Source organism: Periophthalmus magnuspinnatus, chromosome 10 (assembly GCF_009829125.3).
Source record: "Periophthalmus magnuspinnatus isolate fPerMag1 chromosome 10, fPerMag1.2.pri, whole genome shotgun sequence".
Lineage (NCBI taxonomy): Eukaryota > Metazoa > Chordata > Actinopteri > Gobiiformes > Gobiidae > Periophthalmus > Periophthalmus magnuspinnatus.
In genome coordinates this window covers 17253594-17325372 of record NC_047135.1, presented here as the reverse complement: position 1 = coordinate 17325372, position 71779 = coordinate 17253594, and the positions used below count along the sequence as shown (strand labels likewise).

The 71779-nt window shown below is 41.8% G+C and overlaps 4 protein-coding genes across 9 annotated transcripts in view; 3 read left to right on the top strand and 1 right to left on the bottom strand.

The window, feature by feature from the left end:
- The window catches only part of csnk1a1 (casein kinase 1, alpha 1), a 20931-nt gene extending 18377 nt beyond the window's left edge, over window positions 1-2554 (top strand). For all 6 annotated transcript variants that reach the window (XM_055224945.1, XM_033973601.2, XM_055224948.1 and 3 more), the window contains one exon: window positions 1883-2554. In XM_055224945.1, coding sequence (XP_055080920.1) covers window positions 1883-1890 — 8 coding nt within the window. In that variant the 3' untranslated portion in view covers window positions 1891-2554. The remainder of the gene's footprint in view (window positions 1-1882) is intronic.
- Window positions 2555-14023: 11469 nt separating this feature from the next.
- fbxo38 (F-box protein 38) lies at window positions 14024-40004 on the bottom strand. The gene is made up of 21 exons (XM_033974060.2): window positions 39883-40004; window positions 39017-39194; window positions 35868-36001; window positions 32184-32347; window positions 31386-31551; window positions 31012-31287; window positions 30534-30627; window positions 28679-28809; window positions 27550-27720; window positions 27207-27349; window positions 26661-26961; window positions 24023-24154; window positions 23751-23882; window positions 21344-21820; window positions 21176-21276; window positions 20965-21067; window positions 20473-20639; window positions 20258-20403; window positions 15762-15865; window positions 15503-15616; window positions 14024-15048 (listed from the first exon to the last, which is right to left on the bottom strand). Exons 2-21 carry the CDS (start codon window positions 39145-39147, stop codon window positions 14870-14872), a joined length of 3366 nt encoding a protein of 1121 aa, XP_033829951.1. The 5' UTR covers window positions 39148-39194; window positions 39883-40004; the 3' UTR covers window positions 14024-14869.
- Window positions 40005-42338: 2334 nt separating this feature from the next.
- Window positions 42339-67091, top strand: LOC117377960 (magnesium transporter protein 1). Its single transcript, XM_033974498.2, has 10 exons — window positions 42339-42485; window positions 43056-43225; window positions 43719-43836; window positions 46926-47066; window positions 48103-48243; window positions 49144-49233; window positions 53239-53302; window positions 54129-54203; window positions 63384-63474; window positions 66804-67091. The coding sequence occupies exons 1-10, from the start codon at window positions 42405-42407 to the stop codon at window positions 66817-66819; spliced, it is 987 nt and encodes a 328-aa protein (XP_033830389.1). The 5' UTR covers window positions 42339-42404; the 3' UTR covers window positions 66820-67091.
- A 1376-nt stretch (window positions 67092-68467) lies between these two features.
- On the top strand, window positions 68468-70542 carry igbp1 (immunoglobulin (CD79A) binding protein 1). Its single transcript, XM_033974545.2, has 3 exons — window positions 68468-68950; window positions 69119-69442; window positions 70196-70542. Exons 1-3 carry the CDS (start codon window positions 68513-68515, stop codon window positions 70466-70468), a joined length of 1035 nt encoding a protein of 344 aa, XP_033830436.1. The 5' UTR covers window positions 68468-68512; the 3' UTR covers window positions 70469-70542.
- Window positions 70543-71779: the final 1237 nt, after the last annotated feature.

The window sequence follows — 71779 nt, the reverse complement described above, 5'->3', positions numbered from 1 at the left end:
CCAACAAATGAAATCAGTTAAGTCACATGTACTATGAAAACAAGCTAATGAAAGCTTGGCTGTTACAGTCAAATGCACAGCAGTGGACAAAGTGCTCAGTTTTGCTACTAGTAAAAGTACCTAAAAATCATACAGCTGGGATTGAGAATTGATAAGATCTCATTAAACATTCTCCTATTTCAAAGAAATAAGAAGTTCATAAAATAAACTTCTATTTAGTTAATGTGCCCAGCCCTATTACTAAGGCAGGCACGTTCTTCTATTAGGCAGAAAGGAGCAGTAGACTACACAGAACAGCCACAGGAGGCTTTTTGATGTAAAAAAAAGTTCCAGCTTTAATTGGATAAATAACATTACAGTCCTATATTTGAATGTAGACATTAGAAAAATAATAAAATGGGCTGATACTGAGCCATTTTTAAATAGCTTCTGATATAAACACAGGGCACACCAATCAAATGTGGTTTTCACATGTCAAACCGGAGGAGTATTGCCTTGACTTAACTCCACAAATCTTGTTATCTACTGGCCACTTTTTAAAAGAAATTCAGTATCCAGGGTATACAGATGGTGTCTGTTCTAACATAGGATATTCTATGAATCAGTGATGTGTTGTACGTGAGACTGGCGTGTTCTGTGTGGGACTGGTCTGTTCTGTTCTATGGTCTGTTCTGTGTGGGACTGTTCTGTTCTATGGTCTGTTCTGTGTGGAATTGGTCTGTTCTGTTCTATGGTCTGTTCTGTGTGGGACTGGTCTGTTCTGTGGTCTGCTGTGGGTGAGACTGGACTGGTCTGTCCTATAGTCTGTTTTACTGTCGGGCTGGGCACCGAAACTCAGTTCCAAGTAGGAACTGACAGGAAAGCTCTGGCAAGTACTGGAACAAAAAAACACAGTTCATCCATGTCAACTGTCAGTTCCTTGACTTTAAATGCAAGCGTCAGTTAGCCAGTAAATACACCACACCAAATTATCAGCACCGCAAGTGCTTGGCCGTCATAACTGAGTTCTGCACAAATGAATGGCACAAACAACACTCATTTTAACATAGACCTACATGTGTCCAAACAAAGCACAGTGTCATACCTGTAAAATACAAGAGCTGAATTTTAACATAGACCTACATGTGTCCAAACAAAGCACAGTGTCATACCTGTAAAATACAAGAGCTGAATTTTAACATAGACCTACATGTGTCCAAACAAAGCACAGTGTCATACCTGTAAAATACAAGAGCTGAAGAAACAGCGAGCAGAGTTGCGTTGTATCCACTTGGAAATAAATCAGATCTTCAGTGCAGGGCCTTTATAGTGTCTCAAAGTCAAAGTGTGTTATAATAAATCCACATCCAGTCACTGGTTTCAGCGAGTGAAATTCACCATAATGCTCCTCTACTCAGTTGGCGGCATGGTAAAAGTGTAAACAAAGTATGTGCTCTGCCGTGCTGCTTTTGATTTAAAGTGCCATGTACAGAGAAAACAAAAGTGAATTTCACATGAGGATCAGCTGTGTGCTCTTGTTCATTTGCATTTGTTTTGAATTATAACAAAACCTCATTTAGCTTAGTACTATGTTTTAAAATATGAATTAGCACAGATATAATTCAAGGATTAAAAAGTGTTCTTAATATCTGCCATTCATTTGTATTTACAAAAAATACAGGCACCTAAAAAAGAACTGTTCAGCAACAGGTATCGTTAAAAGTACTGGTATTGGAAAAAAATTTATGGTACCCAGCCTTAGTTCTGTGTGGGACTGGTCTCTTCTGGTGTGTTCCGTGCGGCACTGGTGTGTTCTGGTACGGTCTGTGTGGGACCGGTTTGTTCTGACCTGTGCTGTTCAGCTTCAGCTTCTTCTCATTCTAACAGTTTCATCTCTTTGTAGGTTTTTAGCTCCACAGAGGCGGCACCATGACCAATGCACCCTTCTTCTGGACAAGCAACCAACAGAAAGTCTGTGTCTCTCCTTCCATATTAACTATCTATGTAACGGAAATGTATAGATCTACAGACACCTGTCCGCTGTCTCATCTATATATTCATATGTATATAATAAATCTCTCCAGTCCAGACTGCACACGTGTAGGCAGCCGCTGGACGTGGACTGTAGCCCTGCCCCCATCTGTTCTTCCGCCTGTTTCTGTCCTGTCATTGTAGACTTTTGTAAGGTTTATTTGAACCTCTAATAAGATAGTTGGCTGTTTTTGTTGGGGTTATTTTTATTATTATTTTTGGGAAGGTGAAAACCAGAAATGTTTTGCTCTCTCCTAATTTTACTTTTATCAAGCAAATGTAAAAGATGTAAAACTTTGAACTGGTTTTCCTTGTTGAGATGATTCAGCCCTGGATGAAATTTGAGAGTTTAAAAAAATCACATGTTGGACTTTTTTCTTTTTGTTTTGTGCTGATTAGGAGTTTGCCTGTTGATGAACAGTGGTCGAGGTAGAATGAAGCTCTGGCTCTCTCCCTTTCTATTTAGAGTTCTGGATTACTATTAAATCTGTTGTAAACCTATGGACTTCTCCAAAAAATCCAAATAAAAACATTATACAAGCCAGATTTTGTAAGTACATGTTTGTCCTTCATGTTGTAGTTAGTAGGGCTGTACAGTTAAATTCAATTATGTCATCCATGTTATGTTTTTTGGTCACATCATTAGGTCCTGATTCAGTACTTCTCTTTTTCATGCAGCTGTCTCAAATGCAGACACTCACTCCTCTCATTAGTCACCCTGCCTAAGGCTCTGAGGGAGTAACAGGAGGAATTGACCAGTAGTAATGAATTAAGAACTCTCAGAACAAAGCAGTAGACGTTAAAGGGGAAAAAAAATTGTTTGCTCTGGGCTAATCAGCTTTGTAGTAACTAATGACCACAAATCCTATAATTTTATTTATAAACTGTAAAGTTATTAAAGCATTTTACCAAATATTTTATTTTAAATGCACTTTGTGGACCTAATACAACTGCGTTATGGATATTGGTTACCATGTAGCAAGTTAGCCTTCATGACCTTTGAACTCTTCTATGTCTATGAGAACATCACTTTTAACAGCCCAAGTCCCTGCTCTTCCTGCAGGATGCCTCCTCTGTTCTCGCTTCAGTATGTGGTTACAATAGAAACAGCCACACTTTCCTTTAGGTACTTCCACAATGTTTTTTTCATTTTCATGTTGGATATTGTAACAAAAACAAGGGGAATTTAAACAGACGTGTAGAGGGGGGTAGTCTACTCAGTTACATTTACTTTAAAAAGATACTAAAGGAATTCTGCATTTCTAGCAGCACACTCCTACTTGAGTAATATTTTCATTGAGGTAACAGTACTCAGTGAGAAAAGTAACACAAATCTCTACTCAAGTGAAAGTATTCAAGTGATTAAAGCTTTATGTTGATAATATGAAATGATTAAATCATATCTAAAGGACCAGTGGAAAAAACACAAATGTTCAAGTTTGTCTCATTTTTGTGTCTATCCTTTAAATAATTCACAAAACCTGATATTTTCAGTGTTTTGTCCTTCCAATTACATCAACTTTAAATTATAAATCAGATGTTGCGTTCTGACTGTTACTCTTTAAATGACTCTTGAGTAGTTTTTTCAAACGCTTTTTTACTCCTACTTGAGTTATTTCTTTGAACCACTACTTTGTACTTCTACTTGAGTAATATTAGTTTGATGTATTGTACTCTTGAGGCCTTTGTGGGACCACTATTCTGTCTTTTTACTTGAGTAATATTACTTTGAAGTAATGTTACTCTTGAGTACATTTTAGGCTACTCCATCACTTCTGCTATTGTATGACACTGTCAGGCAATACTGTACATAGAATAAACCACAGGACAATAACAACAATTTGGACTGTAGCGTGTGAATATTTTTAGTTGGCTTGAGTACAGGAAAAAGACAGTTTCAGTTGAGACTTGTGCTAAGAATCCGCCATGGCAATAAATTAGAATGGGTTGTCATTTAGCAACAGGAGCTTGCGTGTCTGAAACTTTAGCTGATCTTCGGTAAAATAGCAGGTTAATGTTACATAACTTACTACACTTCTAACATTTATCAGATTAATGAAAAAAAAAGTCTAACCAGTGAGTTGATGTAGTGTATTGTTGCCTATAAAAGTGAAATCATACACGAGTCAGTTGTCCAATCGGAAGAGATGGAAGAGCAGCCAAAGATTGTACTCAAGTAAGAGCAAAATTACTTAAATATTACTTAAATCGAAGTACAGTACACTAGTGTATTACTGTAGTAATAGAGGTCCAAGAAATTATTTAGGAGTAAAAAGGTATTGGTGAAAACTAATGCTCAAGAAACAGTAACTTAAAGAATATCTCTCAGGAAATAACATCTGATTTATAATTTAAAGTTCATGTAATTTAAAACAATAAGGCACAAAATCTGGTATTTTCAATGGACAGACACAGAAATTAGACGACATAATATCTGAAGGAGCAATGCAAGAAACACAAATGTTCAAATCATTTCATATTGTTAATGTAAAGCTTTTGTCACTAAAGTATGCTGCTAGAAAGTATAATTTCTTTAAAAAGTTACTCAAGTAAATGTAACTGAGTATTACCCACCTCTGGCTTTGAGTCACCTTTTAAGATGTGGCTAAATTAAGGTTAGAGTTTAGGGAAAGCTTGAAACCCAACATGTGTGAAACCCTCACCCTCAAGAAATACATCAGAGACAGTGTGTGTACTCCATAAAACAGAAAATACTGCAAACATTCATTTTATTTAGAATTCTATTTGTAAAAGGAAAAAAAAAAAACTGTCACACATTTACATGAGCAAGAGTTGGTCCTTTGTTTTGATTTTACAAAGATGCCAAGCCCCACCCTCAAGAACAGTATTTCCAGGAATCCCCCTTTGTGATTGGTGAAGGGATTCCTGGGAAAACTGGACCCCGGGAGTGAGGATCTGCTGTATTCCTAGCCTGGGCTGGGACATCCGGGCAATTTCAGTGCAAGTCTTGCCCTTTGTCCCGAGCTACAGTGCTTCATCTCAGACTACCAACTGACCAGAGATGCAGCACTGCACCAGGGGCCACAGGGACGATGTCAGAGGCCACACCACGGTCACATCCCATTACGCTGATATGTGTTGCTCAAAACTAGTCTTTTTTGAGCATGTATCAATTCTAAAGTCTCATTCACAGGACAGAAATGAACCTTTTCCTGAGTAGCTTTAGAATGATCTTGAGCTGTATTAGAATAAGTATAAGACACATCACTCATGGGAATAGAAAAGAAAGTACTACCATTTTGTGTTGATAATCACGTTCCTTTGTCAAAGTAGAGTGTTTTTAATTCTCATTGTGGTATCAAGTGTAATCCCTAGTATCAAAATCAAGTTTGACATTTTATTATTTTGCCAAAATAATAATAAAAAAAAAAAGTGTTTAGTTTGTACTTACTATCTGAACTAAGGAACATCGAAAATGAATTTAAAACTAATGCTCTATATTGATAAAAGCACAGCACAAAATCCTATCACCAGAGTGAAGCTATGAGATGTGGAACCACATGATGGAGTCTGCGATCCCACAATGAGCCACTAGATGGAGCTATCGATCCTGTGGCTGTGAAGGGGCTCTAGGACGTGGACACTGTGGAGCATTGATAGGACTCTGGTCGAGGTCCACCTGGGAGACACAAAACAACACTTTAAGAACCGGACCATGTGAAGTGTATGTGGGCAAGTATTTATCACATTGTGAGGGCCAAAAATCAGGTCCTAGTCCTTAAAGGCCCATGTTACGCTACTTTTTATGTTATATGTTGTTTCCTCATCATAAACAGACCTGGAGTTATGTTTTGTTTCATTCACACATGTTTAATACACAAACCCTGCACATTTAGGCTGAGTTCTTCTCTCAATCAGAAAACACACTGCCCCACCTTGTGATGTCATGTGGTAATACAGGAAGTGCTCCACTGTGTTTTTAAACCTTCACTAGTTTAATTTGGATCATTTTAGCCCTGGAATTGCCAATCTCTACTGAATTAAACGTAAAAGGAGCTGTTAACTTGAAAACTACTGCTATATGACATCACAATGTAGAACAGCATTTTGAGCTTTGGAGATAATGGACTAATCCAGGTATGTTTGCGATGAGGAAACAACATTAGACTATTTTTTAATCTATGTAATAAATAGTGAAATAGTTTAGGCACTTTAAGATATGGGCTGATTTAGACTAAGGGTAGGGTTTAGGTTAGGCAAGTTTTAATTATGGTTAGGATTAGTCTCCAGGAAATGAATGAAAGTCAACACAGTGTGCGCACAAAGCATGGAAACGTATCAGTGTGTGAAAGAGAAAAAGAGAGAAAGAGAAAGAGAGACAGGAATGCTCGGCCGGCCCAGGCTGACCATATAAGGATGCGACGTGCTATTTATTTTTGGAATCATGGAAAATGGGATCAGCACTGCTTTGGATAAACATTCCCTTCTTCTTCTTGCAGTCTGCGCTGGCTCATTCTGATTGTCTGCGACCCCCTCTTCTTCTCTCTAACCTCCTCCTTCTCCTCCCTCTCCCCCTGACTCCCTCCTTAGACACACATTGCCTTTTCTAGTCACAGCTCCTGTGCTCTTGTGCTGGGGGCTGCTTGAGAACAGGAGAGAAGAGAAGCTTTTTTCTTAATATGGCGCTGGGGCAAACTCTTTCCATAAGCTCTGAACAGCCCTGACCCATCAAAGCCCAATCGACTGGCCTGTCGTCCCCAAAGCTGTGAGCTGCCAGCCCTCGTTCTCAAAAGCATGAGCCCCCAGCCCTCGTCTCCAAAAACCTGAGCCCCCAGCCCTCGTCCCCAAATCCTCAACTCCCCAAACCCACTGGCCCCAGTCCTCAAGGCCCCATCCCACCAGTGCTTATCCCCAAAGCCCGAACTCACCATCCTTAAAGCCAAAACCCACTGGTTTCACTCGAATGCCCCAACCCAATGGCCCTCACCCCAAACCACAATAACCAGCCCTTCTCCCTAAAGCCCTGACCCACGGCCCTCAGCCCCATAGCATGTCCCACCAGCCCCAGACCAAACAGCCCTCATCTCGACACTTCCCCCAGGACCCCTTTACTTCCTGTTCCCAAGCTCTGCAGGGCTCTGCTCCGAGACCTGCAGTCTATATAAGGACGTGTCCAGTGGCATTAGGCCTTTCTCATTAGACCTTTCTTTACTTGATTCCTGTTTGATGTCATTAGTCAACTTCACTCACATTTGAAACAAAACACTGAGAGCAGACACATTTGTTTTAAATTTAATGATGGAACATTCAAATGAAGCTGTTGTAATGCTATTTGATGACCATGAACAGCAGAGGTGGGTAGTACTGTGAAATTTACTTGAGTAACTTTTACTTTGTGTCCGTATAAGAACAATAACCTTCAAATCGTTTTAGTCGTTATGTATATCAGGCAGTGTAGGCCAAGGTGGGTAGTTCTCAGTTACGTTTACTGAGTTACTTAAAAGAAATTGGACTCTTCAAAGTACTTTTCTAGCTGCATACTTTTACTCCTACTTGAGTAAGATTTTCATTGAAGTAACAGAACTCCTACTTGAGTTTTGGTTACGCTTCCCACTGTGAGTTTACTTTATGTTGAAAATATGAAATGTTTTAGGTTATCTCATTTTTGTGTCTATCCTTTGAAAATACCAGATTGTGTGCATTATGTAATTTATAATTTGAGGTTAATCTGAAGGACAAAACATGAAATGTTATGTCCCGACAGTTAATCTTTAAATTACTCTTTCTTGAGAAATGCTTTTTCCAAACATGTTTTTCTCTTACTTGGGTCATTTCTTGGACCAATGTGTTGTACTTCTATTTGAGTAGTATTATTTTGAAGTAACGTTACTCTTATGTGACTACACATTTTTACCACCTCTAATGAACAGGTCTTGGGCACAGCACTTGGTGTTTAGACAGACTGATACCAGACAGAAACATCTTCTCTTGCAGAGACAAACAATTCCAAATAAGGAGCCTGTGTTTCTGTTAAAGCCAATGAAGGACTTCCTGTGCAGGATCTGTCACATGCGCACACACGCACACACATGCACACACGCACACACACACACAGAAAGATGGGTCAAATACAAAGGACATACAATACAGTCTAGAAATGTTTTACACACAGACACACACAGACACACATATACACACACACCCCCACACACAGCCACACACACTCACACACATACACACACACCCCCCCACACACACACCCACACCCCCACATACACACACACAGACACACACACACACACACGTTCCTGGGAACCAGCACTCTCCCTGGGGAGTAATGTTGCTGCTGCTGGCTGTGTGAAAGTTAAATTTTCTCAAACATAAATAATCCCCTGCACAGCTGACCTCTGACCCCTGTGCTGCAGTGAGTCTTGTACATGTTTTAGCACAAGAAAATAAATACCTAATTATATTTACCTAATACAAGGTGACCAAATTTTGTGTGCATTTTGAGTGAGTTTCCTCCACAATCCACACGCTCCACTGTTTCCCTCATTAACTTAAAACATACCATACCAAACCAAACACACCTTTAAGCCAAATCCTGCGACTAAGGTAGTCTACAAGTAAGTAGTGCAAGTAGTGTATGTAGTCTAAGGTAGTCTAAGGCAGTCTAAGGTAGTCTAAGGTAGTCTAAGGTAGTCTAAGGTTGTCTCAGGTTGTCTCAGGTAGTGTATAGTGTTGGAAGTGTAGGTAGTGTAAGGTTGACTAAGGTAAGTTAAGGTAGTGTAAGTATTGTAAGATAGTGTACATAGTATAAGGTAGTATACTAGACTTTATGTGTAAAGTAGTGTAAGGTAGTTTACGTAGTGTTACATAATCTCAGGAAGTGGTTCCCAACTTTTTTAGCCTCTAGTATCCCCTTTGCATTGTCTCACCCTCTGAGTACCCCCTATTAACCATACCAGCATTTCTTAAGTAATAATGAATCTATTTGTGAGTACATTGCCAATTATTATGCCAAAATTATCCAAAAGTAACATTCTTGAGGATGTAGAATGATGGAGATCAAAAAATATTTCACCTTCAAATTCCATTGAATGCCACTTAAAATCTGAACTCTAAACCAGTGCAGCCCTGGTGGGGAAAGTAGTGTAAGGTCATCCTAAGACAATAGAGATAATACTGCTTTCCGCTTCTCCTAACAGCTGCCCAGTGAAGGATGAATCCAATAAAGTGTGAAATGACAGCAAAAGGTGTGTGAGTGAACTCTTACCAGCTTTTTGCAGTCTTTGGTCTTCACTTCACTGAAAAAAATTAAAATAAAAAATGATAAATTTACAACAAAAACGTGTTTTGTTGAGTGAGCTGAGAAGACTACAGATGCCAATGACTCCTCATGTTTGTGTGAAGGTCTTAAGAAGCCCTGCACCTCCAATTTGAATAAAGCAGTCTTCTGTTTCCTTATATGGTCATAAAGGGGTGTGGCCTTCAGCAGAGAAGACCTCGGGCCCTCACTCCATGTAGAGGCGAAAGTATGGCAAAGATGTTCAGAGAGCAACAAACTGCACTGTAGATTTCATAGTGGAATTATTCACAGTAACCTTTTCCTACAAGTGCCCAAAAAGAAGAGAGTCAAAAAGAGAAGGAGAGAATGGAAGGAAAGAAAGGAAAAAGGAGATTAAAAAAGAGGGAGAGAGAAAGAGGGCAGCAAGAAGTAGAGGAGAAAAAGTATAGAAAAGAGGAGAGAGGAGCGATAGAAAGGGGAGAGAGGTGCACACAGGACACGCACCACATTCTGGTATAGAGCCAGTTAGCACATGTGCTAAAGTGCACAGACTGTGAGCATTATCATGGTGGGCCTATACAGACATTAACACTGAGTGGAGTGCAAATACAGACATTAACACTGAGTGGAGTTTTGAAAATATAGTTTATGACATGTGAAAAAGCGGAAACACTGTTTTTATATCAGTATTGTATTCTTTCTTAATTTATTTTTTATCTGGACCAACCCCCTTATTTTCACCCAGTGAAAAAATCCCTAAACCCTCAAACTGCTCAATGTGAAAAAATGGAATTTGCAAGAATTTGAAAAAAAAAAAAAAAAAATATATATATATATATATATATATATATATATATATATATATATATATATATATATATATATATATATATATATATATATATATATATATATATATATATATATATATATATAAATTCAGTTTTGCCATTTAGTGTAGCTGTGTATATAACAGAAACTGCCCTTTTAATTGCAATGGTACATTTTCAAAAAAATGTAAAAGAAAGGCCTATTAAACACTTGGCAAATATTTGTTTTTGCTAATATAGTAACCAAAAGGGCGTTTCAGGAGATTCAGTCCATCCTGCCTGCAATGTAGCTTACACTGTCCACATGTAGAAACAGGACAAGTGTGAGTTTCTCTTCTCCATCTGGACACAGGGCACAAAAGCAGTCTGCGCGACTTAATAAGGGAATGTTTACAAAAGTGTCGGGCCGATGCTCCACAGCTCCCAGCACACTGCACACTGAGAGACCGTCCAAAAGGGCCATTGCTCAGGTTACACTAGGGAAACTGCTGCAGATACAACTGTGTCTATATTTCCACCGAAGTGAATATGATAGGTTTTCATGTTTTTTATTGTTATGAGATAATAGCTGTGCTATGAGAAACACAACTCAAACCATAGTTTTACACCAGTGACTGCAACAGACTTCCAGCAGATTCACCAGACTTTTCTTTTGTCAGTTAAAACATTAATTTGAAAAATAAAGCTACTGTTAAATAACAAAGGGGCTTATAAATTATGTTTGCATTCCAAGTATTTGCACTTTATCATTCCTATGACTCTCACTAAGCTTCCTGTTTAATGCTCTAAATGTCATTTTGTTGTTACACATGGCAATAATACCTGACTCCCTTCAAAAGCATAACTTGTGTTGCCTCCATCATACAGTCCCTGACAAAAGTCTTGTTGCTTATCCATTTTGTAGAAACAAGCTTTTAACCTGACTTTAAATTAATTGATTGGTCTTAAAAATGTCTCATATGGAAGCTAAAACCCTCCCAAATTATGCTCAATATACTAAAATAAATTTGGTTCACTGAAGAAAAATTGATCATTTAATGAACACAGAAAGGTCCGATTTTGGCAAGACAAAGGTTTTGTCGCCTACAGAAAATTGAACAAATAATTTACTTAAAATACAAAAATATGTTGCATAACGTCAGTGAATTAGTTGTGCTGTGAGATCCATATTTAATATCTTGTATGACTTCCATGAGCTTGAAGGACTGCATCCATGTGGTTCGACAATGATTCATACAATTTGTTGATGACATCATCAGGAATAGCAAAGAAAGCAGTCTTACATGCCTCCCAGAGTTCATCAATATCCTTTGGTTTTGCCTTCTATGCTTCCTCTTTCATTCTACCCCAGACATGCTCAATGATGTTCATGTCTGGTGACTGGGCTGGCCAGTCCTGGAACACCTCGATCTTCTTTGCCTTGAGGAACTTTGATGTAGAGAAAGAAGTATGCGATGGAGCACCATCCTGCTGCAAAATTTGACCCCTTTTATGGTTGGGAATGTAAGAGGTAGCTAATACTTCTTGATATTTTAGGCTATTGATATTGCCTGTCACCCTGCAAATGTCTCGCACATCCCCATACTGGATGTAACCCCAGACCATGATTTTTCCACCACCAAATTTAACTGTTTTCTGGGTGAATCTTGGATCCATGCGGGCTCCAGTAGGTCTCCTGCAATATTTGCGGCGGCTGTGATGTAATTCAACCAAGGATTCATCTGAGAAATCCACCTTCTGCCACTTTTCCAGTGTCCATCCTTTTAGCAGGCTGTGGGCCTTGGCAAATGCCACACGGTTTTTTAATTGCCTTTTGTTTAGTGCTGGTTTCTGTGCACTGATTCGACCATGGAGGCCATTTCGAGACAGAATTCTACAAACTGTTCTGGTTGACACAGGGACTTGAGGTGACCAGGCCTGGTGGAGCTCTGCTGCAGTGGAAAAGGGGCTGGCCTTGGATTTTCGAATCAACAAACGGTCCCGAGCAGTTGTCTTGCGGGGTCTGCCGGACCTGAGTTTGTCGCTGAGACACATTGAAGGTGTCAGCCACCTCAGCAGTGGATCTGGTCTTCAGCCTCTTGATAATTAACGCTTTGGTCTCAGGGTGGATCTTAGGCATGTTGTCAGACGTCAAGTTGCAGTTGATGTGAAGGTCTGGTGTGCTGGGGTTCTTTTTATACACACCCACTAATTGATTGATCAGTAACTGATCACAGGTGACGCTGTAATCTAGGATTGAGTGCATCATATGACAAGGTGACAAAACTTTTGCCTTGCCAAAATCTGACCTTTCTGTGTTCATTAAATGATCAATCTTTCTTCAGTGAAGCAAATTTATTTTAGTATATTGAGCATAATTTGGGAGGGTTTTAGCTTTCATATGAGACATTTCTAAAACTAATCGATTAATTTAAAGTCAGGTTATAAGCTTTTGTTTCTACAAAATGGATAAGAGAGAAGACTTTTGTCAGGGACTGTATATGTGGCCTGTATGCGGAGTAGAAGTCACGGTTTGCCTGGATGTTAATAAACTACCACTACCAGGCCAATTACATTTGAGATCTGTAAAAATGTATTTCAGAGGGAGTAAAACATCATTAAACTCCCACCCCTCCCTCACTACCAGTAAACAAAGTTAGCCCTACAGTGTGTTGTTGTACAGGTTGTGCTCGTGCAGTATGTCTCTTTCTTCTACCCATACCCAATCAGATAGTAAAATTATAAACCAGCCAAAACTAGGCAATTTTTAGGCAAGATTTTTGGACAATATTTTTAATAGACCTTTAATTAAGCCTATGTTTACTATGTTTAAGTGCATATTAATCTAAACTGTCATATGCACTTTAAAGTGAGTTTACACTTACATTATATTTATTTATTTATTTGACTGGGACAATGCATATTGATGAACAGACGTGATTCAACATGAATGTAAATACATCAGATTATAGCCAAAGGCTAATTTCCATCTGTTGTCTCAGGGGCTGGGGTCAAGTTAAAAATTGCACACTACATTATATTCACTGCACAGTTCCTATGGTTGCACATTCCACACAGTTGCACATTCCATTCATTGCACATTGCACCATACAAAATCTTGCACATTCCAGTCATTACACAGTCCCCATTATTTCAGTCAGTTTGGCCATATTTTGTTTTTCATCTGAGCTTTAAAAGAACTGTATGCGGGACATTCTCCCAGGGTTACTGGGAGACTATTCCACAGGTTCTCACCTTGGACAGATAATACATTCTGACCAAAAGTGGTCTGTCTGTGGGGAATCAACAGGTCACCTCTGGTGGATGCTTGTGTGGTCCTTGCTAGATTGTCTTTATTAAAGTGCATATGTCTTTACTCCTGGTGGAGCTTAATCCCACACAAACATAAAACAGACCAGGACTGTCCCAGGTCCACACCGGCTCCTAAGGTACAATCCCAGGTCCACACCGCCTCCTAAAGTACAATTCCAGGTCCACACCGCCTCCTAAGGTACAATCCCAGGTCCACACCGCCTCCTGGGGCAGACCATCCCAGGTCCACATCTCTTCCTGGGGCAGACCATCCCAAGTCCACACCGCCATCTGCTTTAAATGTACTTTGTAACATATTCTGTTACTTGGCCCAATGAGTTGCATTATAAATGCAATTTAGGATTAAAATGCTTGTTGCATTTTTTCATCACTAATGAGAAGGGAACATCACACATCTACAAGAGCAATTTCCCCTTTTCTCCAAAATATGAAGCCTGAGCTGCACGATGAAATATGATGTATTCCTTTGAGGAAAATAACTGTACTGTAAATGGCAGCAAGATGATTGCACCAGAATACACTTACTCAGGAATTTGATTTTGAATACATATTTTTATTTACTTCCCACCGGCCAGTGAAACTGGCCAGTGAAAACCTCGAGTTAGGTTGTTCTAGGTTGGGCTGTTATGCTAATATACATGTTAATATACAGTGCAGTCCAAATGAGCAACGATGGTTAATGGTATGTTAATGTCTGTTTGAGGGAAAAACAAAAATGACATACAAATGTATTTATGATTTATTAGAACCCCTTCAAAGTAATATATTCTTCTAGCTGGAACATCTGTAGGCATTGCCATAGCACATTTTTGTGCTGGATGACTTTCCGTCTAAATCAGCCACATTACTGCCAGGGACCATTGAGTGAAGAGTCTTTAGGGACACAAGAACATTCTGAGCTTTGACACAAACTGGCAATCCCTCTGATTCAAAGGCAAATGGTGAAGCTGCTATAGCACTGCCATCTGACATACCAAAGACATACAGAAAACATTGTTTTCATAGAAAGCTTAACTTCAGGCAAATTACTTATTTATATTTTTTTATTTGGACTCCAAACCCGATCAGGCACAGCCACATTTAAACAAAGAAAAGCAGGCCAGTCCATCGTGGTTTAAGTCCTAGCAGCAGCTCCGGTCTAAGCACAGTGACGATGTGTGCCTACACCACACAACAAAACAAAATCGTCCTCCTGCAAAAAGGGCGCAACCTCCTTCTCTGAATACATTCAAATATTGAATATAAAGTACCAGCGCAGGAATGTGTCAACTTTGTCAGCAAGCTGCAGGTGAAGGCAGACAGCAAAACATGGCTGTGAAAGAGCTTCAGCCTCTAGACCAAAGAGCAGACTATGGATGGGCCCTCCCTGTGACACTGTTCCAGTGAATCGAGTAGACCTTCTGGCTGTCCTCCACAGTGTCTCTGTGTGGATCTCCTGACTGTCCTCCACAGCTTCTTTGTGTGGGCCCTAGATGTAGTCGTCCTCCACGGGCTCTCCTGGAGTGTCACAGTGGTGCAGGAACACCACCACCACCCGTTGGAACAGGCCTCTGTGGCTCTGCCTGCGCTCAGAGATCTCCTCCCCGATGGTCTCCATGCAGATGTCTGCAGACAGCTGGCCCTTCCTGCGCGGGGCATAGATGGTACCTGACACAGAGCAGAGTTTAGAGCAGACTTTAGAGGCAGTTAAGGTGTGCTTTAGAACCAGAGCTGTAAAAGAACCTATGCACATGCACTACCTAGCCTGTGTCCTGCTACAGCTCACAGCTGTCAGAGTAAGGCCACTTTGTGGACCTCTAAAGCCTGTTTATTCAGAGAAATCAAGGTGACACTGCAACTTCCACTACTCTAATTGGCTGTATTTGAATAATAAAATGAAATGTAATAGATACATTGGGTATTTAGTGTAATTCAGTAATCAGTAGTTATACATGTGGGGAATAGGTCTTCGTATTTAAATAGGCTACTGACTAAACGCATACAGGTTGCTTAATGCATTTAGGCTATCAATGACTTAATTTGTCACATCATCATCATTATCATCAACATTTAAAATCATGTGACCAAAATTGGAAATTGATCCTATTATTAAAAGACTCACTCGTCTCATCATCCTCAAAGTCATAGCGAGCATAGTTGTTGGGATCTGCTGTTCTTAGGGTCCGCAGCCAGGGAAAGTCTGTTATCATGCTGTAGGGGGCGCCATCCACTACCCCTGATAATCAAACTCATAATGAGTTCTTTTATTACACAACAAATACATGACATAAAGACAAAGTGTTACTCATCAGTAGAATGCTTTAAAAGGGGGAAAGGGGCGTAGACATTTCAGACAGTCCTTCTGGTAAATGGAGTGTTACCTTCCAGAGTGTAAATGTCCCGGCCCCATGGGTACCGCAAGAACCTCTTCACATCCTCCTCTGTGCGGGTGGCCTCTGGGAAAAACTCATACTTGATCAGCTCCCTGACACACACACACAATGGCTTAATTAACAGGTGTTTATTTGTGTAACTTTTTAAAGAAATTGTACTGTTCAGAATATTTGAGTAATAATATTTGTAATATGAGTTTTTACTGAAGTAATAGTACACTGATTTGAGCAAAGGTTTTGTCACTTGTAGATTTATTTACAGTGGAGTAACAAAAAGCTTTATGTTGACAATATGAAATTATTTGAACATTTGTGTTTCTTGCACAGCTTCTTCAGATATGATTTCGTTTTTTCTCACCTTTGTGTCAATTCCTTGAAAATATCAAATTTTGTGCATTATTTAATATTTTGTCCTTCCAAATACATTAACTTCTGAATCAAATGTTACTTTATGACAGTGATCATTTAAGTTGCTCTTACTTGAGTAGTAGTTTTTCCAAGTTCTTTTTACTCTTACTTGAGTCTGGACTGATGTTGTATGTCCTTGATATCGTGAATGTGTAGTGACTGGACTGTCTATGGTTTCTCCATGCCCATTGCTTGTCCAATATAAGTTTCTCGATAAAGAGACAATAAAGGCTAATCTAGATCAAGATTTTTTTTGTGTGAAGTCTTCAGGTTTCAGATCAATAATTATTATAAGTAGAGGTTACTTTCTTTCACCTCTATATATTGTGTCAATTTAAACCAATCAAATCTTCAGTCTAACTTGCCCAGGGACTACAGGTGGAAATTTGCTTTTTCTGCTATAAGCTGGAACAATGCATCTTTTCCTGTTGGTCAGGGTTTACTGTACACAATCCTTGTATAAATAAACATACCATAACCATACGCATACAAAGATAAAAAAGAGCTTATGGTGAAACATAAATCAAGTATTGGCCCCCCCTTGAACTGCCACCTTAACGTGGTGGGGGAGTTTGAGTACCCGAATGATCCTAGGAGCTATGTTCCCTGGGACATTATGCCCCTGGTAGGGTCTCCCATGGCAAACAGGTCCTAGGTGACAGGTAAGACAAACAGCAGTTCCCAATACCCCTATGACGAGCAGAAAAACAGGGACCGTGAAGTTGCCCGGTATGGCGCAGCCGGGGCCCCACCCTGGTGGCCAGGCCTTTGCCCACGGGCCTGGCCGGGCTCAGCCCAAAAGGACGTGGGTCCGCCCTCCTGTGGGCTCACCACCCACAGAGGGTCTCATAGGGGTCAGGTGCGAGGAGGACTGGGCAGCAGTCGAAGACGGGTGTCTCGACAACCTTTCCCACAGACACAGAATCTGGCTGTAGCAACGTGGAATGTCACCTTGCTGGGGGGGAAGGAGCCTAAGCTCATGCAGGAGGTTGAGAGGTACTGGCTAGATATAATCTGGCTCGCCTCCATGCACAGCTTGGGCTCTGGAACCCAACTCCTTGAGAGGGGTTGGATCCTCCACTTCTCTGGCGTTGCTCATGGGGAGAGGTGGCAAGCTGGTGTAGGCTTGCTTATTGCCCCACAGCTCAGCCGTTAAGTGTTGGAGTTTACCCTGTTGAACGAGAGGGTGGCGTCCCTGCGCCTTCGGGTCGGGGACAGGTCTCACACTGGTGTGTCGGCCTATGGGCTGAACAGCAGTGCAGAGTACCCGGCCTTCTTGGAGTCCCTGAGAGGGGTACTAGACAGTGCACCTACTGGGGGACTTCAACGCCCACATGGGCAATGCCAGTGACACCTGGAGGGGCGTAATCTGGAAGAACGGCCTCCCTGATCTGAACCAGAGCGGTGTTTTGTTATTGGTGTTCTTTATGGACAAACTGGCTAGCACAGAAGTCCATGTTCGAACACAAGGGTGTCCAGCAGTGCACATGGCACCAGGACACCCTAGGTCGGAGGTCGATGATCAACTTTGTTGTCGTGTCATTGGACACTTGGGTGAAGAGAGCGTCAGAGCTGTCAACCGATCACCACCTGGGTGTGAGTTGGATCCGCTGGCAGAGAAGGAAGCCGGATGGACGTGGCAGACCCAAGCGTATCGTGAGCGTCTGCTGGGAATGTCTGGTGGAGCCCTCTGTCAGAGGGGTCTTCAACGCACGCCTCCGGGAGAGCTTCTCCCATATCCCGGGGGAGGTTGGAGAGATGGAGTCCGAGTGGGCCATGTTCTCCACCTCCATTGTCGATGCGGCTGCACGTAGCTGTGGTCGCAAGGTCTGTGGTACCAGTCGCGGTGGCAATCCCCGAACCCGGTGGTGGACGCCGGAAGTAAGGGATGCCATCAGGCTGAAGAAGGAGTCCTATCAGGTCCTGCTGGCTTGTGGGACTCCTGAAGCAGCCGACAGGTACCGTCAGGCCAAGCATGCCACAGCCCGTGCAGTCGCAGAGGCAAAAACTTGGGGTTGGGAGGAGTTCGGGGAGGCCATGGAGGAGGACTATCGGACGGCCTCAAAGAAATTCTGGCAAACTGTCCGACGCCTCAGGAGAGGGAAGCAGTGCTTCACCAACACTGTTTACAGTGCAGGCGGAGAACTGCTGACCTTAACTGGGGATGTAGTTGGGCGGTGGAAAGGAAACTTTGAGGATCTCCTCAAGCCCACTGTCACGTCTTCCAAGGAGGAAGCAGAGTTTGAGGACTCAAGGGTGGACTCGTCCATCACCCTGGCTGAAGCCACTGAGGTGGTTGGTAAGCTCCTCGATGGCAAGGCTCCGGGGGTGGATGAGATCAGTCCTAAGTATCTTAAGTCTCTGGATGTTGTGGGGCTGTCTTGGCTGACACGCCTTTGCAACATCGCGTGGCAGTCGGGGACAGTACCTTTGGAATGGCAGACCTGGGGTGGTGGTTCCTCTGTATAAGAAGGGGGACCGGAGGGTGTGTTCGAATTACAGGGGAATCACACTCCTCAGCCTTCCCGGTAAGGTCTATTCCAGGGTACTGGAGAGAAGAATCTGACCGATAGTCGAACCTCGGATTCAGGAGGAGCAGTGTGGTTTTCGTCCCGGTCGTGGAACACTGGACCAGCTCTATACTCTTCATCGGGTCCTTGAGGGTTCATGGGAGTTTGCCCAACCAGTCCACATGTGTTTTGTGGATTTGGAGAAGGCATTCGACCGTGTCCCTTGTGGTGTCCTTTTGTCGGGGTGTTCTGGGAGTATGGCGTCTGGTCCCTGTATGACCGGAGCAGGAGCTGTGTTCGCTTTGCCAGCAGTGAGTCAGACCTTTTCCCAGTGCATGTTGGACTCCGTTAGGGCTGCCCTTTGTCACTGGTTCTGTTCATTATATTTATGGACAGAATTTCTAGGCGCGGCCAAGGGCTGGAGGGGGTCTGGTTCGGAAACCACAGGATTTCATCTCTGCTGTTTGCAGATGATGTTGTTCTGATGGCTTCTTTGAGCCAGAACCTGCAGCAGGCACTGGGGTGGTTTGCAGCCGAGTGTGAAGCGGCTGGGATGAGAATCAGCACCTCCAAATCCGAGGCCATGGCTCTCGACCGGAAAAAGGTGGCTTGCCCTCTCCAGGTGGGTGGTGAGTCTCTGCCCCAAGTGGAGGAGTTCAAGTATCTCGGGGTCTTGTTCACAAGTGAGGGACGGATGGAGCATGAGATTGACAGGCGGATCGGTGCAGCATCTGCAGTGATGGGGTCGCTGTATCAGTCTGTTGTGGTAAAGAAGGAGCTGAGTCCAAAGGCATCTACGCTCCTACCCTCACCTATGGTCATGAGCTTTGGATAATGACCGAAAGGACAAGATCGCGGATACAAGCGGCCGAAATGAGTTTCATCCGCAGGGTGGCTGGGCGCTCCCTTACAGATAGGGTGAGGAGCTCAGTCACACGGGAGGAGCTCGGAGTAGCGCCACTGCTCCTCCACGTCGAGAGGAGCCAGTTGAGGTGGCTCGGGTATCTATTTCGGATGCCTCCCCGACGCCTCCCTAGGGAGGTGTTCCGGGCACGTCCCACCGGGAGGAGGCCCCGGGGAAGACCCAGGACACGCTGGAGCGACTATGTCTCTCGGCTGGCCTGGGAACACCTCGGGATTCTCCCGGAAGATCTGGAGGAAGTGTGTGTGGAAGTCTGGGCCTCCCTGCTGAAACTGCTGCCTTCGCAACCCGGCCCCGGATAAAGCAGAAGAAAATGGATGGATGGAAGTATTGCATCCTTCATATGTGATAAGTTGTATGCTCCCTCCGTCCCCATTTATGTTCTTTGTCCTGGATACAGTGTCACAAGTTTTCCGTACTGTGTGATGCACCACCTCCTCCCACCCAACACATAATCAGCCTACAAGAGCTGTCACAACACCATCACATGACACTTCTAAGGCGGCTACTGAAGGGAGCTGAAACATGCAAATCAAACACAAAAAGTACTGTTTAAAACTGGAGACAGAATTAGCCTACCAAAGATGAATCAAGTTTTGTTAACACAATACTTTCAATAAGTAAGAGGCATGAGAGTGACTCACTGGCTGATGTTGGCGATGGTGTCCATCCAGCTGCGAATGCGCACCTTGTTGCGCATGTTTGGGGGGTTGCTGAACTCATGGACGATAGCAATATGGTAGGGGTATGGCCCCTGGAACAATTGCTGCTCCAGAGCCACCGAGTCGATCTGCGCAAGAGAGCAGGGACAGTCACAAAGCACTTTAATCAGGACTAGAAAAGGTTAAATGGAACAGACTTGGTGCATGGGGCGCATGTAGATGATGCGGTTCCTTTCAGGAGGCACCCTCAGAATCTGGTCCAGGACTTGCTGCATGTTGAGCTTTTTACACTGAGCAAAGTCCATTCTGTTCACAATGGGAGCATTCTCCACCTGCAGCTGCTTCAGCACACGGCACCTGGTGGCTGCAGAAAGAGGGGATATTTATAATACATGGGTCTAACCCACCGGGAGGAGGCCCCGGGGAAGACCCAGGACACGCTGGAGGGACTATGTCTCTCGGCTGGCCTGGGAACGCCTTGGGGTCCCACCGGAGGAGCTGGAGGATGTGTCCGGGGTGAGGGAAGTCTGGGAGTCCCTGCTTAGACTGCTGCCCCCGCGACCCGGCCCCGGATAAGCGGAAGAAAATGGATGGATGGATGGATGGGTCTAACCACTATGACACATGGGCTCAGCACCAGCACCACCACCAAAACACATGGGCCCAGCACACACAAGTCTACAGCTTACCATGGACAAACATCATCTTTGGGCAGTCCTTAAGAACCAGGTCTGTGATTCCACAGTTGGTTAGAGTAATGCCCACAAGGTTCTTGCTCTTTAGAGACAGTACCTGCACACATGTACCACAGCAGGTCAGCCCACAGACATGGACCAGCCAGTATACTTTATACAGAAGTCTACCATTTGGAGAAAAAATGTTTGCTGTGTTAGCATATACCTGCACATGGTCTTCCTCTGTAACCGGGTCTGAGGTGCTCGTTGATTTGTCAACATTTCGCTTTCGCTTCACAAACACCCGTGGCCTTGGTTTGGAAAAACCTGTACACGAGTACAAATATTTCGTTCAATTTTTGACCTTCAGAGGGTGATCTTGAAATGGCCTCACCAGTGCCAGCCAGGAGGACCTCCGAGGACATACGTGAGTAGGAGCGGGTCACTGGTCTGCGGGAACAGGATGACTCTGGTCTTCTACAGGGACTGTGTGCTCCACTGCTGCACCTGGCCTCAACTCGCCCACTGCCTGCTACTCCTGTCCTCCTGCCCCCTGTGACTGTTCCACTGGCCCAAGGTCCTGTCACCCTGCTAGCTCCACTTCCCATCCCCCTGCTCACTGCGGCTGTTCCACTGGCCCAAGATCCTGTCCCCCTGCCAGCTCCTGTTCCTGCCCCCCTGCCCTCTCCTCCACCAGTATGGGAGTCACTCTTGACTGTGGGCTCTGTAGGAGGGGTGCGCTGGCTTCTGTCTGCAGCTGCTTTCATGTCAGCTTTGATCTGCTCGCTGCTGACCTGACAGCCCTTCTCTGCGCTGCTGCGAGTGTGGCTCTGTGCAGAGGAGTTCCGCCGTAGAGGGGCCTTCCCTTTACCTGCAACACACAACACTCAGCTGAAGAGTCATATATGGCTCTGTCATCCCCCCATAAAACTATTCCAAATGCACAAATTATTAAAGGTCCTCTATTACACAAAATTGACTCTTGTGAAAATATTCCTGGAGTAGTGTTTTGTTTCATTCACATATAACTGAGGTATCCCACATTATTATTCTGTTTACATCTCCAAACCTCAAAATGTTTTGTTCCACCTTGTGAGGTCATGAAGTGGCAGTTAACAGCCACCTTCAGTTCAGTAGAGATTAGCAATTCCAGGTCTGAAATTATGTAAATGACTCTAGTGAAAGTGTATGGAAAACAACATCAGCTATGTTTGTGATGAGGAATGTCAGAAAATAACATAATACTGGTGTGGTCCAGGACATTGAACCAGCAACCTTCTGCATAATACACAAGGTTCCTATAGGGTAATTGACTTTGACTGGAGTAACCCAAATGTCTTGTTAATTTTCACTTGTGCATCTGTGATTCATAGAACCATTGTTAGGTACGCCACTCTCATTATACTGGTGGGGTCCATGACTTTGAAATAGCAACCTCGTGTATAATAAATAACAGTATAATTGACACAAACATTATGCAGAGACAGAAATTGATTTTTTCAATTGGAATTATAATGATTTGGATATTCCAATATTATATAATGGATGTTTATGTTCCCACTGTCCAAATGATACAGGATATGATGGTTAAATTTTATTCACCATAACACACAAAAAAGTAAATTGATTTGTTTCGCAAGTTTCGTGATAAATGGATAATTTTGGGCTTTTCATGTATATTCCACTATAATCATCATTGGTTATGTGCCCATTACTCTGCTCTATTCAGGCTTTGATTGTGCACGGTGAGTTCAATTTTTTTTTGCTCTGTAGGCTCATGCATATGTTGGTGTGGAGTTATAAAAGAAACAGGAAATAAACTGATGGAAATTAGCCTTTGGCTAAAATCCGGTGTGTTTACACAGCATGCATTGTCCCAATCACATAAGTATATTTATTTATTCATTCTTTTTTTTTACTGTGTGTTACACAAAAAATGTAATGAGTATACAATAAAAATGGATATCTATTGATTATCAATCATCTCTAGATGTGCGAGTTTCCCATCACATATGGGTCACTTAAAAGGTGGCGCTGTAGAGCCAATTTGTGCAGACCATGTAAAACACCGTTATTAAAATGAATTTTGCAATAAGCTGGTTCACTCTGCCAACTTTGGTACGTTTCTCTTCCTGTTTAGTGGGTCTTTCCCTTTCTATTGTGTGATTTGAGTCAAAGTACAATTCACTTTGGAGTAGCAGCTTTGGAAGACCTGAGAGGAAAACTATGAAATTGGGCATGGGTCTCATTGGGTTTTCTGATCAAGGGCATGCAAAATTTCATGGATTATTGTCAGTCTTTTTTTTCCTCCTCATTGTAAACTTTGTGCTTTCCTATAGGTGGTGCTGTAGCATGGATCATATCAATGTAATCAGTTGCAGCCAGTGTATAAGTAATTCAAATTTCAACACAGTCAGATTAAGTAGATGCGTGTGCGATTTTATTTTTAGGAGTCTTTGCATCCCTGCTAGCCACCCGTGAAATATGACCCATATCAATACTAGAATTTTTGCATCTTCTTATACATAGATTTTAATCCCAGACTGAAATTTCTCTCCTCACTATGCCCCTGCCCAGGATCTCATGACCACACCTGTCACTACTCCTGCACTGAGACTTTTGTTTGAAATTTTCTATTATTGTATTTCACTGTTCAATGTGCTTAAGTTGCCCCTCGGGGACAAATAAAGTCATTTTAACTTGATTTGATTCTCTCTGACCTTAATCAATACAAGCAAACAATATAACATACAGCCATGTTCTTATGACTTGTTCCATGTGTCTGGTCTCATATACAGTACCGGTCACACAGGACAGCGGTTGGTGTGCACAAGCAACTGACAGTGCCCGCGGGCCGTCCTCCTCCTCACTGTCTGAGTCTGAAATGACAAATGCTGCCCTCTCTGCTCGGGTCTGCCACACGCCGCTGGGGCCTGCAAACATGAAATGAGAAACAGTTCAGGGAAGTGCATTCCACTTGAGATGTACAATGTATTAGCAGGTATAACATTTCTAAAGGTTTTCTGCACAGTTTTATGCAGTGAAGCCTAATTGGAAAGAAGTGATAGATGACCTGCTTGCTCCCGGTCCATGGGCTGTGGTCCTCCCAGTGAAATGTTGGCCTCTGCAGCAGCACTGTGCTCCTGAGATCCTTGCTCTAGCACATCTGCCTCCTCATGTTCACCCATTCCATTCACCTCCATAACTGCTCACAACAAATAAACATTCATCACAACTGCCTAGTGTACTCACACACAAAGTATAGAAGTAAGCTCATGGCCCACAGCTAAGACCATAGACTCTTGGGGCTCAGGCCAAGCGCCAGTGTAGAGCTGATGGTCCGGTGTTGGTCCAGCGCTGTGACTGGGCATCTGGAGACGTGTGATCGGGGTATTGTGAAGGAGGTTGGCAACATCGAGTTCTAGTAGATCCGTTTCCTTCCCTTTGTTGTCAAAGCTTTTGGCATGCTTGATTGTTGGTACAGTTTGGAAATACTTGGAGAGGCAACCCACTATGGAACACTCAAAGTAAGGAATGCCATCAACTGAACGAGATTGGATATGCCGGGATTTGCCTCTGCAATCACACAAGGTGTGAGGAGTCCAACCAAAGCTTGCATGAAAAGCGCATCATGAGGGTCTGCTGGGAACGTCTGGCAGAGCCCTCTGTCAGAGGGGTCTTCAACTCACACCTCCGGGAGAGATTCTCCCTGATCCATGGGGGAGGCTGGGGACATGGACTCTGAGTGGGCCATGTTCTCCACCTCTATTGTCGATGCGGCTGCTCATAGTTGTGGTTCTAAGGTCTGCGGTGCTTGTCGTGGCGGCAATCCCCGAACCCAGTGGTGGACACTGGAATTAAGGGATGCCGTCAGGCTGAAGAAGGAGTCCTGTTGGGCCTTGTTGGCTCATGGGACTCCTGAGGCAGCTGATGAATACCGGCAGGCCAAGCGTGCCGCGGATCGGGCAGTCAGAGGCAAAAACTCGGGGTTGGGAGGGGTTCGGGGAGGCCATGGAGGAGGACTATCGGACGGCCTCAAAGGAATTCTGGCAAACCGTCCGACGCCTCAGGAGGGGGAAGCAGTGCTTCACCAACACCGTTTACAGTGCGGGTGGAGAGCTGCCAACCTCGACTGGGGATGTTGTCGGGCGGTAGAAGGAATACTCAATCCCACTGTCACATCTTCCGAGGAGGAAGCAAAACTGGGGACCCGGAGGCGGACTCGTCCATCACCCTGGCTGAAGTCACCGAGGTGGTTGGCAAACTCCTCGGTGGCAAGGCTCCGGGGGTGGACGAAATCCGTCCTGAGTACCTCAAGTCTCTGGATGTTGTGGGGCTGTCTTGGCTGACACGTCTCTGCAACATCGCATGGCGGTCAGGGACAGTACCTGTGGAATGGCAGACCGGGGGTGGTGGTTCCTCTGTATAAGAAGGGGGACCGGCGGGTGTGTTCCAATTACAGGGGAATCACACTCCTCAGCCTTCCCGGTAAAGTCTATTCCAGGGTACTGGAGAGGAGAATTCGACCGATAGTCGAACCTCGGATTCAAGAGGAGCAGTGTGGTTTTCGTCCTGGTCGCGGAACACTGGACAAGCTCTATACTCTCCATCAGGTCCTTGAGGGTTCATGGGAGTATGCCCAACCAGTCCACATGTGTTTTGTGGATCTGGAGAAGGCATTCGACCGTGTCCCTCGTGGTGTCCTTTGGGGGGGTGCTCTGGGAGCATGGGGTCCAGGGCTCTTTGCTAAGGGCTGTCCGGTCCCTGTATGACCGGAGCAGAAGCTGTGTTCGCATTGCCGGCAGTAAGTCAGACCTGTTCCTGGTGCATGTTGGACTCTGCCAGGGCTGCCCTTTGTCACTGGTTCTGTTCATTATATTTATGGACAGAATTTCTAGGCACAGTCATGGGCCGGAGGGGGTCTGGTTTGGGAACCACAGGATTTCATCTCTGCTGTTTGCAGATGATGTTGTCCTGATGGCTTCTTTGAGCCAGGACCTGCAGCAGGCACTGGGGCGGTTTGCAGCCGAGTGTGAAGCGGCTGGGATGAGAATCAGCACCTCCAAATCCAAGGCCATGGCTCTCGTCCGGAAAAAGGTGGCTTGCCCTCTCCGGGTGGGTGGTGAGTCTCTGCCTCAAGTGGAGGAGTTCAAGTATCTCGGGGTCTTGTTCACAAGTGAGGGAAGGATGGAGCGTGAGATTGACAGGCGGATCGCTGCAGCGTCTGCAGTGATGCGGTCGCTGTATCGGTCCGTTGTGGTGAAGAAGGAGCTGAGCCGGAAGGCTCTCTACGTTCCTATCCTCACCTATGGTCATGAGCTCTGGGTAATGACCGAAAGAACAAGGTCGCGGATACAAGCGGCTGAAATGGGTTTTCTCCGTAGGGTGGCCGGGCGCACCCTTAGGGATAGGGTGAGGAGCTCGGTCACATGGGAGGAGCTCGGAGTAGAGCTCTTGGGCAGTGTGATGCATTACCTATCTGATCTGATGATGTTTGCTCTATCAGCTGACTTGACCCGTCTTGTCCAATACTGTACTCGCCCCTAGCGCAGGCACTGTGGGTCCAGAGCTGGGACAGTTTTGAAAGTGAGATGGATTCAATGGACACACTGGATTGTCTGACATGATCAAAACGATTGAAGAACTGACACCAGTATTGTGGCTCAAAATAAATGCAGAATTTCTGACATTCCTGCCTAGCTGAGAGATACCTCTGTGGTCTTGGGCATCGTGGTGCAGGTTAACGGGTGAAACTGCTGAAGGAGCTTGGATATCATGGGGGTGATTGACTCCAGCCTCGTCTGGGGGAGCGTGGGCCTCCTGGTGGAGGTCGACTTCAGCATCTGCTGGAGGTACCTGGGCCTCCTGGGGGAGGTTGACAGCAGCTTCTGCAGGAGGAGCCTGGGCCTCCTGGGGGAGGTTGTTGTTGTCATCATTGGAATTCTGATTACTGACCAGAGCAGAGGACACACCAATTCCAGTGCCAGCACTGAGGCCTACTCGAGCACAGCCCTAAGGAGAAATGCAAAGTGAACTGTAAGCACCTGAAGTCACTGCTATAATACCAGGTGAGAATGGTTAGGTCAGGCCAGTACAATCCTAGCGGTAGATATAAAGGAGATTAGCATCAACATTTGAGTTACAAGACTGTAGCACTGCAGAAAGCATATTCACGCTTCTGTGGTTGTAAGTCAAAGTAGTTGTAGGTATACACACCTACTCCACTAAAAGATTGTGACAGCTTGTGTGTGGCCTACCTTGGGAGGCTCTCGGAACATCTGGTCAAGGCAGATAAATTCCAGGCAGGGCAGAAGCTCTATAAACTGGCAGAAGGACTCAAGTTTGATGGCATGACAGCGGACAAGAGTCAGGTCCACCAGGCGACTCCAGCGGCACTGATCTGAGGTACAGAGAGGATAGTTCAGAAAAGCTTTTCTGTGTAATTGGGCAACATTTCTCTAACCACTAATACTGAATAAAACAAAGATTTGATCATTCCAAACTAAACACAGTCACACTAAATAATATCAAAACACAAAGGTGCACTATGGAACTGTGACCCAGCTGTGGGGGTTCCCTCTTCACTGTGAAGAGCCTTACCTGTGATCCAGCTGTGAGGGTTGTGGAGGTGTGGGCAGTTGTAGACCACTAGGTATTTGATGTTGGTGAAGACCTCATTGACCACTCTGAGGCCGATGTCTGTGATGATACCAGGGTTCTCAGTGACATCGGCCAAACCATATTTCACCAACTCTGCGTGGCTCATTTTACCTGCACATACAGATGTGGATTTACAAGCTTTGCATTACATTAGCATTACTGCTTGATTTATCTTAATTAAATTAACCCAGATCTTTTAAACCATGGCTTCTCAAAGTGAGGAGCATGGCTGTTAGGTAAAAGGGGTTATCAAAAGCATTGAAAATCAGATAAAAATCAATACTAAAACTAGTATTGAAACTAGATACTCATTTCAGCATTGAGTACTGATGCTTAAAAAAGTCACATTCACAGGACAGATACAAACCTTTCCTGAATAACTTTAAATGATCTTGAGCTGTATCAGAACCCAATAAGACCAAAGACTAGTATACACCCGTGGACCAATATGGGACCTTCCGGGATGACTGAGGGATTACACAGATATAAGACTGCATGGCAATATAAAAGCAAGCAATATTATTTAATAAAGAAATTCACCTTTTTACATTAAATCTTTTTTATTACCATTGCGGTATTGGAATCTGTATTGAGTATCAATCAAGTCTATTCCTTAGTATTGAAATAGAGTATGAAATGTTTGTATTGCGACAACACTATTAGGGGGATCGCAGTGTGTGGGTTAATAAATAGAGCCTCGGCATATTGCATGTACATTTATGTCTCCTCCCCCGATTTGATCCTGCATGCTTTTTGTGGATTATGTGAAATGTGCACAGATATTGTGTATAATTCTCAAGACAGTGGGGACGCACCAGAACAAGTTTGAGAAGCACTGCTTTAAAACCATAGTAAAGGATTTACATCATGGAACCAAATAGTAAAAGGTCTCGATGAAATGACAAGATTGTACCTACCCCCAGACCTGCCCCCAGACCTGCCCCCATACCTGCCCCCATACCTGCCCCCACACCTGCCCCCACACCTGCCCCCAGACCAATTGTTTGATTTGTTGGATCTGAGCATGCATATTTTTGATTTGTGCATAAAGAGCAGCGTAAGTGCTCACACTGAAGCAGGAACTCATCCACATAGCCCAGATGGAGCGTCTCAAACTGAGGAAATTCCAGCTCTGCCATCTTCAGGGCAGAAAACACTCCATCTTTGGTCAGAGATGGCTGGATGCGCAGCTCATGAAGCCTGGAGCACAAACACAATCACCTTAGCATTTGAAATGTAGTTACATTAATACTTATTGATGTTCCTGCCTGTCCCTGCCTGGAAGTTCAATGTGCATAAAGCTGGTGGGATGTGGTATCTGAATTTCTTCTTTCAGAGGATAAAGTGAATCTGTTAAGCCCATGCCTACTTTTTCTGGATCCTCGGCATATGTAGATATAAACTGCAGGTGCTCTCAGTGTGTACAATATCTACAGGGCTGATCTTGGTATGGAGGTGAGGCTAAGGCTTTGGGCTTTCTGTCAGATATGAAATCATAGTAAAAAGTAATTAAAAAACAAAAGAACACATAAAAGAACTATTTTTATGAAATTTCATTACATAAAAATAGAAAATGACATCTAAAAAGAAAAAGTGTCTGACACACCAGGGAAGACTTCACATAATTTATCATTGCATGATAAATTATGTAAAGTCTGGTGCATAAAAAAAAACAAACAGGCCAAAGTTTTACTACTTCTAGTTGAAAGAAATTCAGGCAGTTTGTGCCAGTGTGGTGCCTATGTGCCATTGGCACTGGATGGCACTAGCAGATTTACTACACAAACACACAATAGGCACTAAATAAACATTTAAAAATTATTTATACTACAATATGACCAATAATCCAGTTAGTTCTGGATTATATGAAATATGTAATATGTAGATGCACCAGAATATATTTTTAATATATCTATATTTTATCATTTGCAAGGGGACTGTACAAGCTCCCATTTTCATAGACTTCTGTTTATGGGAGTGGGAGCCCTGTTCGACAGACAATTTCTGCTTTCTCCCAGAAAATGGCTTTGGTTGAAGTCTGTGGCAATAGGGTGGGAGGTGTCTCAAAAAGTCGTACTTTTTATTGATACATCTGCTGTACTTTAAATGAACACAGAGCAACACGGCACAAACAAGATTACTTTTACTTTATGTTTTCTCATTAGAAGTTAATCTGGCATTTAAGATGTCTTTGTATTCCATACATCATCTTAATCAGAAAAATCAGCTACAGAGTGGAACAATCTTCCTGAAGATGTGAGACAGACCTCTACCTTGAGAAGGTTTATGTCAGGCTCAAAACAGTTCTGTTTAGCTGTGCTGCACTTTTTTCCTTTAATATTAATTTGATGATGATTATTTGTGATCATTTATGTTTTGATTTGTTGTATTGTGATTTTAATGTTTCTTATTCTGTGAAGCACTTTGAATTACCTTGTGTACGAATTGTGCTATACAAATAAACCTGCCTTGCCGAAAGGTGGTTTAAAGCCTGACTAGCAGAATACAGGCCCTTTAACCAATCAAAGTACGTGGTCCCAGCTATTAGAAAATGAAGTTCTCAGGAAAACGTGTGCGTCACTAAAATAAGAAAATAAAGTTACCTCAACAAAGAATGGTGGATGCTGATATTTTTGATCTGATTTAAAAAAAATTCCCTAAATTCTGTTATTTAAATTCACTACACACTCACCCAAATCCCTTTTTTACCACAAACCTTTAAGAGAGCTGTGTAGTTACGTTTTGTACAGTTGACTCTTCATATTAAAATAATAAAATAAAGCTTGGTGTGTATTTTTTAGGCAACAGATCAACAAACAGAAATAAAAAACTGGCCTCTACTGGAGATTTAAGGCCGATAGCTAAAAAGCCCAATTATTGGCCCATATATCGGTCTATGTCTATAAAAAGTGTAAATTTTAGACCTGCGTGCAGCCGTGATGATTAGGTAGCCCAGGTCCACCTCCAGAGCATTCTTGCAGGCTCCAAACACGATGGTGTGAAGGTTCCGGAATCCCCCTGGACACAGCACACATATAGGGTTAGTTGCATTGGACAAGCGCATTTACACGAATGAAAATTAGCTGTGCAGCTAAGTTCGGCACATTTACACGTGTATTTTACTGGTATAATAAATAAATAAATACACTTTAGGCAAACAGCTATTGCACAAAATACAATTATCCTAGGAGGCTCATTTTCTTGGTTAATTATTATCAGTAATAATGATTTAGTTATGTGATTATGTAATCATCTACAATTCTCAGAATCTGTATGTACAGTAGAACAATACAATAAAAAAAGAAAGTAAACAGCCAAAAAGGGACAATTTGTTACTTCTAACATTTATTGAACATGAAGTCAATATTGATTTATGGTGATAGGCCTGTATGTAGCACTCACCTGACCTCCAGCTGTCCTCCACCACGTGTTGGATGAGCCCTCCCAGAAAAGGCACCCTCACCAGCTCCAGCTGTTCCAGGCTGCGTGCTGAGGCCAGACCCGTCACGAGAGGAACGTATTTGAGCGAGTTTGTGGGTCCGGCACAATTCTTCATGACAAACGTCTTGAGGTTGACACACAAGAAGTCCTTAAAGGGCTGTGGTTTGGTCAAGCGCACCCATTTTAAGGAGAGATGACGTAGCATGGCCACGCAAGGGATCTCAGGAACATTCACTCCTGCATCACCCAAACACGATCTTTAGTTTCACTGAACACAATCTCCAAGTTTCCTGTACATGTGTATGAGACTGGCAGCAGCACTGAGCAGGACTCACCCACAAGGTGCAGTGTTTGGATCTTGGCCGTCACAGGGATGGTCAGCTTGTTCTCAGGAGGAATGGGGAATGCTCCATTGCGATTGCGGAACTTTCCCAGTATATGAACCTGTGGCATGTAGTTCCATATGGCTTCCACCAATTCCAGGTGAGAGGTCTCCACTCCCTGAAGATACACAAAGGGGGTCTGACCACAAACAGTCCCATTTATTTAAAAAAAAAAAAAAAAAAAAAGCTTTTAAACTGGTTCAATATTTGAATCTTAAAGACAGTTTCATTAAATTAAAATTGAAAGAGGTTCTTCAGACACTCCTAAAACTAAAAGTCAAAATGCAGAGCTTGTTATGGTTGTTGTCATAAAAAAAACCCCAAAAAAAAACCAAACCTGAAAACACTTCTTGCAGACAAACCTAAGATATAACATTTTGTAAGTTCTAAACTGAAATCTTCTCTTTTAATGTAAATTTTATGATGATTATTTGTGTTTTGATTTGTTTGCATTGTGATTTTAATGTCTTTCTTATTCTGTAAAGCACTTTGAAATACTTTGTGCGTAAATTGTACTATACAAATAAACTTGCCGAAATATGTTAAGTACACTTTATTGTACCAATAGGAAAATTTGTCCTTTGTATTTGACCTATCCTTCAGTACTACTACAGCAACCTGCCAGGAGCTGTGGGACCCACCTCCAGATCTTGAGCTAGTCTTGGAAGTCAAAATGAAATGGTTTTAAGATTTTGGGCAATCTGACAAGTGTTAATTTTTCCACAGCTCCAGTGGGAGTATGGCACTGACCATAAGGTTGGGGCAGGCCTGCAGAGCCTCCAGCAGCCCTGGGATACTAAAGGCCTCATAGCCCCTGACCCTTCGCCTCTCCAGGAAGCGTGGGTGCAGCCCATACAGCTGCTCCACCTCTGGCATCTTCTTCAGGAGGATCTGGAAACTACTGTCTGTGAAACCTAGAACACACATTCACCATCATACATGAGACAAGCTACAAAGAGCCATGCACTGGGGGCAAGTGTCAGACAACAGTCGCCAATAAGTATACAGTGCATCTGGAAAGTATTCACAGCGCTTCATTTTTTCCACATTTTGCCATGTTACAGCCAAATTGTATTAAATTCATCTCTTACCTCAAAATTCTACACACAATACCCCATTATAACAAATGTGGAAAAAGGGTTTTTTTTGACATTTTTTGAATTTATTAAAAATAGAAAACTAAGAAATCACATTTACATAAGTATTCACAGCCTTTGCCATGAAGCTCAAAATTGAGCTCAGGTGCATCCTTTTTCCACTGATCATCCTTGAGCTGTTTCTACAGCTTAATTGGAGCCCATCTGCGGTAAATTTAGTTGATTGGACATGATTTGGAAAGGCACACACCTGTCTATATAAGGTCCCGCTGGTCACTGTCAGCGCTCCAGCGTTCCTCTGTGGAGAGAGGAGAGCCTTCCAGAAGGACAACCATCTCTGCAGCAATCCACCAATCAGGCCTGTATGGTAGAGTGGCCAGATGAAAGCCACTCCTTAGTAAAAGGAATATGGCAGCCCGTCTGGAATTTGCCAAAAGACACCTGAATGACTCTCAGACCATGAGAATCAAAATTCTCTGGTCTGATGAGACAAAGATTGAACACTTTGGTGTGAATGCCAGGCGTCATGTTTGGAGGAAACCAGGCACCGCTCATCACCAGGCCAATACCATCCCTACAGTGAAGCATGGTGGTGGCAGCATCATGCTATGGGCATGTTTTTCAGCAGCAGGAACTGGCAGACTAGTCAGGATAGAAGGAAAAATGAATGCAGCAATATACAGAAATATCCTGAATGAAAACCTGTTCCAGAGCGCTCTTGACCTCAGACTGGGGCAAAGGTTTATTTTTCAGCAAGACAATGATCCAAAGCACACAGCCAAGATCTCAAAGGATTGGCTTCAGAACCACTCTGAATATCCAGGAGTGGCCCAGCCAGAGTCCAGACTTGAATCCGATTGAACATCTCTGGAGAGACCTGCAAATGGCTGTGCACAGACGTCTCCCATCCAACCTGATGGAGCTTGAGAATTACTGCAAAGAAGAATGGGCAAAACTGCCTAAAGACAGGTGTGCTAAGCTTGTGGCATCATGTTCAAAAAGTCTTGAGGCTGTAATTGCTGCCAAAGGTGGATCAACAAAGTATTAAGCAAAGGCTGTGAATACTTATGTAAATGTGATTTCTTAGTTTTCTATTTTTAATAAATTCAAAAAAAAACTTTCCACATTGTCATAATGGGGTATTGTGTGTAGAATTTTGAGGTAAGAGATGAATTTAATACAATTTGGAATGAGGCTGTAACATGACAAAATGTGGAAAAAATGAAGCGCTGTGAATACTTTCCGGATGCACTGTAGTACTGAGTTTTCTGTAGGGATGGTTCAATATGCATTTCAATATGGAGCCAATATTGATATCCGATCTTTGTCTTGCTGTTGTCGCCAATAACCAATATTTGCTGATTAAGCTTTTAAAATCTATACAGACTAAATGCATGATAAGTTATAGTGAAGTTTAAAATTATAAATTTATATTTTCACTAATAAGACAGTGCATCAGATTTGTCTTTTTGAGCAGACAACAGACTGGGAATGACACATGGGCACACACAAACTGGGGCAGTGCAGAAAAAGCGCCAAATATCTGCAAAATTTTCAAGACTTTTTCAATATCAGACAGATGTCAATATTTGGGGAAACCCTCTGATATTGCCAATAACAGATATACCATACTTAGTTTTCAGTACTCAGCAACACAACAAACAACAAAATTTATAACAAGTGCAAATGAGTGTGCATATGGGGTTTAAAAGGCAATGATGAAAAGCAGCTTTTATAGCATTTCCACTTCTATACTGGTCAGAGAAGGAAGAACAGGTAGCTGTGTGGCTCATCTGCTGAAAGCAACCATTGTTTATTGTTTATGTTATTGCACTTAAACATTTTCTTCTGCTTGCCATTGGTCAAGACGAAAGTCTGGAAAAAAAGTCATCATCCTTCTTGGTGACATCATCCAAGAATTACTAGGGATAATGGCACCAAATACAGGAAGGTATTTTACTTCTATTGAGCATTAACTGGTAACACATAACATACTTAAATCTCCATGTTACCCGCTATTGTTAAGAAAATGTTATATTCACCAAAAACTACGTATTAATATGCTTTTTTTTTTTTTTTTGACACAGAGTCACAGTCTAAGTAATGCTTCTCACACATTAAAGAATAGGTGTGCCAGTGTTGCCTGTGAAGATGATCTCCTTAAAGCGAATGTGGATACAGGCCAGTTATGGTCATGACAAAGGGTTGCCAGTTTGTTGTCCAGATAGAACATTTCCAATCTATGTTATAATGTTGTTTTCTCATGACAAACATACCTGGAGTGTTTTTTCTTTTTATTCATTCTTCCACATTTCTCAGATAAACATCATCATCATTAAGATAAAATTATAGTTTCTCACTAGATGCTGACTTGATCTTGTGATATACTGCCGTATTTCCTGTAATGGCAACTCATTTGTTGAGACGATAATCTTCCCAAAACTGACTTATCCAGCTGTTTTCTCTTTATTGATGTACATCACTCCCGCCAAGATAAAATATTACATTTGCAGGGTATAGCGCAACTACCACTAACAAACCCCAATGCATTAAATAAAGATGGGTTAAAACATAGCATAGAGGTGCAGATAAATGAATGTGTGATTAGAACTGCGCCGGTGCTAGCAACCTGCTTTGTGATTTTTATCTTCCTAAAAATATCCTTAAAAGCAAATTTGTTCTTTTTTTCAGTTATTTTTCATAGTTAAAACAAATAAGTCCTTTTTCTGTCTAATCTTACTTTTGCCTCAATAACTCCACTCTCAATAACTCCACAAAACAAACATTTCACTTACATGATAGACCAGATCAAAATATCCCTGGAATGTTTATGACCAATTTACTTGTTAAACTGTATTGTAAACAGGCCACACTAACTGTGAACCACAGTTAGAGTTTCTATTAATGAATTTGATAGAAAATAAAGTTTTATGTAATGTCACTTCAGTCAAGATAAGTCACGGTCTTTTGTTGAACTGGTTTGTTTTCATCATCTTGCTAATCCATGCTCTCGCACACAACTAAACTACACTCCCTGAACTCACTCATGGATCTAAAACATACCGTTATCTTCACTGTTGTGATGTCGGCGCTATGCATGCTCCAAGTAGAAACAAGCATTGCAATGATTCAATGTGCCCCATGCGCTTCAGTTTCATATGGTTTTAACTAATTACAATAATTAAACAAATCATCGAGGCAAATAAAATCAGAATGAAAGCTGTTTAGTAATAAAATTACTCGATTTACTTTGTTTCAGCCCTACTAAAATACATGTCTTCTTTAACACAATAGATTTGATTTCATTCATGGTGAGCTGCAATGCAAGCAGAGTTACCTGAGGGCATGTACTCCCACCAGCGGCCCGCGCACAGGTCCACCACTCTGAGCACGCGCAGGTACAGAGACACCGCCTCCCGAAGCTTTCGGGACAGACACTCCATTGAGATTATATCCTTCAATGGGAGATACCTAAAAACACAAGATCAAACCAGGATAGACTAGTATGCGGTTAATGTAAAAGGCAATTAAAGGTGCATTTTTCTGGTTGAGGTTACACTACTGCAGATGTGGGTAGAGTAGCTAAAAAATTACTCAAGTAGGAATAATGTTACTTCAAAATAATTTTACTCAAGATGAAGTACAAAGCAGTCCATCATAAGTAAGAGTAAAAAAGTATTTGGGAATGGTACTACTAAAAGGTAGGTACCGTATTTTCCGGACCATAAGTGGAACGTTTTTCATAGTTTGGGCGGGGGTGCAACTTATACTCAGATGCGACTTAAATGTTAAATTATTAAAATTCTGGATTTTAATGTCTTCCAGTTGGCGACAGTGGGCTTAAATTTACATTACAAAAGGATCCCTGCACAGGTGTAAATACATAGCTGCCCTAACCTATGCCCTGCTCAAAAACAAATGTTGGCAGCTGTAGATATTTTGCTACTATAGATCTAAAACAAATATAATTGATTTAGAGGGATATTTAGGCTGCTGTAAACATACAAGCCCTGTGTCCAATAAAACTTAATGTTTATATTATTTTCAATATAAATGTATGGGCTCTTGGGGGCCCTCTGGTGGCCTCAGGGCTCCCTAAGCAACTGCTTAGTCTGCTTATACTCTGGGCCGCCCCTAGGTCTGACAAAACAAAAATTGAACTGTTTGGCCATTGTTACTTTTGGGAGGAAAAAGGGGGAAGCTTGCAGACCCGAGAACACAATTCCAACTGTGAAATACAGGGTGGCAGAATCATGTTGGGGGGGTTGTTTCGCTGCAGGAGGGACTAGTGCACTACACAAAATAAATGGCATCATGAGGAACGAACATTATGTGTAAATACTGAAACATCAAGATGAAAGCCCAAGCTTTAACTTCCTTCAGCCATGAAGTTAAAGCTTGGGCGCAAATGGGTCTTCCAAATGAACAATCGGAAGCATACTGCCAAAGTGGTTACAAAGTATCTTAAGAATAACAAAGTCAATGGTTTGCAGTGGTCATCACAAAGTCCTGATCTCAATCCTATTGAAAATGTATGGGCAGACCTGAAAAGACATGAGCGAGCAAGGCAGCTTACAGACTTTGCTCAGCTTCTGTCAGGAAGAATGGAGAAAAATTCCTGACAATTTGTGAGAAGCTTGTGGAATTATATCCAAAACATTTGACTCACGTCATACAGTTTAAAGGCAATGATATCAAATACTGATGAAACGTATGTAACTTCTGACTTTGAAGAAAGTCATGAAAAATTGTCTAAAAAAAATCAGTCAACATTATTCTGTTATTTAGGAATTACAAATAATTTTGTTAATCCTAATTGACCTAAAACAGGAAAAGTACAGTCTGATTTCATGTCAGACAGTGAGAAAATATACTCACCTAAAGGATTATTAGGAACACCTGTTCAATTTCTCCTTAATGCAATTATCTAATCAACCAATCACATGGCAGTTGCTTCAATGCATTTAGGGGTGTGGTCCTGGTCAAGACAATCTCCTGAACTCCAAACTGAATGTCAGAATGGGAAAGAAAGGTGAATTAAGCAATTTTGAGCGTGGCATGGTTGTTGGTGCCAGACGGGCCGGTCTGAGTATTTCACAATCTGCTCAGTTACAGGAATTTTCACGCATCATCATTTCTAGGGTTTACAAAGAATGGTGTGAAAAGGGAAAAACATCCAGTATGTGGCAGTCCTGTGGGCGAAAATGCCTTGTTGATGCTATAGGTCAGAGGAGAATGGGACGAGTGATTCAAGCTGATAGAAGAGCAACGTTGACTGAAATAACCACTCGTTACAACCAAGGAATGCAGCAAAGCATTTGTGAAGCCACAACACACACAACCTTGAGACGGATGGGCTACAACAGCAGAAGACCCCACCGGGTACCACTCATCTCCACTACAAATAGGAAAAAGGCTACAATTTGCACGAGCTCACCAAAATTGGACAGTTGAAGACTGGAAAAATGTTGCCTGGTCTGATGAGTTTCGATTTCTGTTGAGACATTCAAATGGTAGAGTCAGAATTTGGCGTAAACAGAATGAGAACATGGATCCATCATGCCTTGTTACCACTCTGCAGGCTGGTGGTGGTGGTGTAATGGTGTGGGGGATGTTTTCTTGGCACACTTTAGGTCCCTTAGTGCCAATTGGGTGTGGTTTAACTGCCACGGGCTACCTGAACATTGTTTCTGACCATGTCCATCCCTTCATGACCACCATGTACCCATCCTCTGATGGCTACTTCCAGCAGGATAATGCACCATGTCATAAAGCTTGAATCATTTTAAATTGGTTTCTTGAACATGACAGTGAATTCACTGTACTACAGTGGCCCCCACAGTCACCAGATCTCAACCCGATAGATCTTTGGGATGTGGTGGAACGGGGGCGTCGTGCCCTGGATGTGCATCCCAAAAATCTCCATCAACTGCAAGATACTATCCTATCAATATGGGCCAACATTTCTAAAGAATGCTTTCAGCACCTTGTTGAATCAATGGCACGTAGAATTAAGGCAGTTCTGAAGGCGAAAGGGGGTCAAACACTGTATTAGTATGCGGTTCCTAATAATCCTTCAGGTGAGTGTATGTAGTGTATGTAAACTTCTGTTTTAAACTATATATATTCCCCTGCCCCGCATCTTACCACATTCAAGCATTTTTTGAATTGTTAGGATAATTTACTCTTGTCTGTGTTTTTGTATTAGCGCAAAAAAGCTATTTCACTATAGGGCTGCAGCTATCAATTATTATAGCAATCAAGTAATTATGTAATTAGATTAATCACATAGTAGCTAAAATGTGACAAGTATACAGTTAATGTATAAACTATACAACTCTCACAATAAGATATTATAGCAAATTCAGAGATAAAGATAATGAGATGTTGTTGTGCTCTCCCATGACAGAAGAGGTCATGGGACAGCATACCTTAAGTTCTGACAGAGGAGCTCAGGGAGTATTTAAAGCTTGTGGGAGAAAGTACCTGAAAATTTGACAAAGGAGCTCGTGAGAGAGCTGGTTAACGTAGTCTTTGTCCTCCTCTGGCTGGGGCAGCTGGGCTTCATGGCTGTGCTTCACAAGCTGCAGTCTGGATGTTTTCCTTCTGGAAGCCATCTCACCTCTCCTCCTCAGTCTTTTGCCTTAACGCATCAGTCACAGTTCTAAAAACAACAATGGTTCAATCATTATTCTTTGTTCTATACCTGTGCATCACAAACAGGATCCAGGACAGGAGCTGCCTCAGACTGGAAAGTACTGATGAACTAGTTAAGAATTTGTATTGCATTGAAAACTTGTCGGAATCTTGTCAGTTCTGTTTTCATGGTAACTACTTCTACTAGATTGTTGTTCAATTTTCTTGGTGCTGTGGGACCCTATTAGTCTTTACTGGTCTACCTACGTAAGGGCCCATCACTTCTTTAAAATAACAGGAGACTGAGCCAATTGGGTGCTTTTGTGTGTTTTAGAGGAGTGGCATCAAATCCATACAATAACTTTACAACTCCTACATCATTTTGTCATCAGATATCATTAATAGTCTCTGTTACGTCTGCAATGTTGGCAGTATTTGTCCTCAATAACTCGTTATGTTTATAGGTGTTAAAATGATTCACTTCAACTCAAAAGCAATGTCCACAGTCTGCGTGCAGTTTAGGAGACAGTCCAACACAACAGCCTGCGCATTGGTGTCGTGTTTACACAGCAACAGAAATACGCGCCGTGGTGTGTGCAGACTTGTTTGTGTTAGCTTCAGTTAGCATGCCGGGGTGTCCCAGGGCTCAGATTAGCATCCTCTCCTCTGAATTAATATCGTACAGTATCTCGTCAACGTGAAAAGAAGCGTCTAACCTGTGGGTCCCTCGCGGTCAGCTGTTATCTCTTGCCTGATGCCATTTGAGTCGTAAAAGTACGCATAGGACAGAATCCTGCTTAAATCTGTGTGCTGCGTCTTTCTCTCCGTTACTAAACCCGCCGTGTGCCGAGTTCTGCTCATTACTGCCCCACGCGGCCAGGCGGCATTCTTATTTACAAAGAAAACATTAAAGACTTCTTGTGTGTACGGTACTCCTTTAAGGGGTGTTAAAATGTCCAACATATAAAATAATGCAATTAATAATATAACTAGATAGCAGCAATTCTTTGGAAAAATAGGCTAGATTGCCAAGCTACGAATGTTTATCTTTGCAGATATAGCTGACATAGTCAATCAAAAATACCATAGTAGTTTTTAATCTCTTCTATCTTCATATTTTAGAATGTAATGATGTTGATGCCAAATGTTGAATCTGATCATTTCTATTATGTACTAGAATTGGGAACTCACTGTAGTATGAGTTGGGAGGTTTCCCATTAGGATAACATTGGAAGTTTGGCGCATCGCCATGGCAACATGGTGCATAAAACAACATAGGTCTGACTGACTTTATTGATTGGGATGACCCAGTGGAATTTTGTGTCAAATTTTGTAACATGTAGAAAAAATTAATTTTCAGTCATACAAATATATTTGTTTTTCTGTAGGGGGCGCTAATGTGCAAATTTTTGTTTCTGTATGTTTAGGCTCAAATGTTCTATGACTGATTCAAATTTGAGCGAAATTGGACTTTGTATGCGGAAACGGGAGTTGACTTTTGAAAAATACAAACATTCCGATGGAATTTTGCAGCTTCGCCGCATGCAAACCATGATAGGTATCATCATAAATTGGATAACTTTTGATGCCCCTCTTGTCTAGATGATGTACAGTGATTTTCAGACCTGCTGGTGAAGCACTTTCAGAGGAGTTGAAAGGGCTTGAAGAACTTGAAGAACGTGTGTGCCAAATTTTGTGACTGTACGACAAATTTAACGTCGGGACGTCTCCCATTGACGTAATGCATTTTGACTTTTGCAGAGGGCCCTGCCATTTTTTATGCCCAATGATGCAACACAAAAAAATACATTTTTCGCTTTGCGCACAACTTCATGAAAGAAGACTGCAATGATGAGTGCATAGCCCATGTACTCATCGTTGTGGAAGCAGTAGGCCCTACGCCCTGTATGGGCTCTGGCTTAATTAAAGCCGCAAGTGGCATCGAGCGGCCCTCGCAAGCCGTCCATCACAGTCGGCCAACCCTGCACTCCATAAGGTTGGCCCTAACGCGCCACTTGCCTCTGTTTTATTCCAGCTTTGGGCTGCACTTGTCACCAGACAAAGTCAAAAGTCACTGGAAGCACTGATGCACATAATGCAAAAACATGTTTTTTTCCAGGCATCACCATGGCAACAAATTTCATGTTTCTCAATGAAGGCAATAAGTTCTTATGAGACTTTGAAATGTACAAAAATTTGTCAATTTTCCCATTAGGATAACATGGGCTCGTTCGTGCATCACCATGGCAACCCAGTGAAAGATATGACATGGGTCTGATTGACTTTTTTGACCATGGTCGCTTTACAATTTTGTGCATTATTTATTCACCCCACACTCGGTAGTGGTATGCCACTAATCTAGATTGACGGAAGCGAGGCTGTCAATCTGCGCCTTCTACCTCTCCAACCTCCACCAGCACTCAAACACCTCTTTCACGCAAAACAATGTGGGTCATTGCCGAAGGACACAGCAGCAGTTTTTGACACTTGTGCCCTGCTAAGGCACCTGGTATTCCTAGTGGTCTACCATCCAAATAATAACCACCTTTGAGAGGTCTGACCACATAGAAAGATTCATTCAATATAAACAACATATAAATTCACTTAAATTCATTGCAGAGTTTTCTATACGCCAAATGGAGCTGGTATCAAATAAGATCCGATCCATGCCCCACAAAAATCAACATTTGTTCCTCTTTTTGTATTATTTGTGGTGGTAACAGAAGTTCTGGTTAAGAATCAGAATCAGAATCAGAATCAGAATCACTTTTATTGATCCCCGAAGGGAAATTCTATTAGTTAACAAATGCCACAACCACAGGATAGAATTTAAGAATAAGAATAAAAAGTCATTTAAATAAGAATAAAATTGTGCAATAAGAATAAGTGTCATGCAATAAGAATAAAGTGTCAGTGTTAAACAAAATAAATAAATAGATCATCACACAAAATCACACACTATTTACATCTATGTACAAAGTTCAATGACACAGTTCCTGCTGTGGTCAGACAGTAAGCACATTTAATCTTTATGCATTGTATGTAGCAGGTCCGAATGTGTATAGCACCCTGGACATGTATACTTCCCGTTATTTTATTAAATCCATGATACTTCCATAGCTCTGGGACGTGCATGGTGAATGTTATGGCGCATGAACGCCAGGGGCGCTGTGGTGCGAGCGGTGCTTCAGTACGCGGAGAACAGAGGCGCAAAGGAACATAAGTTCCTCAAGTGGAAATGTTGTCCAAACTTTTGCTAACTCTGTGTGTGTGCGCACTCCTGCACAGCCCAACTGCTGATGGACAGAAGAAAAAAGAGGTGATGCATCGCACGCATTTTTAATCTGCTTTCAGAAGACAGCGCTGGTTTCACGGTGCTTAGTCTCAGGATTTGAAATAGTTCTCAACTTCCTCTGTTTTAGCTCCTCTTTGCTGCTAACGTAGCTTTCTAGCGTTGCCTACATTTGGACTTTGTAAATATGTTTTCAGACTTTCACACTATGCTTTTTAAAATATTATTATTTTTATTAATGCATTCATTTGTTTATTTAAATTGCATATCCAAAATTCCTAATGAGTCTTTAGGAAAAAAAAAAGCAGAACGTGCTTCATCATTTTCACACAATCAATCTGGTTATTATGTCTGCCTGCATCACGTGTGGTTATGCTTTCCCTGTACTTGTACGTGTGCTTGTACCTTGTGGGAGAGCTGCTAGAATGAATGGATGGATGGATGGATACATGTATGTATGTAAGTATGTATGTGAGTGAGTGAGTGAGGGATGGAGGGATGGATGGATGGTCGGTCTCATCTCGCCTCGAGTGCATACAGTGCTGATGACTTGCATATTACTAGTTTGAGTTGAGTCTAACTTCAGCTCTCCTCCAGGCATTGATGTCAGAGAAGGTGGCACAGCTCATGGAGTGGACCTCCAAGCGCTCAGTCATCAAGATGAATGGGGACAAGTTTCGGCGCTTTGTCAAAGCTCCTCCTCGGAATTACTCTGTGGTGATCATGTTCACGGCCCTGCAGCCTCAGAGGCAGTGTGGTGTATGCAGGTGAAAAAGAACCACTGGACAGACATTGTTATTTTCCTGTCAGGATCTTCCTTAACATTCTGTGTAGAAATCATACTGAGTTAGGGCTAGAATTAGGATAAAGTGGAGTGGGTGGATCATTGCCATTTAATAACCATTACTTCATTATAAGTTATGTATGCAATTTCCATTCTCAAACACAGGAAACATGACTAGTAACTGATTAATAGAACCTCAACGTGTTGGCATAGCAGCCAAGTGTCACATAAAAAAGCAGTTATATTAACAACAACACATAAACATACTTTTATGCTAGAACAGGAATTGCGTCAACCAATGTTTTTACATCATTTATAGTGAAGAAAATCATTTACCCAGTATATTTTCTGATAATCACTTACACACTGTGTGAGCGTTACAACATGGGAGTTTCTATTATCTGGGAGTGGCTAAATAACATGTACACTGGGTTCTGTTACACTGTTGACATGCTGACTCTTGATTGTTTTTGTAGACAAGCTGATGAAGAGTTTCAGGTGCTGGCTAATTCCTGGCGTTATTCCTCAGCCTTCACCAACAAAGTCTTTTTTGCTTCAGTGGATTTTGATGAAGGATCGGATGTCTTCCAAATGGTGACTCTGAACAATAGCAGTTTGCAATACAGAATTATCCAGAACGCACAATGAGCTTCACCTGGCAGGATTGTCAAAAGTATAAAAAATCTGATACTAATTGATACCAAATCTAATATTGAAACTAGATACTAGAGGAAAGCTCAAATATGGTCCTGTTAATGGGACCTTTTTAATATAGATACTTGCTCAACAGTTTTAGCATGCATTTAAGCTTTATCAGAACAAGTATAAGACCTCATGCTAACATAAAGAAAGTACTATTATTTTGTGTTGCACCTTACGTTCTAGTACTGAAAAGCAGATATTTTGTCAAATCTTCATTGTGATATCTTAATGAGTATTGTATTCATTCCTCAGTATTGAATTTGAAATTTTTGTTTCGTGACAACACTTACTGACAGTGGTATGGAGCGCAACAGTGACTGCCCGCTCCGGTTCCGAAAGTAAATTTTCCATTTGCTTTTCCCATAAACTTTTCAAAATGTTCAAATATTAGGAGTTAAAGACATTTTGGAGGCTAGTCAGCTGTGTGCTGCTATTTTAAGTCCAAAAAGCACAGTTAAAACACAAGATTTGGCAAAATGCTTTAATGACTTGGTGGTTTATAAAGTTTTAAAAACAAATTTAAAATAAAATTAAAGCTGCAAGCGGCGATGATGGCCCTCACCCCCCCACGCGACCGCCCGGGGCTAGCCACTGCCCCCACACAGCATTCCCCCAGCCTCCATCCGCCCCCATTCATAACATTTCTGTAGCTAATGGTGGTCCACGACGTTGAACTGGCAACCTCATGCTTAACACAGTTATTGCGTTTCATGCCAGTCGGACAAAGTTGTATCTTTTATGTGTACTGTAGGGGGCGCTATAGAGGTCACTGGCCACGTGCTCAGTACTGTTCTCTATTCAAAGTTTTATTCTGCATCAGCCTAAAGAGCTCAAATTCTCATCACTGATGCAGAATAAAACTTTGAATAGAGAACAGTACTGGCCACGTGCTCAGTACTGTTCTCTATTCAAAGTTTTATTCTGCTTCAGTGATGAGAATTTGAGCTCTTTAGGCTGATCCATGTGTCGGTGAGCAGGAATAAAAAAAACAGTAAATGAAGGTGTTATTCGGCAGGGTCATACAGGCAAACTGCTTGGAATTTGGAGAAAACGTGGATGTTTTATGAAAAACCATGAGACTAGATGTGGCATGTGAAATCTGAGCTCATTTGGACCAAAAACATGGGACTAGATACGTTTTGAAAACATGCGGCAAAAAGTGACAGATTTTTAATCCAATATGGCTGACTTCCTGTCCGCCATAGGGCAGTGCTTCCATTCATTTTTACGCTTGTCTCACTGTGCTCTATCACTGCTCTGATTTTTGTGTGTGTATTCTAAAATTAATTAGCCTCCTCTCCCATAGGGGTGAATTTGTAGGGGGTGCTGTCAAGCCGGTGGGCATGCGACATCATCACGATTATGAAATTTTTCACCAAGCCGGTCGATTCTATAGTGAAGTTTGAGGTAATTTGGATGAAAAACCAAGGACTAGATAAGTTTCATTTGCATGTATGTCAAAGTGGCGTGACAATTTCAATCCAATATGGCCGACTTCCTGTCCATCATAGAGCAGTGCTTCAATTCATTTTTATGCTTGTCTCACTGTGCTCTGCTCTGATTTTTGTGTGTGTATTCGAAAATTAACCACCCTCCTCTCCCATAGGGGTGAAATTGTAGGTGGTGCCGTCGAGCCGGTGGGCGTGGGACATTGTCATGATGCTAATTTTATGAAATTTTTTACCGAGCCGGTCGATCCTATACCCCCATTTGAGACTTTTCGTGCATGTTCAGGGGATGAAAAATACGATTGTTTGGGCATAAAACGAAGAACAATGTTAATATGCAGTGTGGCCCTGGCTCCATATGAGAGGGGTCTGTGGCTTTGCACCGGCAACCACGTGCGTAATACAGGCATGGTTTAATAGACTTTTTTGCCCCTTTTGAGGACCACAATAATCTCCCCAAGTTTTATGCCAATCGGACAAAGTTGTGTCTTTTACATGTACTATATGGAACGCTATAGTGTTCATTTTTATTAGGCTTAATTGTCGATTACATTAATATCCAAATGATGCATTTGTGATTCAAATTTGAGCTGTGTAGACCAATGTATGTGCGTGTCAGACATTTTTCAATTTTTTTGTTTTTGTTTTGGCGCCCCTGGTGGCCAAGCATGAAAAATAACTGATGTCTGTAATATCATTTTTTGGTCCGTGTCATGTAGCAAATGTATTTCCGAAATTTCGTCTGAATCCGATAATGTTGACGTTTCACATCAATGGAAGGGGGAGCTATAGTGTTCATTCTGATTAAAATTAATATTGGATTCCATTCATGACATAATTCCGCATATGTGATGTGAATGTGAGCTCTGTAGACCAATGCCCAGGGTCGTGAGAGGTAATTGAAAAAACAGGAAACGGAGGCATTTTTCGGCAGCAGCGGCGTGTGGGTGAACGGTGTGGAATTTGTTGAAAACGTGGATGTTTTATGAAAACCCATGTGTCTAGTTGTGGCATGTAAAATCTGAGCTCATTTGGACCAACAACCAACATTTTGGAAATACGCAACGAAAAAAGTGGTGAATTTTTGATCCAATATGGCCGACTTCCTGTCCATCATAGGGAAGCACGATGATTGGCTTTTTTGCTTTTCGGCGAGCTGGTCGATCCTATACCCATATGTGGAATTTTTCATGCATGTTTAGGGGGTGAAAAATTTGATCCTTTGAGGAGAAAAATAAGAATAAGAAACCGAGGAAGAACAATGCCCCTCCAAAAAGAAACCGAGGAAGAACAAAACCCCTCGCCATCTCTGCGTCAGTGGTGAGGGCCAATAAGAAGAAGAAACCGAGGAAGAACAATGCCCCTTAACAACAATGCCAATTATAGATCATGTGGTCATTAGTTACCACATAGCTGATTAGGATTAGAGCTATTTTTTTTTAAGTCTATGGGAAAAATGAATGAGAAATTTATTTTCGGAACCAGGTGGGTGGGCAATCTCTGTTGAACTTGTGGTGACTTATGCGTTTTTAGCTGAACATGAATTCGGCCCCAACTTTTCTGCACTTCCCGGCTAAAGGAAGACCACGGCGAGCAGACACGTACGAGCTCCAGGTGCGGGGGTTTGCAGCGGAACAGTTGGCGCGCTGGGTTGCAGACAGGACTGATGTTATGGTGAGTACTCCAACTCCAAAACGATCTTTCGCCCACATCACTTTAGAAGAAACATGATCCTGCAGTAGGATGACCAGCTGTCCCTTTCTATCTGGGACAGATTTAAACATCACATTTTCAAGAACCTCTGATCAATGCGAGTGTTCGTGGTCTTGTTTAGGTGTTTGATTTTAAATAAAAAGTGAGAGTGACTAACTAAAAAACTAGCTTGTATATGCTTTCACGGGTTTTGAGACATTTGTTGCACTAAGTTTGTCTCAAAACGATTTGTAAGCGCAATGGCTGATTTGAACGTGAAGACAGAGGGGACCGGGGAATCCCACAACTGTCACAGAGAAAAAGGACAGGGCTTAGTGTTAATTCTGCAACAGTTATGTGAGTCATGTTAAGCCCCACCCCTTTTTCTCTGCAACAGTCATGTGACTCATGCTAACCCTTTTCTCTGTCAATCACACTAAGCCCTGCCCTTTTTAATCTCACAGTCATGGAGACTGTCCTGCAGATGGTTTGTTCATCTGGCTTCAATATCTTGTCTGAACCATGTCCGGGCCACATCGACATCTAATAAGTCATCATTGTTGTGCTAGGTAGGCAGTAGCTGAAAGGGTTTTGCTGTTGGTAATTGCTTATAGGGCCCTGGCAGTTTCAAACCCTGATCCCCCGTGCGACTGTCAGACGACTTATCAGATGAGCCACATACATATACTTAAAAAAATGAAGGTCACGGAATCTTTTGTAAAAATTCTACATTACGCCAAATTGACTGCTGTGACCTTTAAATCATGTTAGAACATTGGCTGAAATTATACAAATCATTCTAGTGAAGGTGTATAAACTTTAAAAACACAGTGATACTGCATTACCACATGATATCACAAGGTGGAGCATTTCCTGTTTGAGAGAAATCCACAGCCTAAATATTCAAGATTTGTGTGTTAAGCATGTGTGAATGAAACAAAACACTACTCCAGGTATGTTTGTGATGAGGAAACAACATACCGGTAACATAGATCAGAAAGTTGCGTATGTGTTTCAGATCCGTGTGATCCGGCCTCCAAACTATGCAGGGCCGTTGCTCTTAGGTTTGCTCCTGGCTGTGATTGGAGGACTGGCTTATCTGCGCAGACATAACCTGGAGTTCCTCTTCAACAAGAACGTGTGGGCTTTCTCTGCGCTGGTAAATGCACCACACAGTTCCTCCCCTCCACATCCACAGTGCCAGGTTTACCTAAAGCATGTGTACTTAATATGCTGTCAGTTTCCTATGCTAATTCAGCTCTGATGCATACAAAAGGGCAATGTGGCTCTTTTAAAATATGAACAAAATATAAGGGATGCACCGATTCAGCCTCTTCAGTTCAGATACAGATTCCGATACTATCGCTTTAAGTATCTGCTGATACCTGATAACAAGCAATACCATTGCGGAGACTAAGAACAACATTTTTTTTCCTTAAAACAAAAATGCTTTGTGTGAATCAAAATTCATATTTGGAAGCCAATATCAGACACAGCAAATTTTTTGGTGTCACTGCCCGTATCTGATATCAGTATTGTATCGAAAATATTGTGCCTGCAAAATGTAAAACATTAACAGTGTTAACTTTGTGTTAACTAACAAAAAGATTGCATTATGATAAAAAAGAACATGTACCTTGTTATGCTTTTTACACTACACTTCATCTCACTGAGATAAAGTCACCTGAAATGTGACAGCTCACTGAGAGAAGGCCAATGGTTTGCAAAGCTGTCAATAAAGCAAATGGTGGCTAATTTGATTATTAAAAAAAAAAAAAAAGGATTTGAATATAAAACTATTAATTTTTTTTTTCTTCGCTACATAAATCCACAATATATTTGGTACCTTCTATGATAATAAAATGTAGAAAGTAGTAAATATGAAGAAAAAAAACATTGCATGAGATGGTTTGCCCCAACATTTGACTGGTAGTGTAATGACAATGACGCCAAACCTCCAAATAAACTGAATGCAAAGCTTCTCAGCTTCTCCCCTTTGACTGCTGCTGTTTACTATAACTGGACCATGGCATGATAATGCTCACTTTTCTGCCCACAGTGCTTTGTTTTGATCATGACTTCAGGGCAGATGTGGAACCACATCCGGGGACCGCCATATGCTCACAAGAACCCCAGCACCGGGCAGATTGTAAGAAACTCAGCATTGGCATTGTCATCACTCTTTGACAGTACATAAATGTGTTGTTTCATTATGACCCAAATTTAACTTGTACAGAAGAATATGCTGATCATGATTCATTTTTCCAAAAGACACTGTAGATTAGTTGATTTTGGGGGGCAGAAAAAGCACCTTTTCATTGAGAACGGAATATATTAGAAATGTAATTACATTTCATTCATCTCATTCACAACAAATTTGCCTAGTTAGAAATATATTAAAATATGTGCTGTGTGTGTTTGTGCATTTTGTGCAAAATTGATTTTTAATATTTTTTTTTTACCATGATATATCTTTATTTCCTCATAAAAATATACTTGAGGGCTTCCAGGTCACCACCAGAGATGGCAGCGTGAAAAATCAGCAGCGATGAATTGATTTAAAATTTTTTTTTAAAAAACCCTAAGCAAATTTACACAAGAAAAACTTCGAAGAAGAAGACGCTAACTCTGTTAGCCAAGATGAGGGTGGCGGTGAGGCCGGTGGTGAGGATAAACTGTCATTAATCCTGAAGGAAATTAGAGAGATGCGAGAGGAGAATAAAAAACAATTTGACAACTTAAAACAAGCTATTGCACAAACAAATTTGAGATTCGACGAAGTGGAGCAAAGGTTTCTAACTATTGATGATCGTGTGCAGGGGGCGGAGGACATCATTGCTGAATTAGTGAAGCAGCAAGTGCAACTTCAACTAAAAGTATCTGACTAAGAGGGATGCTCCCATGGGAAGAACATAAGAATTTACGGTGTCCCGGAGGAGACTGAGGGGTCCACAGCTCTATCAGTTATCCCGTTTGTGGAGCAGTTGCTGCGTGAAAACCTGGATCTCCCAACTACTAAAGATCTGCTGATCGAGAGAGCGCATCGAGCCTCAGCACCGCGACCCCCAGTGGACAGCCAGCCCAGATCTATAATCATCAAATTCCAAAGTTACCGGATCAAAGACGAAGTGCTCAGAGCGGCCTGGCAAAGGAAAGGCTTCACATGGAAGGGGAGCAAAATCAACCTGGATCACGACTACGCGCCAGATGTTTTGGACATCACCGGACACTTCCTGTGACTTCTAGTGTTAACAGCCCACAGTTACTTTCAGAGAAAAGTGTGAAGAACTGCTACTTTCAACTTAAACCTGAGTGATACGATGTCTTTTCCAAAACTTTGTAAAGACAAGAATTTCAAGCCAACTCAACAAGTGATAAAAGGCAATGTTAATATAGTTTATGGTGGCCAGCAGCCCTGTGCCACCAGCTACTAGACTAACAGAGCCCAAAGGTGTTAGAACACGTGGTTAGTGTAGTGCAAACATGCAAAAGGGTCTCAAAATAGATCTTACATGGTTACATCGTCCCAAAATACAGCTTACAGATTTTTACCACTGTCACAGAAAAAATTGATTTTTGTCACAAAACAAGAGCAATGAAGTTGGCAAAAGAGAGCTGGCAGACATGCAATCTGTGCCATACGTCAAGGTCAGAGATACGCTGTTTTTAGGAAATGGATACGAGCAAGTTTGGATTCCTCTGTAGTTCACATCTTTGATAGCACCCAGCCATACTGTTTCTGAGATTACACAACTCCTGCCAAAAGTTTTGTCAACACATCGAGGAGTTTAACAGCTGATTGTGCATGTGATCGCAGTAGACACCAGAATGGAACAGACTGAACTCTTGAAAAAGGATTTTATTGAATTATTTGAGGAGCTTGATAAAGTGGAGATTAAGACATTCATTAGTAGACCTCTTCCAAGCATATACCGAAGGAAGATGAACAAATTTACCCGGCTGCTTCAGCTGAACAAATGGCTATTCAATGCATGTGTAACAAGAGGATTGCACTACATTGAGAACTTTGATCTATTCTGGAAATGAGACGACCTGTTCAAGGGAAATGGTCCGCACCTGAGCAGAGGTGGAGTGAGAGTGATAACCTCCTCCACCTTTTAGGCACTGGACTGAACGGGGTCCTGGGACAGTGAGAGAAAAGAGGAATGAGACAAGCATTCCTGCTGTGCCAGCCAGAGACCGAGCCAATGTGTCAGCACCACCAGCAGCACCACAACTACAACCACCACCTCCCCCAGAGAAGGAGTCACCACTAGCACCACAACCATCTCCCACAGCGAGGGATTCAGAAGCACTACCACCTTCCCAAGTGAAGGATCCCTCTCCAGCGTCACTCCCCCCACGGCCTTCGTCACAGGCCTTGAACCTTTCAGAGGTTTCAGTCCCAGCAGCACCCACATCACCTCCCCTGCCCACAGACCAGCCCTGGGTTCCCTTTGCTACCTCTACTCCCTCTAGGGACTCCTCACTCTCCTTTTCCTCCCCACCTTCACCCATGGCCCTTCCCATCCATCTAGAAAGCCTCATCAGATCAGGAATTAAGATGGCTCCCCCCACACCTAATATAGTGCTATCGAGAGTTCTGGCATGAACTATGCTGAACTCTTCCCCGTACCCACCTATCCCCCCTCGTCTCTCACCCAAACTCCCCTGTGCTTCACTTCCTCGGCACTCACCTGGTACCTCACCCAAACTCCCCCCAGCTCGCCCTTCCCTACCTTCCCCCAGAGCTGTTATCACCAAGAGCTAGGACACACAGGGCCTGTGCTGTCTCAGGACACACAGTCATGATAAAGATAATATCATGCTGAGGCCCTGTGATGGAGCTGTATCTACAGTTACATCACGTAGACTGATTAACAGAACGACAGTTACACTGTCCAATCAGACATTTAGTTCACATCCCCTGCAAGACGATAACATCCAGTCCTACTGAAAGTAATCTGAAGTCATAGTCTTTGGCCTACAGAAGCATAGTGAAAGTGTCAGCAGTCACCTCCAGTCTCTCTCTTTAAAACCTTCGAATCAGTCTAGAAATCTAGGGGTAATAATGGACTCAGACACGTCAAATCAGTAACATCTGCAACTTTTTACCATCTAAAAAACATTACAAAAATCAAAGGTAAACTGTCAAAGCCAGACTTAGGGAGACTTATCCATGCATTTGTGTCCAGCAGGTTAGACTACTGTAACATCCTGCTCACTGGCCTCTCCAAACAAGCCTTAACACAGCTGCAGTACATCCAGAACGCTGCTACTCGGGTCCTGACTAGAACCAAGAGGTACGAGCACAAAAGTCCTGTGCTCAGGTCTCTGCACTGGCTCCTGTAGCTCAAAGAATAGACTTGATAGCAGCTCTGCTTGTGTATAAGTCTCTCCATGGCTTTGCACCAAAGTCTTTAGGGACCTACTTCCTGCTGGTGCCCAGAGTCAGAAGTAAACATGGGGAATCAGTGTTTCAGTTTTATGCAGCTAAAACCTGAAACTGTTCCTGAAGATGTGAGACAGGCCTCTACTTTAACAATGTTTAAATCCAGGCTCAAAAGAGTTCTGGCTGTGCATATGACTGAAAGGTTTTTATTCTGCATTCTATTCTTTTAATGGTGGTTTTATGATGATTATTTGTAATCATTTATGTTTTGATTTGTGATTTTAATGTCTTTCTTATTCTGTAAAGCACTTTGACTTACTTTGTGTACAAATTGTGCTATACAAATAAACTTGCCTTGCCTTTAGGGTTAGATGTTAGACTCTATGCAATGCTCAGCCCACAAACCTATTCTCTCACACAACAATTCTCCATAAATATACAAATGTGTGATACAAAACTGTGCACAGCAATTTCACAAACATGATGAGATGTGCAGTAGTTTAATTATTGGGATGCACGCTAATTATGTTGTGATAGCTCTTTGAAGAGGGAGTGCTTTGCGCGGAGAGCCAAGGAAGGGGAGTCTTAGAGAGTAAAAAATTAAAGTGAAAGTTATTAAACAAGTTAATACATTGTTTTCTGCGAATATAGGATTTTGACTGTGGCTAAGGTTGTTAAGACCATAGACTACAATCTATGGTAAAGACGGATACAGAAACAAAGATGCTTGCATGTTTGCTAACCTGACTTGTTTCTCCACAGAGTTACATCCACGGCAGCAGCCAAGCCCAGTTTGTGGCTGAAACACACATCGTGCTCCTGTTCAGTATCCTTCATTGTCCATCTGGTTTACAAATGAGGCCCCGGTGCTCATTTTGACTTAGGTTCTGATCATCCATGTCCAGTTTGTTAGCAAATTTGTTTTAAGTTATATTAAAGCAGGCATATTATGCAAAATTGACTTTTCAGAGCTTTTGCCTTATCGTTGTTTCGCCAAACCATTTACTCAGCCGAAATTGTATTTGGAATGATTTGTGCCTGTTAGAGCCATCTTTAATCGCTTATTTTCAAGACGCCATTGCCGTTCATTTCTTGTTTTCACCGCCAGCGGTATACCCCCACTGCTCTGTACTTACTTTGTTCTCCAATTTATTTTTCTTAATCAGTGATACATGTAGTATTGGGCAGCATCATGTAGTCATTTTGGTACAAATAAATAAAAATCTGCTGTTTGCTAGCGTGATCTGCAGCTATCCATTGATGGTGCCGACAGCCACACAAGGCTTTTTGTTGTGATGACGAGTATGGCGACGTCAGCTCTGATTAGCCACCACAGTTTTTTAACTGAGAAATCAGTGGACTTGTTTCTATTAAGATGTTTTAGATCAATCTTGCAATTTAAAATGTCTAAATTCTAACAGTGATCCATGGGTGTCATAGATTATATAGCAGACACAAGCACTATGTCTTCTTTAGTTCACGCACATGTATTCATTTTGGATAGAAAATACTTTGTTGATTTACCTTTTTTTAAATCATGTGCTCTTCGATTTTTATTATAGAAGTTTTACATAAAATGTAAAACTTGGTTTTAACATGTTATATGTAAGAGTGAACTGAATATCTTTTTGCTCCTTAACCTGCCCTGCTAGACGCGGCTGTGACTCTGGGGATGGTGTTGCTTTGTGAAGCCGCCACATCACCTTTGGACATCGGCAAAAGGAAAAGTATGTCTCTCCCTTCACACTAGTGCTGACCTATGTGTGTGCTCATGATGAAGAATGCACTTTTGTTGCATTTGCCATAAAGTGAGCTAAAATATGATACAAAGGTTGTCAAAATAAAGTTTAGTACAACTATTTGTTCTAAACTCAATTTTCCTCAAAAAAATACTAGAGGAGGCATTGTACAAAATCAATGTTTTGGAGCATTCTACCATAGCTAGAAAACACGGGGAACTGAATGGGAGACAAAATGTCTTACAAAAAGTGTTTCAGATGACCAGTGTTGAATTCGTCTCTACATTGACCCACTCCTGGATGAATGAGGGATTACACCATCTAGGTTTTTACAACAGGTTGTTACAACATCGATCCCTCATCAAAAACTTGCCTGAAGACCTTTTAGATGTCACCCATGCATGTTTTGAAATAATCTAGTGATCCCTCCTGGACCCTCCTGAGCTTGCAGTGGGGCAAAAAAGTCATTTAGTCAGCCATCAATTGTGCAAGTTCTCCCACACACCGAATTTTGTGGCTCTATGGCAAAGTTGACATCGGAATGTCTCCCATTGACGCAATGTATTTTGACTATTGCAGGGGGCGCTGTCGCTCCATTATTTTGATGCCCAATTATGCAACACATAACAAAATACATTTTTCTGCAGACCTGAATTTTGGGCAAAATTTGGTGAGTTTTTGAATATGTTCAGGGGTAAAATTCCTGCTAAAAGAGCAGAAGAAGAAAAAAATAATAATAAAATTAAAACAGCAAGCAGTGATAAAGGCCCTCGCCACCCCTTGCAACCGCGGGGTACATGCCACCATGGAGTTCTCACAAAGTCCAGTACTATGAACCCCATGTATTTCAATAACACATTTATTATGGAACATGGTTGCATATAGAGGTATGTTCTCAATGGGTTTTTTGTTCAGTATGTCAAGAAAGAGATATGTGCCAAATTTCAATTGTCTGAGAAATTTTGTTAAAAAAAAAAAAAAAAAAGTTGGGGTTGTTAGGGAGCGCTACCGAGTCATTTTTCAATATTTTTAAGTACAAATTTCAAAAAACTACATTTTTCGCCAATCTAGAATTTTGGGTCCAATAAAATTGACTTTTCGTTAATGTTCAGGGGGTCAAAAATGGCTTCAATCCGGAAAGAATAATTACCACCCTCACATTCAGGACATCTCCCCGCACTTCAAGTTTGGCCAAATCCCACTAAACCCATGTGTGATTAAAGATTATCAATTACATTTTGATTATGACTTTGGGTGTGGTCAGGGTGAATTTTCAACAAAATCGCAAATTTTAGAATATTTCAAATAAATATTTCTCTTTCACACATTTTTTGTTGGGAAAACGCTAATACAGTGTTTATGTTCATTTGTGAGCTGAACGCAATGATATGCAAATCGTGGCACTCTCTCACAAAATGGCTCTCTAGCGCCCTCTTCAAATTTCCTTTTCAAAAGTTCATAGAAGACAATCGACTTATCTTGAGCTTCAAAGTTCACAGGGGCCTTATTTGTGATGGGGCACAATGTGAGAAAGTCACATGACTGTAGCTGTTATGGTTTAGGAGAAAAATAATGGGTAGAAAAAAAATGTCCATAATTAGGCCCGAGTCTGGGACAATGTCCCGGCGAGGGACTCATTAAAACTGCGTCCGGAGCATGGAAAATGGCAAAAACCAAGTAGTAAACACGCCCCAACATGCCAGTGAGTGGTGTCAAAAATTAGAACTCGACGAGCTCTAATTGTCACAAAAGACCCCAAGAAAAAATAACAAAAGACGACTCAGTAGCGCCACCTAAAACTTCATGGGGCTAATGGAAGCCCGACTCGGAAAAAAAGTCAACGTAAAAATCTGAAACTCACATAAAAAAAATAGAGCATGTCAGGACATGACAAAAATGATAATATGGCCCCGCCCTAAAATGTACAGGAAGTCGGCCATATTGGATCAAACCTGTGAATGCACACCCTCTCAATCAGGACATCTCCTCACAGTTTTCACCACAAACACTTCAAATTTGGCCAAATCCCACTAAGCTCATGTGTGATTAAAGATTATCAATTACATTTTGAATATGACTTTGGGTGTGGTCAGGGTGAATTTTCAACAAAATCGCAATATTGTTAAAATATTGTTCTTTCACATATTTTTTGTTGGGAAAACGCTAATACAGCGTTTATGCACATTTGTGAGGTGAACACAATGATATGCAAATCATGGCACTATTTCAAAAATTCGTAGAAGACAATCTATTTGTCATGGACTTATGAAAAAATTCACAGGGGCCTTATTTGTGATGGGGTACAATTTGAGAAAGTCACACGACTGTAGCTGTTATGGGTTAGGAAAAAAATAATGGGTGGAAAATGCGTTTCCATTATTATTAGGCCCGAGCCTGGGAGAACGTCCCGGCGAGGGACTCATTAAAACCACGTTCGGAGCATGGAAAATGGCAAAAATCAAGTAGTAAACACGCCCCGACATGGGAGTGAGTGGTGTCAAAAATTAGAACTCGATGAGCTCTAATTGTCACAAAAGATCCCGAGAAAAAATATTGAAAGACAACTCAGTAGCGCCACCTCAAACTTTGATTTTCATGGGGCCAATGGGAGCCCGACGCTGAAAAAAGTTAACGTAAAAATCTGAAACTCACATCAAAAAATAGAGCATGTCAGGACATGACAAAAATGATAATATGGCCCCGCCCTAAAATGTACAGGAAGTCTGCCATATTGGATCAAACCAGGGATTGACAAAAGTGCACCCCCTCGCATTCAGGACATTTCCTCGCACAGTTTTCATCACAAACACTTCAAATTTGGCCAAATCCCACTAAACCCATGTGTGATTAATTATTATCAATTACATTTTGATTATGACTTTGGATGTGGTCATGGTGAATTTTCAACAAATTCACAATTTTTTAATATTTCAATAAAATATTTCTTTCACACTTTTTCTGTTGGGAAAATGCTAATACAGCATTTATTTACATTTGTGAGCTGAATGCAGTGATATGCAAATCATATCTCACAAAATGGCTCTCTAGCGCCCTCTTCAAATTTAATTTTCAAATAATTGTAGAAGACAATCGATTTGTCATGGACCTGTGAAAAAATTCACAGGGGCCTTATTTGTGATGGGGCACAATGTGAGAAAGTCACATGACTGTAGCTGTTATGGTTTAGGAGAAAAATAATGGGTGGAAAAAAAAATTCCATTATTACAACCGCGTCCGGAGCATGGAAAATGGCAAAAATCAAGTAGTAAACACGCCCTGACATGCCAGAGAGTGGTGTCAAAAATTAGAACTCGATGAGCCCTAATTGTCACAAAAGACCCCGAAGAAAAAATAACGAAAGACGACTCGGTAGTGCCACCTCAAAATTTGACAATTTTGACAAGGACACATTTTTTGTTTGGAAAAAGCTAATACAGCGTTTATGCAGATGTGGGAGCTGAACACAATGATATGCAAATCAATGTGCTGTCCCAAGAATGGCTCTCTATCGCCCTCTTCAATTTTCATTTTCAAAAATTCATAGAATACAATCCATTTGTTGTGGACTTTTGGCTCTTATGGTTTAGAAGAAAAATAATGGATGGAAAAACTTTTTCTCTTATTATTATTATTATGCGTGCTGGATTAAAGCCATTTTTCACCTTCACATGCTGATCAAAAAAGCCAATGAGAACATACCTCTATTTGCAACTATGTTACCGTGGCAACAATAAATGTGTCTTTGAAATGAATGGGGTTCAGAGTACTGGTTTTTGTTGTAGACTAAATAGATGCTCTACACTAATCAAGCTATGGCCTAAAATTCAAGATTGGTGAAAAATTTTGTATTTCCATGTGCAAAAAATTAATGTTTCAAAATGACTCAATAGCGCCACCTCAAAAATCAAAATACATTACGACAATGAGAGAGCTTTTTTATCGTAGACAAATGAAATTTGGTACAAACATAGAACATGTCAAGACAAGTAAAAAATGATGATATGACCCCACCGTAAACCCTACAGGAAGTCGGCCATTGTAGGCGGAACCTAATTTTTTCAAAATTTTAACTCTCACATTTGAAATTTTTGCGCCTGGGATTTTTATTCAAGAAATTTGCAAATCGGCCCAAATGAACTAGACCCATGTGGGATTATAGGCTACTCTCCTGAATTTTTTTAAATTATAAAATGTGGGTGTGGCCAGCCTGCAAAGAAAAAAGATGTTTTTTGAAGTTTTAAATGGCCCGTAACTCAAACATGCAGTGTCCTATTTTCAATTCAGTTCAATTCATTTTATTTTTGTAACACCCAAAATCACAACAACAGTTGTCTCGAAGGGCGTTCATGTTTTGGTTGATGGGGGAAACCGGAGTACCCGGAGGAACCCTATCCAGACACGGGGAGAAACATGCAAAACTCCACACAGAAAGGCCTGGGCAACCCGGGAATCGAACCAAACCTTCTTGCTGTGAGGCATGAGTGTTGCCACTCAGCCACTGTGCTGCCTACACACAAAAACAAACAGGAAAATTAAACAACAGGAAAAATTAGACAAAACAAGAAAAATCGGCCAGGCGAGGAGGAGGGAGGGGGGGCGGAGGAGGGCCAGACGAGGAGGGAGGGGGGGCGGAGGAGGGCCAGACGAGGAGGGAGGGGGGGCGGAGGAGGGCCAGACGAGGAGGAGGAGAGCCAGGCGAGGAGGAGAGGGAGGTGGGTGGAGGAGGGCCAGGCGGGGAGGAGGAGAGGGTCCAGCTGTCATCGGGGCATCTGAAAGAGTTGCACTCCACAGGGGGAGTGGGACAGGAATAGCATTGCTGATGAGAAAATAGGAGGAAGCAGAGGATAGTGCTCAGGTTGCCATTCTTCCCCCAGCTTGTTATCTCCTACTGCAGCCTATCTTATCTCGGGTTTTAATGTCACTCCCAGCCAATCTGGTCATAGTTAGTTTGGAGTGACATTAAACTAAGTAACCTGGTCATAAGCTATACCGAAGAGGAAGGTTTTAAGCCTGGTCTTAAATACAGAGACTGTGGGCGCCTTTTTAACATCAGCAGGGAGTTGATTCCATAGCACAGGAGCTTGGTAACTGAATGCTCTCCCTCCCACTGTACTTTTGGACACTCTAGGAACCACTAATAGTCCTGCATTCTGAGAGCGGAGTGCTTTGTTTGGCTGGTACGGGACAATAGCATCTTGCAGATAGGATGGGGCCATACCGTTTAGGGTTTTGTATGTCAGGAGGAGGACTTTGAATTTGATTCTAAGCTCGACAGGAAGCCAGTGCAGACATTTTAGTACAGGACTGATGTGGTCTCTTCTTTTAGTTCCTGTTAGGACTCTGGCAGCTGCATTTTGGACCAACTGGAGGCTCCTTATAGTACTTTTGGGGCAGGCGGCGAGCAGAGAATTACAGTAATCAAGTCTGGAAGTAACAAATGCATGGATGAGTTTTTCAGCATCGTTTTTAGGTAAAATATTTCTAATTTTAGTTATATTTCGCAGGTGAAAGTTTGCGGTTTTACAAGCTAGGTTTATATGGGCTGTGAATGAGAGATTTTGATCAAATAGGAGTCAAAGATCTTTTACAGTAGGGCTAGAAGCTATACTCACATTGTCGAGTGAGATTATCTGGTCCGACAGAGAATCTCTTTGACCTTTGGGATCAACGACAATGATCTCTGTTTTTTCAGGATTTAAGAGAAGGTAATTCAAGGTCATCCAGGTTTTGATGTTCTTCGCACAGGCACTGAGTTTATCTATTTGATCAGTCTGATTTGGTTTCATTGATAAGTACAGCTGTCATCAGTATAGCAGTGAAAATTAATGCCATGATTTCTAATAATGTTACCTAATGGCAACATATACAGAGTAAATAGGATTGGACCAAGCACAGATCCTTGTGGAACGCCACAGGCTACTTTAGAACAGGGAGAGGTGCACTGGTTTATACTAACAAACTGGTACCTATCTGTACTATCTAGACTCATTAGCAGTGTGGGAGTTTGTCAGCCTGGCTACAGTGCTGAACAGAAATCTGGGGTTATTTTTGTTTGCTTCTATTAGATTTGAATAGTATCTAGTTCGGGCTTTCCGCAGAGCGGCCTTATAAGTGAGCAGGCAGAGCTTCCATGCCTTCAGAGACTGCTCAGAGTGCAAGGGGCGCCAAAGCTTCTCTGTGTGTCTTACATGTTGTTTGAGTGTCCTGAGCTGTAACCTATACCATGGAGCCGGAGGTCTTGGTTTAATGCTTTTCTGTTTTAGCGGAGCTACATCATCGAGAGCAGATTTTAAGGTGAACATTGTTCTGTCAACCAAATTCATCAGTGACAATTGGATTAAAATTATTCTCATTGTCACATGACATATCTTTTAGTAATGGCTCAATAATTTCTTTAAGCTCTGTAACCGATTTATCTGATAATGTTCTTTTCATTATAGTTTTTTTCTGCGGGGCTGGATAGTCTTTTAGTATGAATTGAAAGGTAATTAAGAAATGGTCAGAGAGTATAGGGTTTTGAGGAAGGACAATTAGATCATTAATCTCAATACCGTAGGTTAGAACGAGATCTAGAGTGTGATTGTGACAGTGAGTCGGTTTATTCACACTCTGGGTGAAACCGATCCCATCCAGGAGCGCGCCAAAAGCATTACTGAGGCAATCACTGCCGTTATCAACATGTATGTTGAAATCTCCAATTATAACACCAATTAGTTCATTTATTAAAAGGGATTTGGAGGAAAGAGACCTGATGTTTAGCAGTCCACATTTTACACACTTATCATTTTGTTTATTTGTGGCACATTTATTTATTATTAAGTTATGAGATCTGACAGCTTCCTTGTCAGAGTTTAGGGGTGTTTTATGTGTGCTTTTTGTATGTGGGGCACACACAGTCTCTGTCTGTTTGGAGCTGTTCTCGCAGACTGAGCTTTGCTTCACTGGTCTAAACTGCTCCCTAACGTCACTATATCTGTGCTTCCCTGAGCTATTCTGCGTGCTAGTCTTACCTGGTCAATCTAGACTAGCAATCATATTCTGAGCTAACAGGGCGGAGCCTGCCTGCGTGGGATGGATGCCGTCTCTACGTATAGGCCTGGGCTTTCCCTCAAATGCCCTCCAATTATCTATGAAGACGACACCATTCTGTGGGCACCAATTGGTCAACCACTGGTTGACTGCTGAAAAGCGGCTGTATATTTCACAATTGTTGTAGTTTGGGAGGGGGCCAGAGATGTACACGGACTCCGACATCAACTTAGCCAATTCACAGACTGCCGCTATCTGTAACTTAACCACCTCTGACTGACCGCGTGGAGTATCGTTACCCCCCGCGTGTATAACGATCCGGCGGTACCTATTCTTACTTTATTTTCTGGCATTAATATACGTTTTGTTCAAAATCTTGATCTGAGTGCATAGATATGCAATTTACATATGTAGAACTTTACATTGCTCTACAGCGCCCCCTTGAACTTTTTAATGTTACTCAAACGTCCAACATTACAGACATCAGAGGAGTTGATTAAAATGCCACGTGAGCAAAAATGCAGAAATTTCATTTTGGAATTTTCAATCAAAGATGGCCGACTTCTGGTTTGTCAAGGGGCGTGGCTATAATAATTTTTGAGAAAGAAGAAGCAAGCAACAGACCACACAAGACAACCACAGGTTCAGCTTCAGAACATTCCAATCCTATATTTGAATGTAGACATTAAAAAATAATAAAAAGGGCTAATACAGAGCCTTTTTATATTATGATGACTTTTATTTGGACATTTTCAAATAGATGCATAGAAAAATCCAAATCAAACCAGCACAACACTGGGTGAATACTAGAGCATATTTAAACTTAAAAGATAAAATAAAGAGGTTTTTGTTGTGAAAAATGAAATAACATTAATCGCAGTTCAAGCATGCGATTAATCGCAGTTTAAAAATTTTAATCGCTGCCCAGCTATAATTTTAATACATTGTTATTGGCGAATATAGCATTTTAAGTAACATGGTGATCTTAATATGTTATGTGTTAGTTACCCCGTATTCATGCAATACTCCTTATTTAACTGACTAGTTTTGTAACACAATTTTAATTATTTAAAACTGTAATCTTTTTTGCCTTCCTCATGTGATGGTGTTGTGATGACATGTCTACCATATAAAAACAAAACAATTTTTTTTGGCTACTTTCAAGGCCACTGTCTAAACTAAGAACTACTTTGAGTAACTATCAAAACTAAGAGGAAAAACTCATACATTTGTAATTGTGACAGCAGTAGGAAGTGGTAAAGGAGATCCAAATTCACTACATTAATTTACCATGTTCAAACAATTCAAAGCATGGCTATGTGAACATGGCCTTCTCCCCAGACGGTTGTGGCACCTGATGGCATATGACACTCCACTAACTGCTGTGGAAGGGGCAAAACAGAAGCTCATCTCTGACCTCAGAAAGTGGCTTGGTATTCCATCTAGTTTTACATCAGTTGGGTTCCACATTAGATCAGGGAAACTGTAACTACTCCTCTCATCCCTGGTTAAGGAGTTTCAAGTTGCCAAATATACTCTTACTCAAGCAAAAGTAAAAAAAAAAGTATTTGGGAAACACACTACTCAAGTAAGAGTAACTTAAAGAATAATTGTCCAGATGTAACATCTGATTTATTATTAAGTTAATCCAATTGGAAGGAACAAAACATTAAATAGAACACAAATAATCTATTTTCAATATTCAAATCATATCTAAAGGAGTGGTGCAAGAAAAATGTTTAAATCATTTCATATTGTCAACATAAAGCTTTTGTCACTTGTAGAGTTACTCACAGAGGGAAAAATAACCAAAACGTTTATTGAAGTACTGTACTGAGTATTGTTACTTGAATAAAAAAATTTACTCAAAAAGTAGTAAAAGTATGCTGCTAGAAAAGTATTTTGGAAATTAGAATTCCTGTAAAAGTTACTCAAGTATATAGAACTGACTAAATGTAACTGAATACTACCCACCTCTATGATAAAGGGTCAACACACTGAATGATTTTTGGTAACCATCTGATGAAACAACCTCTTGAAGTGAAATTCTAAGTTTGAAATGTTTGAATTATGACAACACTGCATGATGCTAAGCAGAAAAGATGAGTTTGTGACTGTGGTTTTGTACTTTGTGTGCAGTCATGTGTGTGGCAGGTATCGGGCTGGTGGTGTTGTTTTTCAGCTGGCTCCTGTCTATATTTCGAGCCAAGTACCATGGTTATCCATACAGGTCTGTGTCCAAGCCATCACAACATTTTATAAGCTGATAAAATGAATACTGTTAAAATACATTTTTGTTGTTATATGGTGAGTTCTAGGGTCTAGTCACTAGTAGAAATGATCAGGTTAAACATTTTATCTTCCAAATGATGTTTCTTGTGAAAATACCACATTATTAATTTGAGGGGTTCAGCTTCCTGTTTGTAGACCATACACAAGATAGATGGCATACATGGGTTTCTGCCAGATGAAAAATATTCTGACAGTATGACTTCATCAAATTCTAGAATCTTGAATTAATTAATGGTGTGCTATGGCTGCTGTTCTCAAACCTGCGTCACGCCAGATGACGCAGATTTGAGCACTCTGAATAGAGTTCTACGCATTCTCAATATGACAAGCGATTGTGAAACACAGAATGTCATAGCAATTATTTGAATCTGATTGGTTAGAGTGTCACACCAGCAGAACAAGCCAAAAAAATCTAATTTTTGTCCAGTTGAGAGAAAAGCACACGTATTTCCTATCCTCAAATGCACAAAGCACTTCCTTCTAAACGTCCAATACTGCCCATATTGACGCTAAAATGGGCTGAAGTATGTCTGCATTGCCCTGTTTGTTTGGGCTCGCTTGAGTGTTTCGGATTTGGCTTCTGCACAAATCTCAATGCTGTTTTGAATGGTCCATCCACTTGATCATCCATACAGTGGGAGCATGCCAAGATGGATTCTTGTGAATTTGTGAACTCCCAGATATTGTTACAATCCTTCTTGCTGTGCATTTTCACTGTCCTCTGTTACCATAGCAATTAAGCAATTCAAATCTGCAAGGGAAAAGGTCCACAACATCTTTCAAATCAAGAAGGAATCATCTCATACCCATCCTATAATTTGTTCACATCCTATAATTTGATGATTCAGATGGAGCGCAGAGGCCTATCCCTCACTTTCAGAGAAAAATGAACACAGCTGCATGAATCCAACCTATTCATGAGTTTTAGCTTCCTGTTATTATGCAACATTTTGAGGACTTTTTCCCCATTCAAAAGATTTTTTAAAAATTATTAATTGCTATAGCAACAGTCCTAGCTTTTCATTATTCTGAAACCCATGGATTGCTGGTTTTGATGATCTAGAACAGGGGTGGTCATTACATCAATCACGATCTACCAGTCAATCGCGAAGGCATTTTGGGTAGATCACGTCCCGTCATCCAACCAGTCACATGACTAATATACAGGACAACCAGTCAGATTACACCTGACCCTAGGTCACATCATGGGCGCTGCACACGCATAAACAAGCGCGAGTTAGCTTAAAGTTTTATTAGCTCTCGGTGTTTTATTAGCTCTCGGTGTTTTATCTTCAGTTTAAGAAAGGGCATAAACATGAGTGAGGGAGCCAAGCCAAGTAAAAAGACAAAAACTTATCACCTTCATACAGAATGGGAGGAGGAGTTTTTTTCCACAATGTCATTTTCCAAGTGCGTTTGCCTTATCTGTCAGTGTACCATTGCAATACCAAAGAAGGAAAATGTGGAACGACATTTTTAGGACTATTCATAAAAAATATGACACCAACTTCCCAATGAAAAGTGCACTGAGAAAGACAAAGGTGAGAGAATTGAAGTGTCAGTTGTCTGGACAGCAGTCACTTTTCACACAACACAGTTCAAAAGTGAGAGCCGCCACTGAAGCATCATTCCGAGTAAGTCACCTCCTCGTTAAACACAAAAAGTCCTTCCAAGATGGAGAGATGGTAAAAGAGGCCTTTATTCAAGCAGCTGATCCGTTATTCCGAGACTTTAAAAATAAGAGAGAAATAGTATCTTCAATCAAAGCCCTTCAGCTGTCAAGAAGCACAGTTACACATCGCAGTGAAGCCATGGTAGAGGATTTGCCCCGGCAACTGTGGACAGACATCGCAGATTGTATTTCTCACTGCAATTGCACATGAAAGAACAGACACGACGGGAGGACATATTTCAGTCATTCAAAAACTTTATCGAAAAAGCCCAGCTCCCAGTGTACAAACTGGTGTCCATCACCACAGATGGAGCACCTGCAGTGATAGGGCGCATGAATGGATTTATAGCCAAGTGCAGGGACGACGATGTTACCCCTGACTTTTTGAATTACCACTGCACAATCCACCAACAAGCTTTGTGTGCTAAAATGCTAAACATGTAAGAGATCATGGATGTGGCAACGAAAATCGCCTGTTCTATTCGCGCCAGGGCTCTTCAAAGGCGGCTTTTCCGTGCGCATCTGGAGAAGGCTAACAGTGACCACACTGAGCTGTTGCTACATACTGACCTGAGATGGTTTAGTCGAGAGAAATTCCTACAAAGATTTCGAGAGCTCTGTCCGGAGATTAAGGAGTTTTTCCGTGAGGCTGGACATGACGAATGCAAGCAACTAAGTGGCGGTCAGTAGCTGTTAGACCTGGCATTTTTAACTGATCTGACAAACATGCTGAATGACCCTAATCTAAAGCTGCAAGGAAAAGACAAAACCGTAATCAACATGATTAGCTCTGTTATCGCTTTCAAACGAAAAATGCAACTTTACTCCTCAAAGCTGTGACGGCAATGATTTGACAAATTTACAAAAATTGGCATCGGAGTTGGAGGCCCAAGGGAAGGCGCAACTTAACAGTGTGCGCTACGTAGAGCAGATTGACAATTGTTTGTCAGAGTTTTCAAGACTTTTCTTTGCTCGAGCCAGTCGCCACATTCATGTGCTATCCATTTCAGGAAGATGCTGAGGTTGAGTCACTTGCATCAAAAATGAAACACTGTTTCACCTGAACTCTGATAAAGTGGAAAAAGAAATTTTGACATTACAAACATTCAGCTGAAGTCACTGATTCCATTCAGTGCAAGTCATCAGAGCAGTAATCATCATTCAAGTAATTATGAACATGTAAGAAGTTCAGTTGTGTTGTGCAGTTTTATCTCATGACGTTGTGCAAGGTACATCAAAATGCACTGTACATGTAAGAATTCATAACACATACAAATATTTACAAATAAATATATGTTTAACATTTTTGTATTAGGTGGTAGATCTTTCAGACACGATCATTTTAAAAGTAGCTCACACACTGAAAAAGTCTGAGCACCCCTGTTCTAGAATGCGATCATCCTCCCAAATAGGGGAAAAAGCCTTTTCCCCTATTGATGCATGGTATTTTTCTTAAAAAAAATTACTAAAAGGTGAATGAACAAAAGTTGAACCTGATCCCTAGAGCTCACTATATTACAACAAATCTATATTTTTTAACAATACATTTGAGTTTCCCTTAACCTTTATTCACTCTTATTTGACTTGTGTTGTAGCTTTCTGATGGGATAACAGTGCCAACAGCTGATGCCAGTCAGTGCCTTTGACCTCAAGTTCCTGATTGAAGCCATAGCAAATGTATGCAAAACAGAATAATACATGTCCATGAGAGGAACCTCCACAATCCACTCCCACATCATTTATTTTACTCAAGTGCCTTTTCCAAATAGAATTCTAAGACAATAAGATTACATTTTATGTATTTGTATGGTTTTAGGCTGCATACATGTTCTTCTTAAATGTGTTCTTGTGAAAATCTTTTATTAAACACAGTTTTGAAATGTAAGAAACTTGCATGTTTGTCCCTAATGAGTGAATTGGTATCACAGATAGGTATATTTATGAAATTTAAAATCAAAGTATCTTTAAAAAGTTATTTAAAAAAAAAAAAAAGTATTATTATTATTATTTATAGATGCCTCTTGACCTGAGGAGGAAGCAAATATCTGCTAACTACTGGATTCATCTCAGGAGTCATGGTGAATCTCACTCTACCAAGGAAGTGCTTTTAGACTGCTGGGAATACGGAAAATGCCAGAGGGATCATTTTGGAAAGGTGGGAAACCCCCGGTTGTTGATTGGTGCCTTCTTGACCTGAAGAGCTAGACAAAAGGGAAAGTTGATCTTGTTGCAGCATTTCACTTTCACATCCAGGAGTACAATAGCTTTACCCAAATATTCACTGATGGAACAAAAAACCCAGATACAGATGTGACAGGCTTTGGAGTAGCTGTCCCTTCCAAAAACATTGGGATTACCAGGCGGACCTCAGATGCCCTGGGAGTTTACACTGTGGAGATGGTTGCTGTGTTGGTGGCACTAAAGTGGGTAGAGATGGCGAAGGTGAAACAGGTGCTAGTGTGCTCTGACTCCTCTTCAGTTCTTTCTAGTATCAGTCTCTTCAGTCAAATACTAGACCAGACATATTGTTTGATATATTGATGTGTATAACCAGACTTAATCATTGTGGATGTTTTGTTAAGTTTTTATGGGTGCCAGCTCACGTAGGTATTGGGGGAAATGAAAAAGTAGATAAACTGGCTAAAGGATCCCTAAACAAAATGAGTATTGAGATGACTATCAAGTGCAGCAAATTGGAGGCAAAGAGTCTGATCTGGAGACAGATCACTAAAGAGTGGCAGAGGCATTGGGATACTGGAGTTAAGGGCAGACATCTGTATCAAATTAAAAAAGAGGTGACAGGGCTCAGTGTGCAAAGGGGGTGCAGGAGGGATGAAATGGTGATCACAAGACTGAGGCTGGGACATTGTACGCTTAACGGGACATTACACATGATAGGGAAGCACGGGACTGGGCTGTGTGAGGTGTGTCAAGAAGAGGAAGAGATGGTGGAGCATGTATTTTTAAGGTGTAGGGGGTACAATGTAGAACGGGAATCACTGAAGGAGAGGCTGGAAAAACAGGGACATCAAGCATTTTCACTGAGGAGTGTTCTGGGCTGTGGTAGCCTTTTTAAAGGAGACCAGTGTTTATTATAGGATCTTGAAATAGATTATTTTATTTTTTATTTTATTTATTTTTTATTTTTTTTAAATTTACTTTTGCATCAGATTGTGAGCCTATTCTGTCCCATACTCCGGAACAGTAGGTGGCGGTAATGCTCATATACAATGGTTGCCAACCACCGTAAAACAACAAAAAGAAGAAGAAGAAGAAGAAGAAGGAGGAACAGAATGCGTTGAAGATGGCGGACTGTGAGGCGAGTGCAGAGTCTCTACAGGCCTCCAGGGCCGAGCAGGACTCTCTGAAGTTGTCCGAGCTGTTTGAGCGCGGCTGGAGCGCGCTGGACGAGCTGGACAGCACACAGGACCCTCTGTCCAGTCACGGGATTCAGGACCGAGTGCAGCGGGCCATTCGCGGCCTGGAGACCGCCTCCAGGAGAGTGGCGCAGCTCGAGCTTTTCAGCCGTAACGAGGAGCTGGAGGAAGTGTGCACCTCTGAGCTCAAGTACCTGCTGCTCCCTGCGCTGCTGGGAGCACTGACCCTGAAGCAGACGAGCCGGGAGCGCCGCCTGGAGATACTACAAACCGCTAGAAATTATTTTGTGGACTACCTGCAGAGGTGCAAAAACTACAACGTATCCCAATTCAACATACCCAAGTGTTTTGGGGAGTCTGAAGCGGTAAGCCCATCGCTGCGATAAGATGTTCTGGGCTAATACTGATTATGTTTTTAACTTGTGTTAACGCTATGATCTCAACGTTTATTTATGCGAAGGTACAAGCAAGAAATGTCAGGGTATTAACACGTTCATACTTGAGCTACTAAAACAAGTCTTTGTATTTTGTAGTCTGGACTGGGCCAGCCTAACCTTGTGGCCATGGCAGCACAGAGACAGGCCAAGATTGAGCGCTATCGTCAGAAGAAGGAGGTGGAGGCTCAGCTGGAGGCAGTAAAGAAGGCTGTGGAGAGCGGGAAGGCAGATGAGGAGACCAGCCGTCAGTTCTACCTGCTTCACCTGCGCAGGTGGATCAGCCAGAGCCTGGAGGAGGTGGAGAGCATTGACCAGGAGCTGCCCATCCTCAAGAACATGGGTGCCCTGAAGAGCCCGCGCCCGCCCCCACCCAGCCGACCACCCATGAGGCCCTTTATCCTCACCAAAGACGCAGTCCAGGTTAGAGCCTGTGTAACCATAGCAGATAAGGTTAAGGTGGTACTTAATTGTGCACTTAGGGACATGGATATCGCTGTGACAACCGAATGAAGGGATAGGCCAGAGCTAAACCGTACTCCCCATTTGGCCATATAAAGCCTCAATAATGTGATAACACTGGGCAGAAAGCACTTTGTCTGTGACGCACACCCGTTGCGGTAGAAGTGAGGACAGGCAGGCAGGCAGGCAGGCAGACATGCAGGCAGACATGCAGGCAGGCAGGCTTGTATATTAGCAGATTACTGAGCCTGTGTTGTGCCAATTCATGGCTTCATAGAACAACCAACAAAAAACAGTCACAGTCTGTTAAAGGCTCTTTTAATGACACAGGTACTGGTATATTTTAGGCCTTTTACAAAGCATTTTTATAGTTGAGATATAATCTCTCAAGCAGAAGTGGGTAGAGTAGCCAAAAATTGTACTCAAGCAAGAGTAACCTTACTTCAAAATAATATTAACCATAATTCAGAATGAACTAATCACATGTGAGGTATTCAGAATGCCCCCAATAAAGTCCCTTTGTAAATTAACCAAATACAGTATTTATTCAGAAGCTAACCCTCTAACACTAATCTAGATTTATCTATGTATTCTCCTAAATAAAAAGGTCTAATGAAAGATATTTTGAATTCTAACAAAGCTACACTATGGTGTAGTCCATGTTAATGTGATCAGACAAAGCTGTGCTTTGCTGAATGCTTTGTGTGTTGACAGGCCCAGGTGTTCGGGGCGGGTTATCCCAGTCTGCCCACCATGACTGTAGATGAGTGGTACTCACAGCACCAGAGCCACCATGTCCTGCCTGACCAGGGAATCCCACGTAAAGTGGCTATGGAGGAGGACAGGGACACAGTGGAGGTTCAGGAGGAGCAGAAGGAGAAGCAGATTGAAACAGACGACCAGGAGAGTCTACAGAAAGCCCGCAGTTGGGACGATTATAAAGACACTCACCGAAGAGGCTACGGAAACCGCCACAACATGGGCTGAACAAAGAAAAACACTGAACAAAACCAAGCGTTCTTGTATTTACTGGGGTAATTTTATTAAAGGTTTGACAAAATCCCCACCTCTTCTATTACATTTCAGAATAGGATTGGTGTAGTGAGCGCTGAAGACAACTGCTAGATTTTGCCCATTCCTAGAATTTACACCCAGCATTTTTTTTTGGAAGCTATGCACAGTCCTATGTGTGACTTGGGGTTAAATATCAAACTGTGTTATAAAGAAGTCACTTTGTAAATCTAATTTATAATTGTTTAGTTTTGATTTGAAGAAGCAACCTTTCTGATGGAACTTGCAGGAAATGTGAAAAGTTTTTGCCTGGCAAATCCAGAATGATATTTTTATTTTTTTTTATACAGAGGGATATCAGTCTGGTCTCCACACCCTTTGTTGTGTCTCAAACTCGGCCATAAGCTCTTTTCAGTGACATGTGAAACAATGGACCTCATTGGCCACCCATAATTTACAAATAAAATCACATTTCTCTCACCACAGATTAACAGTGTTCCTGGCTGAAATCTGCCATGTTTTTCAGTCTCCTGTGATTTTTTTTTTTGCCTAATACTGACAGACCATGCATGTCCCAGAATGGCTAATCCACCCACATATCTGAAAACAGAGATTCACCGGTGACCAGTCACATCTTTGTAAAGTATGGAAGAAGTGTGTATTCTAGATCCCAGGCAAGAAAGGTTTCCTAGTGCACTTTTAAATGTATCACAACACAGGATGGCATTTTGCCTGACCAGCATGTGTGATGGTCATGATTGCTTGTAAGGCTTGTTGTGTTGCATTTTGTATTAATCAACCATGATAATAATGGTAATTATCAACCAAAAAATGGATTTGATTTGCAAACGGGGACATGCTTTCTACCAGGCCCTTTTTATAGGTATATATATATATATATATATATATATATATATATATATAAAAATAATCTCCTCACCCTCCACAGGTGGTCTCTCATCCCCTCTTTTCCATGCTCACGACCTCTACCAGAGGCCTGGGAGCTTGAGGGTTCTACGCAGTATCTTTGCTGTTCCTAGTACTGCACTTTTCTGGACTTTTCTTCTTTGAGCCCCTGGTATTTCTCTAGTTTCTCATGTCCTTTTTCCTGATGTTCCCATCACTTGGTACTGCGATGTCCACCACAACGGCTTTGCTCTGTTGTTTATCCACCACCACAATGTCCGGTTGGTTCGCCATCACCATTCTGTCAGTCTGTATCTGGAAGTCCCACAGGATCTTAACTCGATCATTGTCCTCTACCTTTGGAGGTGTTTCCCACCTTGA

Bases quoted from the DNA above. Each gene is read 5' to 3' on its own strand.
- igbp1 (XM_033974545.2), top strand. From the start codon at position 68,513: ATGGCGGACTGTGAGGCGAGTGCAGAGTCTCTACAGGCCTCCAGGGCC. The intron at 68,951-69,118 runs GTAAGCCCATCG...TGTATTTTGTAG, and splicing joins GTTTTGGGGAGTCTGAAGCG to TCTGGACTGGGCCAGCCTAA. The intron at 69,443-70,195 runs GTTAGAGCCTGT...GTGTGTTGACAG, and splicing joins TCACCAAAGACGCAGTCCAG to GCCCAGGTGTTCGGGGCGGG.
- LOC117377960 (XM_033974498.2), top strand. From the start codon at position 42,405: ATGTTGTCCAAACTTTTGCTAACTCTGTGTGTGTGCGCACTCCTGCAC. The intron at 49,234-53,238 runs GTAAGAAACTCA...GTTTCTCCACAG, and splicing joins ACCCCAGCACCGGGCAGATT to AGTTACATCCACGGCAGCAG. The intron at 53,303-54,128 runs GTATCCTTCATT...CTGCCCTGCTAG, and splicing joins ACACATCGTGCTCCTGTTCA to ACGCGGCTGTGACTCTGGGG.
- fbxo38 (XM_033974060.2), bottom strand. From the start codon at position 39,147: ATGGCTTCCAGAAGGAAAACATCCAGACTGCAGCTTGTGAAGCACAGC. The intron at 21,068-21,175 runs GTATATGCTAAC...ACATGTGTGCAG, and splicing joins CAGAGGAAGACCATGTGCAG to GTACTGTCTCTAAAGAGCAA. The intron at 20,640-20,964 runs GTAAGCTGTAGA...CTCTTTCTGCAG, and splicing joins AAAGATGATGTTTGTCCATG to CCACCAGGTGCCGTGTGCTG.